Source organism: Corticium candelabrum, chromosome 11 (genome assembly GCF_963422355.1).
Source record: "Corticium candelabrum chromosome 11, ooCorCand1.1, whole genome shotgun sequence".
NCBI classification, from domain to species: domain Eukaryota; kingdom Metazoa; phylum Porifera; class Homoscleromorpha; order Homosclerophorida; family Plakinidae; genus Corticium; species Corticium candelabrum.
The window spans coordinates 1,093,957-1,159,024 of record NC_085095.1 but is presented as its reverse complement, the minus strand read 5'-3'; the positions used below and the strand labels follow the sequence as shown (position 1 = coordinate 1,159,024).

General features: G+C 43.3%; 5 protein-coding genes across 5 annotated transcripts; 3 read left to right on the top strand and 2 right to left on the bottom strand.

Annotated features, from left to right (window-relative positions):
- Positions 1–7,231: 7,231 nt before the first annotated feature.
- LOC134187401 (uncharacterized) lies at positions 7,232–8,921 on the top strand. Its single transcript, XM_062655519.1, has 2 exons — positions 7,232–7,295; positions 8,277–8,921. Exons 1-2 carry the CDS (start codon positions 7,233–7,235, stop codon positions 8,868–8,870), a joined length of 657 nt encoding a protein of 218 aa, XP_062511503.1. The 5' UTR covers position 7,232; the 3' UTR covers positions 8,871–8,921.
- Positions 8,922–16,120: 7,199 nt separating this feature from the next.
- Positions 16,121–32,905, top strand: LOC134186306 (uncharacterized). Its single transcript, XM_062654234.1, has 6 exons — positions 16,121–17,940; positions 20,459–20,557; positions 28,598–28,795; positions 28,853–29,210; positions 29,278–30,087; positions 30,633–32,905. The coding sequence occupies exons 1-6, from the start codon at positions 17,875–17,877 to the stop codon at positions 32,420–32,422; spliced, it is 3,321 nt and encodes a 1,106-aa protein (XP_062510218.1). The 5' UTR covers positions 16,121–17,874; the 3' UTR covers positions 32,423–32,905.
- On the bottom strand, positions 21,275–22,229 carry LOC134186307 (uncharacterized). Its single transcript, XM_062654235.1, has one exon. It carries the CDS (start codon positions 22,200–22,202, stop codon positions 21,567–21,569), a length of 636 nt encoding a protein of 211 aa, XP_062510219.1. The 5' UTR covers positions 22,203–22,229; the 3' UTR covers positions 21,275–21,566.
- On the bottom strand, positions 22,247–23,307 carry LOC134186435 (tigger transposable element-derived protein 6-like). Its single transcript, XM_062654411.1, has 2 exons — positions 22,339–23,307; positions 22,247–22,265 (listed from the first exon to the last, which is right to left on the bottom strand). Exons 1-2 carry the CDS (start codon positions 23,163–23,165, stop codon positions 22,247–22,249), a joined length of 846 nt encoding a protein of 281 aa, XP_062510395.1. The 5' UTR covers positions 23,166–23,307.
- Positions 32,906–57,431: 24,526 nt separating the features above from the next.
- Positions 57,432–57,899, top strand: LOC134186483 (uncharacterized protein K02A2.6-like). Its single transcript, XM_062654464.1, has one exon. The coding sequence runs from the start codon at positions 57,432–57,434 to the stop codon at positions 57,897–57,899; it is 468 nt and encodes a 155-aa protein (XP_062510448.1).
- Positions 57,900–65,068: the final 7,169 nt, after the last annotated feature.

The following is a 65,068-nucleotide window of genomic DNA, read 5'->3' as shown; positions in this document are numbered from 1 at the left end:
GAATTTATCTATTACCACATATAATTCTAACAATTGCAACAGTCTAACTAAATCTAAAACTCGACAAAGTTAGTAACTATACTGAAACTCGTTCAAACTCTTTTAGGCTGCTCTAGATTAACTACCATTTATACACGCAGTACACAGCAACTAAAAACAAAGATGCCTGGTTTGCTGTTCTACACATGCGCGCGCCTCCATCACCTCTGGACTTGAATCTTGAGCTTCTGTCCATGCGGATGGCTCTCTTGTCACTGCAGACCTGCGTAAGCCGAACGACGTCGTATGCCGGCCAAGTACCTCGGGCATGCAATACATGACTTACTTGCTTGCCCAGCTTTGTCAATTCGTCCAAGCTGCGTATACGGAGAGTCACGCAGAGTGGTCCTCACTGGACCTTCATGATGTAGCTAACGCAGAGACAGATGGCAACGTCGGCCACTTGTAACTTGCCACCGCTCTACGCACTGCTGACACCCAAACCACTGCCGACAGCAGGTTGTGATGTTTGCCGGAGGTCTTGTAAAGCGGTGACATATTTGGCACTGGGAGAAGCTTCGCTGTGGTTTCTGCCAGTCTTCTCATGCGCATGGTAGTAGCCTCGTTCACAGCGACGGTGCGATCATGACGGCGCAGAGTCAACCGAGTCTGCATGAGCTATATAGCTATACCCGAGGTACTTGGCCAGCAGCACACGACGTCGTCCGGCTTACGCAGGTCTGCAGTGACAAGAGAGCCATCCTCAAGGACGGAAGCTCAAGATTCAATTCCCGAGGTGATGGAGGCACGTACGCGCGCATGTGTAGAACAGCAAACCAGGCATCTTTGTTTTTAGTTGCTGTGTACTGCGTTTATAAATGGTAGTTAATCTAGAGTAGCCTAAAAGAGTTTGAACGAGTTTCAGTATAGTTACTAAATTTGAGGAGTTTTAGATTTAGTTAGACTGTTGCAATTGTTAGAATTATATGTGGTGATAGATAAATTCATATACCATGCATATGTACTGTGCTCATCAGCAATTGCTGATCGCACCTGAGATTGATTATTTTTTGGGGAGAGAGAGATTCCCTTCTCGTTAGAGCGGAAATTGCAAGAGATCGTCCTAGGGCGGAAGTCGTCGAACATTCACTCCAATCAGCAGCACGTGTTGGAATGAAAAACGACTCCCTACTGCGTTGAGTTATGAATAGGGCACGCGTTCCACCAGACTCCCTGCTGCGTAATTCGCACAAGGCTGTTTCATGGTTCGTTCTTGCTGCGTTCAATTTTCGTACTTGCTGCGTTCTATTTTCGTTTTTGCTGCGTTCAATTTTCATTCTTGCTGCGTTCATTTTTCGTTCTTTTCGCGTTCAATTCTTTTGACATTCAACTCAGCCAAATATAATCAAAGATAGAAACTTGAAAATAGGACAACGGAAAATGAAAAATGAAAATCAAAGATGAAAAATAAAAATTTGCTTGCCGAATTAAATTTTTTCAGCAAAATAATTGAAAACTGTTTTTGACAAAAAATTGAAAAATTATAAATTAAATAATTGAAATTTGAATATTGAAACTTGAAAATTGAAAATTGAAATGGCCGGAAGGGTCAAGGACCAACACTACTGGTTAGCCTGTCATTTACAACAGCTAAAGTTGAGAGAGTATTTTCGCAACTTAAGCGCATAAAGAATGACAGACGAACAAAGTTGAAGCAAACGGCTTTGTCGGATCTTTCGGATGTCACTGTAGAAGGACCAGCAATAGCAGATTTTTCTGCAGACTTGGCTATAGAAAGATGGTGGAATGACTGTGCTACAACAAGGAGAGTGAAACAGCAGCCAAGAAAGCCATACAAAATGCGACGGCTGAATGATCTTTCTGATGTCAATGATCATGAAGAGTCAGCTAAAAAGGATGAACTACACTTTGAGTGGGATTCATGGTTTGGCTGAGCCGCTATATAGATTGTAGCTAATGTTCCATATTCTGATGTTGTTTAGCTTTTATTGCAATCAATGTTGGTTTTCATTTGGTTTAAACCGTCACTTTGCCATGCTTGGCTATAATTATGTTTAGCATTGCTGTAAGTAGGGCCTAAGAAGTAATAAAGATATTGGCTCTTCATATAGTCATGTATATTCACTTACTTGTTACGTATCATACTATGTTGTTTGAGACCAAAATCTCACACTACTGAGCAATCTGTGTCAATTGCTTAGTTAGTAATACAGCTTTTAAAATTGCTAATTGAAAGTTTAATTACGGTAGATAGATAAATTCTTTTTTTGGGCCCATAATTTTCAGCTACTGGTCAATACAAGCAGACGCATAAATAGTTACTGATGTCTTACACTAAATAATCAGAATGGCCGAATAGGTTTACCAATGGCCGGTCAAAATTACATTTGATCTGACATTTGTCTGGCCCATGAGAAAAATTATATTGATCATTGTATATATATATATATATATATATATATATATATATATATATATATATATATATATATGTATATAGGCATGTGTCCTGTCTCACCTGGTGTCAGTCTGTCTGGCACACGTGATGATTACTAGAGTACTATGCGAAGTGACACTAAAAACCGAGAGCGACAAAAATTAGTAAGCATTTAACTTTAGTAAATCTGAGATGGCTTACAAAATTTACAAAATTTCGTTGCTGACGTAATTTTGTTGATTTACAGTATATTTTTGGCGAAAGGAGTGAGGTGACTCCCGTACGCGACTAACGAGCATAGTTACGAGAGTAGGTCCTGACAAAAAGAATGAGAGTTACACAACCATGCAATTTTTTGTTACGCGAGGTAATAGGGTCCCGGACCAACCAAAAATTTTGTTCTAAGTCTTAGAAATCTTTGCATGTTTATGAGAGGTATATCGAATAGCTCTATTGGATGTCTACCAGTTTTGCACAACTGCAGACATCATCTCTGTTGTGTCCGCATAGATGCAGTATGAATTGACGGTGACTGGATTCCAGTTGTCGCAGCGGCAAGCTACGTTCTGGAATAGTTAGCGCGCTTTATAATTTCATTGTCGTCCTCTGGCATGCTACGTCCGTGCTTATTGATGTTCCCGGAGTCAAATTAGTCATTAGTCCACTAGGTTGCATGGCTTCCTAGCAGCTTTCGCCGAGTGGCCCATTTGGTTGTCAGCGTAGCGACACTTGTGGAACGGTACTTCGTGGGAGCAAGATTATGTGTTGCTTGAAAAAGTTTCGACAGCCACTAGCACAGCAAGTGGTCGGCATCGAAAAGTGCCCCGAACAGATTTGGAAGATCGCGTGGGACAGTACGCGAGCGAGGGCGAGTGAACCGGAAACCGGTAAATTTCAGTTTTTGTTTCCGCTGTATCGTGCAACGTGCGTCATTGCGGTGCTGCTCTGAAGGTCGACGTCTGTGACTACGTGTCAGCAAGTACAGTAAGTCTGATCTTTTGAATAGCAACGAAAGCAATTTTCAAGGTTCTCTATCCGTCTTTATCTTACACATGCTTTGCCTGGTATACGTATTCGTCATCTAGTCTGATTTGATAGATACCGAAGGGGCTTCTAAACCATGTAAAATTTTAGCCGAGAAGAAGCAGCGTTTACTTTCGACCTTCCTCGAGTCCGAATATTGGCAAGGAAAGTGGGTTTGGCTGGGTCGCGGCGAGAAAAGGTAGACCATCTATATATAGAGAGAGCAGAGGTGTCTGTCTGTGTGTCCGTCTGTTGGAGAGTTTCTCAAGAACGGCGAGTCCGATCTCAGCCGAATTTGGCTCGCGCACGCCGATCTCTGGAACGGCGCATCGGAACTCAACCGAATTCAGACTGCCCGTTCCCGACGTCGGAGGGTATGCGCTGAGCGTGTCGTTTATTGCGGGCGACGCTGGCAAACGGAAGATATTTTTCGTGATATCCGGGTCTTGAAAAAATACGCTCACAGTCGTTTGCCAGTCTACGACCGTCGAAGAGCTGACGTGTGTAATGCACCTGTTCTCCGAAACGCCAGCAACGTCTTCGAAGAGACGACGTTTAACGGGACTGTCGAAATGGCGAGAGTCGGTATTCGTTATATACGGGGAACGGATTATCCGGGTAAGTATTGCACGTGACTTGGGATTTACGTCGAAATTATAGATGCCAGGTTTGATACACCTGTTCTCCGCAACGGGACTGTGGAAATGGCTTCAACGGGATCAATAATTCAATCTACGGGAGTTTTGAAACTGGACACGTGTCGAATAGATGCCAAGTTCAATACACCTGTTTCTCGCAACGGCAGCAACGTCCAAGTCGAAATGGCTTCAACCAATCGCTAATCCAATCAACGGGATTTTGGAAACGGCAATTGAACGGGATTTAACTATGAATGAGAATTCTGTCTGGCTGCTACTAGACGGTAGAAGCACTTACACCAAGGCTGATTAGGGACAGTAGACGGTTCTCTATACAAACTGTACGTGACTTGGCTACACCCCCTCTGCCTCTCCAACCATCAAACGCATTTTTAGATACTTCCTGCTATAATTTCTACTTATAAAGGCGACCTGTCTGTCTGTCTGTCTGTTTGTCTGTTAATAGCAAACATTGTCTGCAAATCAATAATTTGTGTGATTAAACTATTACCCGGGCGAAGCCGGGCATTGGAGCTCGTACTTGCAACGTAGTACTAGCGGTTTCTCTTTGGAAAGGTCACTTGGATAGAAAGTACATTACATCAAAGGTGAAAGCTCACATGTGCTCTCCGTTATCTATTACATGCTGAAACTTGATGTCGTCATGTGGCTGGTCACGCGTGTCTGTATAGTCTGTGACTTTTCTGCTTTTTGAGTCTATAAAGCCACCAATGTTCTCTGATTCTACTGATAATGTTGACATTGTTGTCTTCAAATGGTGGCGTGAATAGAAACGCTGTGGATGGTTAGAACACTGTCCGGATGCTTGAAACTAATCATTGTTGCTATGAAGATGGGTCTTGATTTTCTTGCAAGACGAACGTCTGTGACAGTTGTAGTAAGATGTTCTACGACATCACGAGTACTTATATAAGGCGCCCCTTAATAGGGCGTCGGAGGCTTTAATTGAGATGCCTTTGGCAATGACATATCTAGCGGCGCCTAACTAATTATAGGCTTGCATCATGTACTGAAGTGCATGTGATATTGCGCGCAGTAATGCAATACAACTTCTGTTTTCCAATGCTACAGGAAGGGCTCTATGGAAGTATGTGCTTACGATTAATTAAATTAAGGCGTTATCCAGAAGGATAATTATTGTTAGGTCTATATCTAATAAAGTCGCCATTTGGGTTGGTAATTGTTGTAATAGTGTCTGAATAAGTAGGTCCTTTTTACCGGAATGTACAATTGCCACGTATTTGCGTGTTGTTCAATTAAAAGACCTCCCAAGTTTCAGCCAACACCAAGAATTTGCTATTACGTTGTTAGCAGATTTATTACAGGCAATCAAACGCTACTTGTGTCTGTAGGCGACGTGGTATGGTGTTTATACAAGCGGTGCACACCTTTCTCTAGAATTGGTCAAGTGGGAGAGATGAAGACTTCAACAAACATCTACTACAGGATATCTCAAAGCGAAACACACCAATTTCAGTTTTTTGACTTCGCTTTTTGATGCGCTTTTCACGTTCGCACCTTCTAGAACTGACGTTGCTTGCAGATGACAGTTTACTGGGGGTTTCCTTTTGCGCGATCGAATTACTGTATAAGATTTATGACTGCCTCAAGGCCGCTGGCAATATAGGATGCAATACCATAAGTACAAGAAATGGATTAGAACTCTTCATTAGTCGCGATCTATGGTCTGATGTTTCTGCAGACTAAGTCCTGGTGGATTTACTATTCAAACAAGGAAACTGCTACGTTACAGTGTGACTCAGAACTACCTAGCAATTGATTAAGGGCCACCTTTAGTAAATGCAGTGAGACGACAAGGCAAAGGAGCAGGAGCTTGGCTGGATGCTTTCCCCTTATCACTAATGGCACTTTAACTTGCGAATTTCACTTGGCCACAATAATTAAGTTTGGTTGGAAACTATCTTTCATCTGTGGTCATTGTGTTTGTGGCAATGGTTTAGCGCACAGGAGATAATATCATGTTCGTATTAAGAAGGAAAGAGGACCCTGGTACGAGTCCTCACACAAGACGTGTAATGGTAGCAGCATGGTCTGACTGTCTAAAGAGCTTTCGCCTGCAGCATCAAGGAGAACCATGCACAGTTCGGGCACGGGTACTGTAAGAATTGGCTTGATATAGTCGACTTTGACTGACACTCTGGGACTCTCAAGGCTGACTTGAATTGCACACTGATGGGCTCTGGAGATGTTATCTATAAAGCTGCCAGAAAGCACAGAGCCGCTGAAAAAAAATGAGGGTTTAAGTACGATGAAGAAATTCTGATCGGTGGATTGCCACCTACTGCCGTTCCACTTGGGTTTGAACATTTTGGGTCTTGGGATGTGCACCAGATAGAGAAGTATTTAGTCAGTTGGCCAAAGCTGCAACAGATGCATATGGTAATGAGGCTCAGTTCAAGATCAATTTGCAATGGACAAACGACGATTTTCGGCTTCCTTCGGAAGAGTCATGCTGCTCTTCTGAGTCATGCTACTGTTCTGAAGAATAACTGAGACAACTGAGGATTTAGAATTTATTTTGGGAAACATATAGCTGTTGAGTCATTTGGATCTATAGTGGTCTTTTCAGAACTCAATAGCTTAATTTAGATCCATGCATTGACAGATACAGAGGTAGCCCACAGTTAAATATGCAACGAGGTGACCAAGCATGCCTCAGTGCACTATAGACGCGCAGGCAGACAGGAGGTTTGGAACGTGTATGTGCATGTAGAAGTCGTAACAGTCAATGTTTCCTTATGTTTCTTTGCATTACCTGCGAGCTTCATACAGCTTTGGTTGTTCTGTAGTCACATTTCCGTGAGTGGGCCATACGTGCTAGCGTAAACTGAGTGTTACTACGTCCTTCGTTTTTATCTCATGGTTTAGTTTACACTATATATATATATATATATATATATATATATATATATATATATATATATATATGGATGAGTTTAGGATGCGGACAGTCTATAGGCCGTAAGCAACGAGCATTCGTAACTGACGACTGTGCATGTCTAATTATAAGACCGTTTACATGCATGTACACGAAGACTTAATGATGGTATTTGGTCTTGACAGAAGGGAGATACAATTTGTGTTGTGTAGCTATGAATCAAGAAAGGCGTCGGTGCTTGCGGGGTAACGAACCTACTACTGATCACGTGAATAAGGTATGGCTACTGGCTTTACTGGCTTTTATAATTCTCTAACCAAAGCAGCAGTGTATGCAGTACGTATATTGTAGTCACAAAACTACGTAACGTATACCGTTTATTGATTTATATGTTTCAAAGTGGGATTTGGGGCACATATGGTCACACAACATGACAGTAGAGGAACCAGTTGATGCTTTGGTCTCTTCGGTTATATGTACAAGAATAAAATGTCTAGTGGAAAGTCGGATGCTCTGATTAGAGGAGATGATTGTGTACATGATTTACTGCTCTTGTGTGAAAAATAATGGCTTACTATCCTATACTTTAATACGCGAATGCTTGGGAACGCCCACTTCCGTCTGTCCACATGTCTGTCTGTAACGCGCCGATCGACACGACGCCGGTCTCGGATCGTCGCGAAACGCGGCGGGCGGGTCGAGATCGCGAGTCCGAGACGAATGGTCGCGTCGGATTTCGCCTCGACCGCCTCCGACAGCCCGAGACGAGACTTTGGCGGCCTGAAATGATATGCACGGATGTGTCTTCGCGGAAGTGACGCCATTCTCCAAGAATAGATCATGACGTTTTAGGTGGGAAGAGTCCGAGATGTGGATGCTGGAAAATGCGTAGTCTGAGAAGAACGGTCGCGTCGGATTGCTGTGAGGGCTGAGATTAACCTTCAATTAGATTGCTACGCGAATGTGTCTTCGCGGAAGTGACGTTGTGACATGCTTGGGAACGCCCACTTTCGTTTGTCCATATGTCTGTCTGTCTGTATCGACATGACACCAGTCTCGCGGAAGGTGCGTCTTCTTTGGAGAAGTTCCGTACAACGATAGATTGCCACCGCCCATAGGCGGGTAGTACTAGTAATAATTATTAGCGTCGTGCTTAACAGCGTTAGCTAGTTGAGTTTATTGGAGCGCTATCGATTGGGGCACTGAAGAATTTAGTAACTTAATAGGAAACTGATCTGCTTTTCTCTCTTTTGTGTAGTATTTAGGCACTGAAAATTACTTTCCAACGACGATGCACTTGTGCGCTGTTAGCAGCCATAGTGATGTGAAGTCAACTTTTCTTCGCGAACTTGCCAAAGATGCACTGGATCAAAGTACTTGTCGCCTTGGTACTAAGTTCGTGCTGAAAGCGGATCGCTTTGCTGTTACCGTATTTGATTTACCTAACAGTCATCTCTTGAACGCGATGCTGAGCTTTTGTATCGACAGCAGCCGCGCACTTTTTGTCTACGTGGTCAATACAAGTCTGTCACAGGCCGAAATGGAAGATGACGCTGCTAAATGGATGGCAAACATTACTTCATTGTTTGCTGTTAATGGTGGTGCTGCAAACGTGATGATAGTCGGAATCATACATGATGTTGGCGTGACAGCGAAACAAAGAAAGAAGTTAGAGAATCTTGCGAAAACGTTGACCGAAGAATTTGGACAGAAAGTGAATATCCATGGAATCTTATCTTGGGTTGCAAATTTGCTGGAACGGGATTACGACCAGACGGCGAGGATAAAGCAAGCATTGTTTACTCTAGCAGATGGTATCATTCAGGTGAGTGCAACAAAATGTATGTCGTAATGTCGCGTATAAAAGCTGATCTCGAATAAAAGCCGCAAAATCGAAGACCTCGTGCTGTGTACAAGCCGCGAGCTTTTATTCAAGGCGCTTTAAATTTGCACGCGTACGCGCTCGTTCAGGTGTACTTGCGCATGCGTCGGCGCGTGCGTGTAGAGTTCAATGTTGCGCAACCTGCCACTAGTGGCACGTGGAGTGCAGTGTTGCTGTAGCAATGTCCTCGTCCTCTGTTCTTCGGCGAAAGAGATCCGTTTTTTACGTGTTTGTTAGCTTCGTTCTTGTCGTTGTGTCGGCCAGTAAGCATGCCTACGGATGCGACGGTGCTGTATACAGCTTGACTTTAATTAAGCTTACTCTGATCAAGTCTGTTAGGGCAACTTCTAAAGTAGCTGCAGCAAGAAGTTATAAAGTGGATGAGAGCATAGTGAGCCGATGGCGACAAAAGATGTCAGTCTGATTGTAGTACAAATATCATGGTGGTACACTCTTGTCTCGGGTGTGGAGTTGTATTACGTATATGGGACACTTGATTACGTTCTGTGCGTTTTACCCTGTTGAGTCGTGTTAACGAGAGTAGAGTGCTGTCTCAAATTGGCGCTGCGAACAGATGACAGACGAAGCTAAAACTTCACTAGTTACAAGGCTTTTGACAGGCTACAAAAGTCTATTGGATTATTCAGGAACCAAGACGGTGACGATTCTCTACGTAGATTCGACATCTGGTGGAATAGTTCGTTCCAATTCTTTGGAGATTTAGCGAGAACTGAATGTCTCATTACAGGAGAAGCTGAACGAAATCTTTTCATCAAATGCATTGAAGAAGAGTTACGTCTGCGCCTTGCAAATTCCGACTTACCCAAACAGATTAAAGGTATGAGTTTACTCGAGCTTGTTGAGCGTACACGCAGCTTTTTTAGACAGAAATACAATACAATTGTGGATCGGGTACGTCTTCACAGATGTTTGCAACAGACTGGTGAGTGTTCAACTAGCTGATGCATTGAAACGAATAGCGGCAAATTGTTTCTTTGCTCTGACGGAATATGATATTAGACTTGGAGATGGCTTTGTTGCTGGTTTGCTAGTGATGAAATGTTGCAGAAGTTTATGAAAAGGATAATCTCATAACGACACCGCTAGAACAGCTGGGTACTGGCTTTCGCTAGAACGTTGGAGAGCCATGTCGTGGATAGTGTGTTGCAGTAACACGAGATCTCCTGTCACGTCTCTAAATATGGAGTTTGGGAGGGGTTGCGATACTATACACGTGGGATTGAGGGAGGAGCTAATATATATATATATATATATATATATATAGAGAGAGAGAGAGAGAGAGAGAGAGAGAGAGAGAGAGAGATATGGTGAGAAGCAGTCATTTGGAGTGCAGTTGGCCGGTCAGCAAGGAGACAGGAAGAAAGAAGAGAGCTATAGAGGAGGAGAGTGGAGGAGGAGAGTGAAGGACGAGGGAGAAGAAGTTCCGTAACGGAGGGTCGATGTGACTGAGTAACGGAGAAAATTACTGTTAACTGTCAGCTGCGTGAAGTTTGACAAGTTTTGTTGCACACACACACACACACACATATATATATATATATATATATATATATATATATATATATATATATATATACTTGTGTGCAAATATATATATATATATATATATATATATATATATATATATATATATATATATATGATAACGGTAATCTACTATCTCTCTACGAGTCGAACTATTTTGTCTTCTGCGAACCGGAGGCTCTTAAATTCGCGCGCGCGACAATTGGGGCTCAGGCGGGAAAGCAGCAATTCCAGATTACTGAAGACGCAACACGGTTCAGAGGTGAGAGTGTAGATTAATTCGTTATGGAGCGACTAGTCACGATTGGGAGAACGTTGGGCTGTCGCTTTGAGTGCATTGTTGTCCGGGAAGGCCCTAGACGTATATTCCCGGTTATCGGAATAGGCAGCCGTGATTTAAAAGCAATTGAAGGAGGCCCTCTTAAAGAGAAACAACTTAACGGAGGACGGATACCTGCTCAAATTTAGGAAGAGCAGACCAGAGCCAGCACAGAAGCCCAATCAGTTTACCCATCGCCTGAAGAACTGCTTGAAGAAATGGATGATGTTTTCGAGTGTGATCCCGAGTCAGCCGAGGAAATCGCAAACATGTCTTAAGAGAACAATTTTTGGAAGTCTGTCCGAAGGACCTGGCGGTACATCTCTAAAGGAGAGGGAGATAGCGAGCCTAGAAGAATTCGCGAAGGCGACTGATCGCTACCTGACAGCGCACCAACGAAAATTTTACACGGTGTGTCAAATGCTTCGATACATCAACAACCGAATACTACTAGTGATGATACCGGTGCGGCTTCCGTAGAGGAAAGAGCGTTACAACAAGGAAAACCTTCATCCCGTTGTTATATTTGTGACAAGCCTCGTCACAGAGCAGTAGACTGCAGACTTCGGGGGAAGAGTCGGTGTTTTAAATGCCAGCATCTTGGACACCAACCGAAGGACTGTTGAAGCCCCGTCGGTACTTCTAGGTGGAAGAGCAGGCAGAAGACTCCTTATCGAGCGGGGGCGGCAAAAGATCACAAAGATGAGCTCGAGTCGGAGAACAGAAAGTCAACCAGTCGATTACCGAATGACGCCGGCACTAAAACGAGCTGATGTTTATCGGGGACGCGAGTGAGCGCCAAACGCGTGTTTCTGGTCCTCGCTGACGGCACTGAGGTACCGTGCTTATCGTATAGGAGAACGCCTGCAGCAACCGAGCATTTCCGATCGACGGAGAGATGCCAGTAAGAGAAGGGAAAGTGGATGACAGGGTTGTACAAACCTCGAGAAACACGGGATGCAGTGGCATACTGGTGAAGCAAGAGCTGGTCAAACCAGAACAGTACACGGGAAAGTTTAGATTGATCAAGTCAACGACTGCACGGTCAGGGAAGTCCAATTGGCGAAAATAAAGATCGGTACTTCATACCTCACAGGAGACGTGGAGGCTCTGTGCCCACGCGACGTGATCTACGATCTCGTTATCTACGATCTCATTATCGGTAACGTCTCATATGCTAGAGATTCCAACGACCCGCGAGTGAATCAGTAGGAGGCCGGTGCGTTAACCAGGGCGGCGTCAAAAGGACCGACATAAGTACGAAGAAAGAAGTGAAACTCGAGCGGTGATCGAAGAGTTTAGAAACGTTTTCACTGATCTTCCAGGCTCGACCGACTTGGCCGTACATCGGATTCAGCTAACGTCTGATCATCGGGTGAAGTCTAAGCCGTGCACGATACCGTTTCATATGAAGTCTGAACTAGAAAACGGTATCAGAGACAGGCTGAAAATGAATATCATTCGGGCATCGGAGTCGCCATACGCATCCCCAGTAGTTTTAGTTCGGAAACCAGACGGAACAAACCAGCTTTGCGTGGATTATAGAAAACTAAATCGTCTGACCATATGCGACCCGGAGCACATGACACCTTTGGTGGATATAGTTCAAGATCTTGCCCAAGGCAGTTCCTCGTGGACACGGAAGACGTACGCAAAACCGCGTTTGTAGTACACAATGGTACTTATGAATTCCTCAAAATGCCGTTCGGATTGGTCAACTTCGCGGCTGCTTTGGTGAGAGGATTGAGAAAGTTACTGGAGGGACTGGAGTTGCGAACCACTACATGGATGACATCGTCGTTCACACGCCTACGCGGGGAAAACATGTTACCGCTCTCAGGGGAGTTCTGAGGAGGATCGCCAGAACCCATCTTACAATTAGGTCCTCTAAATGTGTCATTTGAGCGCGTACGCTGTCATTTATCGGCCACGAGATCGGACACGGCCTCATTCACCCGACCAAGGAAAACTTCCTAAAAATTAGGAAAGCTAAGAGACCAGGCACGAAGAAAGAATTGCACGTATTTCTAGGACTAACAGGGTTCTTATGGAATATTTACTCAACTATGCGGCCTTAGCAGTTCCTCTGACCTACTTGGCAAAGAGAGGATTGCCATTGACAAAGGAAGGAAACGCAGGAGAGGGTGTATTTGGCGTTGAAGACGGCGCTACCTGGCCGACCCATACTCAAGCTGTCTGAACATGATAGGCGTTTCTTGCTTCGAGTGGACGCGTCAGATGTAGGGGTGGGAGCGATGTTGATGTAGGACCACGAAGGAAAATCATTTCCGGTAGGATACGCAAGTAAGAAACTCAGCGACCGACAGAGAAAATTTTCTACCATCGAGCAGGAGTGTTTAGCGGTTGTCTGGGGAGTCATAAAGTTCACGAGATTCATCTATGGGGTAGAATGTTTTCTCCAGATGGACCACCAACCGCTAGCATACTTGGGTAAAGCGAAATTCGAGAACGATAGAATCATGAGGTGGGCCATGTGTCTGCAAAGCTATCGCTTCACGGTGCTAGCTATCAAATGTTCGGAAATGTAGGAGCCGATTTCCTGAGTAGGGTGTGCTAACGACGACCGACAGAGACGTGTTTGGGCTGCTAGAAGCTACGGAGCAGTTCTTTTTCAAATAGGGAGATATACGGTCACTTCTCTAAATATGGAGCTTGGGAGGGGCTGCAATACTATACATGGGATTGAGGGGAGAAGCTAATAGTAGATATTGGGAAGCAGTCATTTGGAGAGTGCACTTCGCCGGCCAGCAAGGAGACAGGAAGAAGGAAGAGTGCTAGAGAGGAGGAGAGTGAGAGACGAGGGAGAAAACTTCCGTAACGGAGGGTCAGTGTGACTGAGAGTAACAGAGAGAATTACTGTTAACTGCCATTGGCGTGAAGTTTGTTGTACATGTGTGTGTGTGTGTGTGTGTGTGTGTGTGTGTGTGTGTGTGTGTGTGTGTGTGTGTGTGTGTGTGTGTGGTGTGTATTTTTTATTTTACGCAGTGCATATATTTTTAAAAACTAACCCAAAACCAAGCCAAGCCCCCAACTCTACGAAAAGTCTAGAACGTCATCAGAGCAATCTACAGACAATCTTTCTAGAATTGTCTTTGCATTATACAACCAGGGTTTAATAGAAAGCCGTTGGTGGAAATAGGATGTGGCCTGGCTCATTGTGTGATGACTGTGGAATGTTGTTATATATATATATATATATATATATATATATATATATATATATATATATATATATATATATATATTGCTATTATAGAGAACAATAGCCAAAGTCTTGGAAGGCGTGAGAGGAATTTGCATCTATATGGATGATATTCTTATCTCGGGAAAAGATGAACAAGAACACATGCAGAATTTGTACCAAGTATTTCAAAAGTTACAGCAGCATGGTTTCCGTATTAGAAGAGACAAATGCTCGTTCTGTCAACCACCTGTGCAATATTTGGGACATATAGTTGACAGCTCAGGAATCAGAGTATCAAATGAAAGAGTTAAGGCAATACAATTGATGAAAGCACCTAAAGACCAGTCAGAGTTACGATCATTCTTAGGCCTGGTTAATTATTTTGGAAAATTCTTTCCACATATGTCTAGCCATACTCTACCTCTAAATCAACTGCTGAAGAAAGATACAAATGGAACTGGTCGTCAACGCAAGAAAGTGCTTTTCAAAGGGTGAAACAAGAGTTAACATCTCTACCAATACTGGCAAAATATGATATGTCTCTTCCCGTGGGGCTAGCCTGTGACGCAAGCGAAAAAGGCTTAGGAGTATGTTTGTTCTAAGTGAGAAGGAAAGAGCATCCAGTGGCGTACGCATCAAAGTCTTTGACAAAAGCTGAACGAAATTATTCTCATATAGAATTGGAGGCGTTATCCATAATATTTGGGACTAGAAAATTTCGACATTTCCTACTGGGTAGAAAGTTTGTTCTCAGAACTGACCATCGACCATTACGGACAGTTTTTGATCCTACCAAACTGACAACTCCTATCCGAACAAGTGGGCGACTTGCTCGCTGGCCACTCCAGTTATCACAGTATGACTATGAAATTCAATACCGGCGATCAGTTGAACATGGGAATGCAGACTGTCTATCCCGTCTCCCAGTTGGACATGACGAGGATTTTGAACAGACAAGTGAACACGAAGATCAGTCAGAAAGATATATAGCCGCAATGAAATCTCAATTTATCAAAGATGGACCAATTCTTTTTAATCAACTACAAAGATATACAAAGCAGGATCGCACTCTTCAACAAGTTATGAAATTCATCAATGACGGCTGGCCTTCAACAGTTAAGACCAAAGCTCTTTTGGATTTTGTTGCATGCCAGCATCAGTTGTCAGTGTGTGACGGATGCATACTAAAACATGCAGAAGAGCCTAGAATAGTGGTTCCAAAGGCAATAAGGGAGCAGTTACTATCAGAATTACACAAAGCACACGTTGGTATGGAAGAGGATGAAGAAACTTGCACGGAGGTTCATATGGTGGCCAGGTATCGACAGAGATATATAGAGTGTGGCCCGGAATTGTGAAAATTGTGCTGTGCATGCTGATAGACCACCAGAAGTACCCTTACATCCATGGGAGTTTCCTGAGTGCCCCTGGGCAAGAATTCACATTGATTTTGCAAAAAATGTGGTTTGTTGTGGTCGATGCGTTCTCAAAATGGCCTGAGGTAATTCAGTAAGTTGAAGAGGTAGTGACAGATTTATTGTCAGTCTACAGAAATACCAGCCATAGCACTACGAATGTTTCTCCAGCAAGGCTCCTGATGAATAGGGATCTGCGATGTCAACTGGATTTACTAAAGCCGCCACAAAAGTCCTCAGTGTTGACCAAGACTTTGAAGGAAACGATGAAAAAGGCTCAAGCAAAACAAAAGAGAGGTCACGACGAAACAGCGAGTGAGAGAAATGCAATTAGACCATATGATATGGTGTTGGTACGTCACGCAAAGATGCCAAAGTGGAGAAACGCCAGAGTAGTACGAGTTTTGGGGAGAGGTATTATACAGTACAGTATACAGACACGGGAGTAAGACAAAAGATTCACGTGGATCACTTTATACTGCACCCACGGTCAAATCAACTACCAACCCAGCAGCTAGTACAGATAAACCAGATCTAGAGCCTAGAGACGTCGCAGGTAGCAATAGAGACAAGAAACGAGAGGATCAATTTAGCAGTGACACAGAGCCTGAGTCCTTAGACGATGGTACTGAAGACGAGTTGAGTGCGCCTGAAGTTGCCACAGGAGAAGAGCAGCCAAGAAGGAGTCAGCGTACTACAAAGGCGATACCACCTACAAGATATGGAGAGTGGACAGTGTACAGAGGCTATGGAACTGATATAATCATAGTGCTGTAAATTTTGTGTTTTGCGTAGAGAGGAGGGAGATGATGTGGCATCCGGGGTTTTATAGGCGAGGCAGCTCAGTCATTTTGGATAGCCGGCTAACGGATACATGTTTTCTGTGTTGTGTCTCTTGTGTTCGATTACATTTATTCTTACCAGTCTTTGAGTTCGATGCTACAATCCAAGCATAGATTCAATCTGCAAGGACATTTGTAAAGAGACGAAGTTTGCTCTGAAGGCAATAAAATATTAGTAGATGTGTCAGTAGACGGAACAACAATCCAATTTTCATATATACACAAAGAGCAGATGTATCTTTACTAAATGCTCAGTTTTGGGAGTCTAGGGAAGCCTAGACTAGTGATTTCTGAAGGAAAACTTCGAAGTGCATCAGGATAGTTATGACATTTAGTTAAAGGCATTTGTTCAAAAGCAGTGCAGATTTGAAGCACGTTAGCTGATATTCAGTTCTATGTCAAGGAAGGAATTTGAGCCAATCTACTTGGAATGGATTGGATAAGGAAAGTTGGACTTGCAATAACATGTATTGAATTTTCTAGAATCTTGGGAGGCCCGGCTGTGTTACCTTTGGAAGTCATAGCACCGATTGCTTTGGAATAAGTTGTTGTGTGAATTTTGTGACATATTCCAGGAGGAGTTGGGATGTTGCAGTGAGAAGGCAAGCAATCGAGTTGGTCCGGAAGCAGATCTAAAATCATTTCGTTTAGAAGACCTCCTATGCATCCGAGAAAACAAATAGAGGCGGAATTAGACAGACTGATTGAAAGAAGGATTTTGGAGCCATGGAATAATGCATGCATTATGCGCTTTTCCACTGTCGATGTTGTGAAGCAATTACGATCAGGAGGAGTATGTGGAGACTTTAAGCCTCTCAACAAATTTATGGTGGTAGACCAGCACCTTATCCTACATCTGTTTGGTCTTTTCACTGTTCTCGCCGGAGGGCAATAGTTCTATAAGTTGTATATTTGTCAGATGCGCATAATTAATTGGCACTGGATTTGGAGAGAAGTTTACTACTCCAAGGCCTGTTTATATTCTGTCGGTTGCCATTTGGAATTACCCCTGCTCCTGTTGTATTTCAAAGAGTAATGAATAAAGTGTGAATGGATCTCGTGAAACCGCTAATTTCTTTGATGACATTTGGTGACGAGGTTAGATGATGAAGAACACCTTAAAACTTGTCTCAAGTGTTTGAGGCGCATCAGGGATCATGACCTTCGTTTGAAGGAAGATAAATCATTTCTTCAGTCATCCGTACAATATCTTGGTCATGCATATGCGGCCTTTCAAGGATAAGATAAGAAACATTTGAGATATGCCGAATCCTACAAATCAAGCCGAACTGTGTTCATGCCTATAGGAATGGTTACTTATTTCTTAATTTTTTCCTATGCTATCTGATCATACAGCTCCACTTAATTATCTGTTGAGGAAAGATGTGCCTTGGATTTGGTCTAGTGTAGTCGCCAAGTCTTGCAACACAATTCGGAAGAAGCTTTCACTGCCAGTTTTGAAATTAGCAATCCAGATCATTGGTTGTGTCCAGCATGTGAAGCTATAGTGAAAACAGATTAGAAACGTGTGTATCTCAACATAATTCTGAAAGACAAACCTGAAGAGCAAGTAATCGAGTATGCTTCAAGTTTTTAACGAAAGCTGAAGTAAACTATTTCCTGATAGAGAAAGTTTTGTCAATTATTTATGGAATTCAAACGTTTCGACATTATCTTCCGGGACGACATTTCTCCTGAAGAACAGATCATAGAGGTAAGAACACTTATCACAATTTTTGACGGTACTAGGATATCAGTTTGTAGTAGAACCAGCAGTCTTTACTAGACGGGCTTTCTAACAATTATCGTAGTACAAGTTGAAACTGCTTCGAAAAGAGTAAACGAGTGCAAGATGTTATTAGGGTATAGACAAGTAGAACGTTTTGATTGTGAGCGTTGGTTGAATTCACCAACGTTGATGAGGTATAATGGTCCTTGTTGTCAAGCATCTTCTTCATTAGAAGCGAAATATTGTAGTCTATGTTTGAGGCAACTCTCTTCAACGTGTTTGTGAAACACGTCGCTTATACATTGTATGATGCCTTGAAAAAGAATTATTTTTTGTTGGGGTGAGGGTCGCTATCACCCTCAAGTATGTTTTGTCACATAATCACTTCATTTATCAAAGGTGGTCTCAGCAAACGAGTTTTATGCAAATAGAGTCGTGGTGAGGGAAGACCTATGTGTCCAGTAACGTCTTAAACTACAAAACCTCAGTTTGTTGTTGACTTTTACATTAAGAGTGAAACTGAATGCTTTCTCTACATCTCGACTCATTAAAAGAACCTCGTTTGATGACTAAGCGATGCTGACGTGAATGATGAGATTGCGATAAATGTTGGGCAGCTGCTTCTACCCTCGTCCAGTTCTACTGATCGACGATGCATTGCATATGCATGCGGAGCTCCCAGATGTTATGACATAACGTTCGCCCACTGTTTGTAGATGGTATGGATTTATTGAATTTCGTATTTGCGAGAAACAACCAATTGTGCAAGACTGCGCGCGTGGTGCGAAACCACATTGGCTCGTGTACTGAGAAATGTTAGCACTATTTGAGATACCGCATACGCCTCTTTGAGATACGTATCTGTTTGAGGTACGCGGATACATATACAGTATATGTATTGCGACATTGAGAGATATTGATTAGCTACGAGCGTAAAAGAAGGACACCACAATAAGTGGTGGACTGCTTCACGAGAAGCTCACTCTAAACAGACTGAATTGACTTCCGGTCTGTCCTTCGGTATGTCGCTATGTTTGTACCTATGTTTGTTTGTAAGCGTGTGTCACGCTCGGGGAGTTTGTTGAGCCAATCAGCAATCGTTTTGAGACGCTGATTTTGTTATTGTTACGTCACGCTGATTTTGATATTGTTACGTCACGCTGTTTTGAAACGTAGGTGACGTAACAATAGCATATCGGCGTGAATCACTCTCGGGAATTTGTTGGCCAATCAGCAGTCCTTTGGGAGACCAACAATGGGTGACGTAACAATCCCGCTCATTATTCAGGTATGAGCCATTAAGAAAAGGGACTTTGCAAAAGTCACGAGACTTGGCGAGTAGCGTACTCTATACGTATAGGGCTAAACCGACTTCTGGTCTCGGGACTATGTGGCTGGCTGGCTGGCTATGTCTGTCACGCTACAAATCACGAAGTATTAATTCCTTTATGTCGTACGTGGCAACCAGAGACAATAGACGAACAGCCAATCGCAGGTGCGAAACTTTCATGAGAGAGTTTTGTTACCAGAACGGTGTAATTTATGTTTGCGATTGTTAGGACTTCTCGGAAATAAACAACAGAACTCACCTGTCTGCAACTGCTGACCCGAAATCGATCGCTTTCTTGGTTTTACGATAGCTATACGGGAATCTAACATACGTACGTAACAAGTAGAGATTTTATGTCCCGTATACGGTAACTCTACTTGCGACTACTACGGACTTTGCTGTCACTCGAAACGACAGTCGCTATGTAGGATTTAAATACATGTTACAAGTAGCACGTCTAGAAAGAAAATAGCGCGTATATTCGTAATTCTTCGCGACGAATACTCCTCCTACCGTACGTGGCCCGGTGTTCAGGACTTTGAAGGCTCATAGCTGTAGAAGCGACGGTGTAAACACAGCTTCAATTACTGGTGGTAATGGCATCTCTTTCCTGTGGTTAAAATGAATAGAAATATTAATGGATGCTCATTGTATTTCTGCCTGTCTGATTGAACAGTTGAATGTATACGCTACAGAAAGGTGCTAACAGTCACAGTTAGAATGAATTGATAGTTTTGATATTTTGTTGAAATTACAAAATATTGTGAGAGTGGGTTTTTAGTAAGTTATTTTTAAATGAAAAGATGAGATTTGTTGTTTAGTAAGGTTGATATGATTGATGATGTAGTTTCCATTGCAATCTGTTTGACGACCTGCCCACTAGTGTTGCCCACCACACTTAATTGACATATTTCTGATTGTGGACAGTTAGACTATCTACTCACATGGCTGCTGGTCTGGTTGTTTGCATGTTGTGATGTCAAATGTTTAGTGTAATGAGGTTACATTGTATTGTGAGGAATTGTGTTTGGTTACATTTAATGAAGGACAGAAGTGAGTTGGACGTGAGGTTGATGTGCTATTTTTATAGTCAATTGGTGTTCATACTTGTAGATGCATGTATTCATAATGTACTCACTGGTAATATCGTGTGATGTCTCTTGTGAATGGTAGAATGGACGGACAGCTCTGCATTATGCTTGTCAGAATGTTCATTTGTCTGTTGTGGAGAAATTATTGTCAGCAGGTTGTAAGAAAGAAGCAAGGAATGATGTGAGTGTGTTTGCTTGTGACAGTATTTGTGTTTTTATTTTGTGAATCGTAAGGCTGGTATAATTGTTACTTGGTCTATTAGTTGATGTAATTGAGTGAAGTGTGCAAGTTTGATTAGAAAGAACAATTAGGCCAATGCATGTAGGTTACAACGAAACAATGCAAGTGTCAGCATATAGCATCACCTACATCACCAACTTTGACCTCGCCTTTTGGGGGGCTGGGCTAAATTTGTGCAATGATTAGGAGGCATGTTTGAAGGGGATTAGGAAAATGCTTGAAGCAGTAACTGTTGAGTGTGTTGTTTCAGTTATTCCTTGTTTATATGTTGTGTTATGGATAATACATTAGATTAGATTACAGTGCAACTACACGAGGTTTGTTGTACTCGATAGAATGTTATTGGCAAGATTTACTTTCAGTGTTTATATCAGCAAACCATGATGGTTGAGTTGTCGTGCAGCACTAGACACAAGAATGTAATAATAAGTGTTTGTATGCAGTTAATAGGAATGGATGATGTAAGAGGCTTGTATGACACATACGAGTGTTAGACTGTGATGTGTAATATAGTAGCTGAATGCAGAGCTGCCACACTTTGGAAAAAACACGTTGGGTGGCTGTGTAATATGCCACATACACACACACACACACACACACACACACACACACACACACACACACACACACACACACACACACACACACACACACACACACACACACACACACACACACACACACACACTACAACGTAAACCACACCTATTGTTTGTAAAGAGCTTGTTGCAAGTGCACAAGACTGCAGTTAACTCAATGAAAATGACATGATGATTATGGTACAGTCAACCTCACATTTAGCGACATCTGAAAGGGCATAATATTTAGGTCGTTATTTGCGATGTGTCGTTGAACCCAATGTACAAGTTTACGCACAGTAAATGCCTTGTAGAGGCTTACTAACAGGTTTGACATTTATTTTAGTTTAATATATCAACTCGTGAGCAATCTAGTTTTCATTTATGGGTTTAAAGTACTGTTCAATGCGCTGTTGCTTTTGGTTTTTGAAGTATTGGTCCACCATATACTCACGAATATTTGCCAATTTCAGGCACTCTGCCTCTGACCCTTGAATTGTCCGAAGATAGTCCAATGCTGATCCAATGCTTGTCATAGCCTCTTTGAACGATGGTGGAGGAGAAGTATCAATTTCTTCGACATCTTCTTCGTCAGAGCTAGTGCTTTCATCGAGTGGTTCTCTTGTTTCTGGAAAGACTGTGTCTAAAATATCATTAACGGAGTCTCCCTCACTGCTAGACCCCACAGCAACACATTGGTCTACGTCAACGAATTCGGTCCAGTCAATCCCTTGTGTGAGACCAGCATCCTCTGCGTTGCTCCAAAGCGGAAAGGAATGCGGAAGACGCGGCTCTTCCACTCCTTCACTCACGCGGCGAAATCCTGCGTGGCAATAGCAATTGCGAATGACTTGATCATCAACCGATTCCCATGCAATTTTTACCCACTCTAAAGCGTGAAGAACGTTAATTGCAAATGGCGTTTCCGTTTCGTAGCAGAGCAATCGCTTCTTCATCAACAATCGCTTATAGTGAAACTTCAAGTTCTTTATAATGCCTGCATCCATTGGCTGGACTATAGACGTTGTGTTTGGAGGAAGAAAGAATACTTTCACGTTTGACAAGGCCACCTGAGGGTGGCCTGAAAAATTGTCAAGAATCAACGCAATTTTTCTTTTCTGGCCAAGCATTTTTGCGTTTAACTTTCTCAGCCACGGCTCAAATAACTGCTTCGTCATCCAAGCAGTTCTGTTAGCATCGTAAGCTACGGGAATGTTTGCCACACCGCGAAAGCAATTTGGTTTCTTGCTTTTGCCAATAGCAAATATAGACAATTTTTCTCCCGTAGCGCTGGCGGCGACAAGAATTGTTAGGCGTTCCTTAGAATGTTTTCCTCCTCGGCACTTTTCACCTTTGAATGCGAGGGTTCTATCAGGCATGAGTTTCCAAAATAGCGCAGTTTCATCTGCATTAAAGATGTTGTCATCAGAGAGTTCTTGTCGAATCAATTCCAGCTGATTTTGCACCCAATCAGCTGCAGCATTTTTGTCAGCTGATTGACTTTCGCCGTGCATTTTCTTTGATGCTATCGCATTCCTCTTCTTCCAGCGATCCACCCAATTGAGATCGAGGCAATTTTCGTCAAACGACTCGTAAGCAGCAACTTCTCTTCTTTTCAGCTCTTTTCCTATTGCGGTTGTCTTCGTTAGAATCTCCAGACAAGTTATCGGAGTTTCTGGACAATTGGCCCTAATTCGACGAAACCACTCAAGCAGAGCAGCGTCGATCTGAGAATATCTCGATAACTTTGAACTCTTAGCACCTAGGCTCGTTTCGCTGGCAACTGCTTCTTCTATTCGACGCCTGTCTTTGATGATGCCAGCTAAAGTACCGTGAGGGACGTCGTACTTCTTTTCCAACGCATTCCGTGACACGCCGGAGTCGAGTTTGGCCAAAATCGCGTATTTTTCTGAGAATGACAGCCGTTTTCGCTTTCTGGAAGCCATGCTCAAGACACGTGATCGGCGCATGCGGTACAAAATTTACATTGGTCGGTATAAACGAGGAAATTAGTACTACACTGGACAGTTTAGACAGGTCGGTAAATGCAATTTGTCACTATATCCGCTGTCGCTAAACCCGAGGTAGGAAGACATATTTTGTACTACCTTCTTGATAGGGTAAAACGTTTCGGTCGTTAATACAGATGTGTCGCTAAACCCAATGTTGCTAAATGTAAGGTTGACTGTAGTAGTAGCTGTGGCGATGACGATGACGATGACGATGACGATGTAGTTTATGGTAGGAGATCTACACATATTATAGTTCTAGCATCCACTTATAAATCAACACAAAATTTTTTCTTAGCAACACGGTTTAGTAGATGTGCTATTTCTGATTTGCAAGAAATCTTGTACTAGCAAGTTTATGGAGGAACATTCTATGAATCAGGGGGACTGAAGAGTGTCGTATTATGTAGGATACATAGAAATGTGTAGGAGTGTCACTTCTCTAGATGAGTACAAACACTAATGTGGGAAATGTCTGTGTTTGTGTAGCTTACATACTACTACTTAATAACTAGTAAATAAAGCTGTGTTCTACTTACTTCAGAGATACGAGCGTATGTGCATGTAAGTGTGTGTGTGTGTGTGCGCGCGTGTGTGTATATTTATTGTGAATATTAAGGTAAACTTTAATAATTTTGTCTATTTATTGTCATTATCATTAATTATTCATTAGCTTGTTGCTAGAATTTAATGTATAATTCTTTGAAAAAACTGGGTTTGTTGATGTGATTAAAGACAATTAACTTAATATCATCAATGTGCCACACTATAGAAAATTTGAATTCAGCACATGCACATGCATGATATCTGCATAACTCTTGCACTAAGTGGGCTTGTCCACATTATTTCTCAATTTTGATGTAGCGCACTTGCATCACTTGAAGATAACTATTGAGGTAGATGAGATTACCACGGTATCATGCTTTCATTGAGCCATTGCTATCATCTTTTGTTCCGTTAGTTTGCCGTAGCTAGAGATCTCGTAGGTCTCCTGTAGCTGCATGGGAAATATATGAAGCGACATTTAGCGACAGGATCTAAAACAAAGCAGCTTTAACGTTTCCTACGAATCTCTCTTGTTAGACAACATCGATCGTTCATCATCAGTCTTACATCTAAAACATATTGCTCTCTTGAAGATTGTGTATGAGATATGTTGATCTTGTGCAACGGTATCCCATGGGACCTTCCCTTGGCTTCTTGAAGAACAATGAATTCGTTTGTTTTGCGATTTTTTTGTAAAATATTTACAAGCATGTACAACTATTACCCGAACTTTACTGTGCACTTTTCAGGTCCACAACAGTTTGACCTTATTAACTTCATTAAGCTACGAGTGTAAAGAAGGACACCACAATGAGTGGTGGACAGCTTTGCGAGAAGCTCACTCTAAACGGGTTGAATTGACTTCCGGTCTGTCTGTCGGTATGTCTGTACCTATGTTTGTAACTATCTATGTTTGTTTGTAAGCGTGTGTCACGGGGGAGTTTGTCGAGCCAATCAGCAGTCGTTTTGGGACGCTAAACGTAGATGACGTAATACTAGCTTGTCAGCCTGAATCACTCTCGGGAATTTGTAGAGCCAATCAGCCGTCCTTTGGGACACCAACAATGGGTGACGTAACAATCCCAAACACTATGACAGAAAAGCCGAGATGTCGTAAACCTCCATTTTACGGTCAAACTGTCGTCAAACCGAGAAGCTCAGAGTAAAGATCAGGTAATAGTTGTATGCGTTTGTTACTTTTTACAAGAGAATCGCAAAACAAACGAATTTATCGTTCTACAAGAAGCCAAGCGAAGGTCCCATGAGACCATGCATGTGTCCGTTGCGCACGACCAACATGTCATCCGCGATCTTCAAGAGAGCAATATGTTTTGCTGTAAGTAGGTCTGATGATGAACGATCGACGTCGTCTTGCAAGAAAGATTCGTAGGAAACGCTAACGCTGCTTTCTTCTGGATCTGGTCACTGCATGTCGCTTCACAGTATTTCTAGGAGACGTACGAAGTACTTCTGAAGCAGGGTTTGCTTCCGGTACTTGTAATAGACTTTACAAAGCAGACTCATCTGGTTGAGCACGACACATACATTGATATTTACAATAAATACACACAGAACACACACACACACACACACACACACACACACACACACACACACACACACACACACACACACACACACACACACACTGTCACTTCTGTCACTTGTGCTGAATTCGAAGTGTAGTGTGGACATTGATGATATTTAGTTAATTATCTTTATATCTTTAAGCACATCGACGCATCCCTGTGTTTTCACAGAATTATACATTCTAGCAGCAAGCTAATGAATAAATAATGATAATGACAGTAAATAGACAAAAATTAGTAAAATTTACAGTAGTATTCACAATAAATACACTCGTCACACACACACACACACACCACACACACACACACACACACACACACACACACACACACACACACACACACACACACACACACACACACACACACACACACACACACACACACACACACACACACATCTATATAGAGGAGAGGTGTCTGTCTGTCTGTCTGTGTGTCCGTCTGTTGGAGCGTTTCTCAAAAACGGCGAGTCCGATCTCAGCCGAATTTGGCTCGCGCACGCCGAATTCATTCCGGTCGAAAGTGAGATCGTGGTCGTCTTCCTGACTTCTCCCACGACGACGCGATTTCCTGCCGATAGCACTCGCTTCCGCTCGCGCGCAAATATCTCCGGAACGACGCATCGTATCTCCACCGAATTCAGACGGCCCGTTTCCGACGTCGGACGGTACGCGCTGAGCGTGTCGTTTATTGCGTGCGACGCTGGGAAACGGAAGATATTTTTGCTGATCTCCGGGTCTTGAAAAAATTTCCCCACATTCGTTTGCCAGTCTGCGACCGTCGAAGAGCTGCCGTGTTTAATGCATCTGTTCCCCGAAACGCCAGCAACGTCTTCGAAGAGACGACGTTTAGCGGGACTGTCGAAATGACAAGAGTCGGTACGAGTCGTGACTTCGTTAGATACGGGGAACGGATTATCCGGGTGAGTACAGCATGTGACTTCCAGTTCTGCTCTGTTGGATTCGTCTAACTGCACGTGACTTCATTTCGGACAGCGCAATATCCGGGAGTGCTATACGATTCGTCTAACTGCACGCGACTTTATTTCATTCAACGGGACAGCGCAATATCCAGAGTGCTATACGATTGCAAGTGTTTATGCGACATTTTTATTCACTGCAATCATTCATGGCCAACATCACCTATGATACCATCAAACGCATTTTTAGATACTTCCTGCTATAATCTCTACCTTTAAATGCGACCTGTCTCTCCTCCACTTCCGTGTTGTATTGGCTTTATGACAAACGTGTGTGTGAACTGCGGCGCTATGAAGTGGAAAGGAGAAGCACCTGGCATGTGTTGTCCCCCGGGCGAAGCCGGGCATTGGAGCTTGTGCAAATATATACGCTTGTAGCTCTGAAGCGACGGTGTAAACGCAGCTTCATTTACTTAGCTACGAGCGTAAAAGGACACCACAATAAGTGGTGGACTGCTTCGCGAGAAGCTTACTCTAAACGGGCTGAATTGACTTCGGTATGTCATTATGTACCTATGTACCTATGTTTGTTTGTAAGCGTGTGTCGAGCCAATCAGCAATCGTTTTGAGACGCGAAACGTAGGTGGCGTAACACTAGCATATTGGCGTGAATCACTCTCGGGAATTTGTTGAGCCAATGAGCAGTCCTTTGGGACGCCAGCAATGGGTGACGTAACAATCCCGCGCATTATGACAGAAAAGCCGAGATGTCATATTCATAGTAAAAACCGTTATCAAACTGAGAAACGCAGAGTAAAGTTCGGGTTAGAGTTGTACGCGTCTGTTACTTTTTACAGAAGAATCGCAAAACAAACGAATTCATCGTTCTTCAAGAAGCCAAGCGAAGGTCCCATGGGACCATTCATGTGTACCGTTGCGCACGGCCAACGTGTCCTCCGCGATCTTCAAGAGAGCAATATGTTTTAGCTGTAAGTAGGACTGATGATGAACGATCGACGTCTTCTTGTAAGAAAGATTCGTAGGAAATGTTAAAGCTGCTTTCTTCTGGATCCGGTCACTACATGTCGCTTCACAGTATTTGTAGGAGACGTACGAGATCAATCTTTATCTATCTAGCTACGACGAATTATCATCGGAACGAAAGATGCTAGCAAAGTACGGCTCAACGAAAGCATGATAATCTCGCCCACCTCAGTTAACTGCATGTGGTGGAAGATCGAGCGCTAGAGAATCGAGAAGCAACGTGGATAACCACCTCGCTCCGTTCAAGAATATATTTACAGGTGCAAATAGGACTGATGATGAACGATCGACGTGGTCTTGCAAGAATGATTTGTAGGAAACGTTGCGCTGCATGCTTTCTTCAGGATCCGGACGCTACACATATATACATGTCTCTTCACAGCATTTCCCGTGCACGTACATCGATCTCTAGCTACGACGAATTAATTTTAACGGAACGAAAGATGATAGCAACGGCTAATGAAAGCATGATAATTGTGTCCACCTCAAGTAATGCAAGCAAGAGCGCTACATGCAGAATTGAGAAATAGAGTGGATAACAAGCCCGCTCCGTGCAAGAGACGCAGCTGTTATACACATGTGCATGTACTGAATTCGAAGTGTAGAGTGGGACATTGATGATATTTAGTTAATTATCTTTAAACACATTGGCGCATTTCTGGGTTTTCAAAGAATTGTACATTCTAGCAACAAGCTAATGATTTAGTAATGATAATGACAATAAATACAGAAAAATTAATAAAATTTACTTCGATATACAATAAATACACACCCGCGCGCTCACACACACACACACACACACACACACACACACACACACACACACACACACACACACACACACACACAAACACACACACACACAAAAACACCACGCGCGCGCGCGCACACACACAAACACCACGCGCGCGCGCACACACACAAACACCACACGCGCGCGCACACACACAAACACACACCGTCACTTTGTCACTTGTGCTGAATTCGAAGTAGACATTTTTGCAACAAGATAATGATTAATTAATGATAATGACAGTAGTTAAACAGAAATTTAATAAAATTTACATTGATAGTTACACTATATACACGCACACACTCGGACACACACATACACACACACACACACACACACACACACACACACACACACACACACACACACACACACACACACACACACACACGCAGACACACACACCACACACACACGCGCGCGTAGCTCTGAAGCGACGTTGTAAACACAGCTTTATTTACTAGTTTATCACTAGTTAACTGTCTCTTACTCGTCACAGGATGTGCCTGGTGTTAGAATGCGTAAAGAACTGCCTCACTTGCGTGTCGGAGATTGCCTCCAAGACCAGCATCATGGCATGCCAATGCTACCAATTATACCAAAAGCAACGTTTCAACAGCTGGTAGAGTCAGTGCGTGGTGTATTGGACTTACCTCAATTTGAATGTCTACTGCTAGATTTGGAGAAAACGAGAGACGTAAGTGCTGCGGTTTTGTTCCGTTTCTCGAACGGTTGCTGATTCTTCCATTTTTAGATTGTAGATCTTGGCGATCTAGTCGTTATCGAGCCATTCTGGTTGTTTCAATGTTTTCATGCAACATCGATTGCCGTCACGTGTGCGCCAAGTCTAACAGCACGTTTGCAAGGTAGGCTCGTGGATGTGCATGGCACAGCGAAGGTCAACGATATTGTTGGTGCTGTTAATCATATTCTTGGCATGAACAACGCGCCAAAAATCCAGCCATCAATGGCGGAAGCTATCTTCTTACGCATCAAGGTTTTCTGCTGCTTTTCAAGAAATCCTGGAGTTCTTACCTTTCCTTCCCTTATTCAACTTGGCAAGCCTGACGATGTGTGGCTCAAGACGGAGCCTTCACCTTCTTTCCGTACAAGTAGGAAGCTTATAGTTAATATTAAAATTGTGATAACAGGCTAAAAGTAAAGTGTGTCTGTGTGTAGGTGCCGTATACGTAGGCATTCGTCTCAAGTGTCAATCAGACCTCAAAATATTGTCGCCTCACGTCATGGCTCTAATTCAGTGCGCAGCCGCTTCTCGACAGGACGAGATGCGTGTTGTGATGTGGAAGAATGCAATGCTAGCGAAAAGAATCTGGAGCTCGAACGAGTCGAGGGTCGAAGCTCTTGTTTCCGTCAACGACAACTCGACGCCAATACGATCTGTTGATATCGTAGTACGAGGTGCAGCATACTTTCAGTATGAAATCAAGAAATTTCTTTCGGAAGTGGAGGAGTTGGTTAGAGAGGTAATCAACGAGAGCAGTCCAGGAGCTCGTTTGGTGAAACGTTATCTCAGTCGTCGCCACATAACACAACATAGAGACATTCCTACGTCTTACTCACAAGAAGAAGTCGATTTAGCTAAGAGGACTAATAGAGTCGTGATAGCTAAGTGCGATTCAGAGATCATACAAGAATCTCCGATTGATTTACTGGTTGTTGATGATGATCATATTATCTACAAATTGCGACAGCTTGCGAACTACTGCAAGAGCTATTGGCTGTCTTTAGGCTGCGTTTTGCTAGGATATTCCTCCGAGCAAGTGATTGACTGTACGTTTCATATTAGAGACGAGTCGGACAAGTTTTGTCATGTCTTGGAGACGTGGATAAAGCAAAAATGGAGAACTGCCACACTCGACGTTTTTCTCTCAGCTTGTGACGAACTTAAACTCAGACTAAGACATCGAATAGAAGAGGCCTTGAAGATTGCAGTACATTCCTTTGCTTCAGGCGTCGTTCATAACGCAGGTTGGTAAACGATGTGTTTTCTAGCTGTTGATTCGACGGGTTCTGTCGATCAGAAATTTAAGTTTCTATTTGACACCCGAGGGAGGTGGTTTTTTTCTGCGTCTGTCGCTCCATAATGCAACCTTCTGATGCTTCGATGTTTGTGAATGTCGCACTTTATTATCGCACTGTATTGATGATGTTGCAAGCGACCTTGGAAATCTAAACTAGAATCAATTGTTAGAAAATTGTAACCAAGCGTTTATTGGTATATGACAGACATGACAAACGTGAAAGTGTTGATGGATGAAAGTATTAAAGCTATATAATGTCATGACGGCATGCATATACCTTGCAAACGAGAGCATTTTGAGGCGGTCGTGTGGAGGATCTTTCTAATAAGCTGCAGACTTTGTTCGACAGGCATGAAAGTGGAAGGGACCTTGTAAGCGGTATAATGTTTACTTGCAAGAGTGGGGTTGTGCATGGTCTGTGTTTGTCGATTCTTGCTTATCCTTTTTGTTATTTTCACATGTTTACTATGTTTTATTCACCCATATGTGTAGGTCGTGCAGTAGTTCAAACGCGCGTGCAACGCCAGTTTCCTTGTCACGTAGTGCGAGATGGAGAGCAAGCTTCCCAGAATCTAGATGTCCACGAATCTATCCATGCTGCTACAGCAGGACCAGAAATCCCTGCAGTATGGCATTACGATCGAGACAGACACGGTGTTAGAATCGATGGCGGAGACATCACAACGTACGAAGGTCGTCTAGAGACGTTCAAACGATGGCCATCGTGGGCGGCATTTAAACCAGAAGATCTAGCTAAGGAAGGATTCTATTATACGGGCATTCGTGACGAAGTCAGATGCTTTAGTTGCGACGTACTCTTGAGACTACTAACTCCCAGCGACATCATAAGAGAAAGACATAAAAGATACTCTCCTAACTGCTCGTTTCTTCTTTCTCTTGAAGCGACTTCTTTCAATGATATGCGAATCGAAGAACACCGTCTAAGAACGTTTCAAAATTTTCCGCCTTCTTGTCCAGTTCGGCCACACGAGTTGGCTCGTGCCGGATTTTTTGCCACCGGGAGAGAAGACGGTGCACAGTGTTTTAGCTGTGGGATTTCTCTCAAAGATTGGGAAGCTGGTGACACCGCCGAGGGCGAACACAAGAGACACAACCCGTTTTGTTCATTTCTGAGAGGACAAGACAGAACGAACGTGTTGCGCGCCTCCGCATCAGCCTCGGCCTCAGTGGAAACGAGCGAACCTTCAAGAAATTTTCAATATGAACAAAGTCGACTGGCAACGTTTGCGAATTGGCCAAGAAATGCTCCGGTGTCCCGCCAAGATCTAGCCGAAGCTGGGTTTTACTATGCTGGTGCTCGGGACTGTGTTGTTTGCTTTCATTGCTATGTCCGTATCGACCAGTGGGTTCCAGGAGACGTTCCAGTCGAGGAGCATATCAAGTACTCTCCTCAGTGTGAATTTGCAAAGGCCGTATCGCAGAGAAAACGGCGATACGCCGTGCCGGCGACCCCAAATGCTGACGAAACTGCAGAGAGAATGAAGAGTTATGAACAGAGGCTCGTGTCGTTTCGAGACTGGCCGCGGACGGCGCATGTGTCGGGCGAGAGTCTCGCGAGAGCGGGATTTTATTATCTAGGATCGGGAGATCGGGTCAAGTGTTTCTCGTGCGGCGGAGCGTTGAAGGGATGGCAGCAAGGCGACACGGCGTGGGGAGAACACTTGAAGTTTTTTCCGTCGTGCGACTTCGTACAGCAACACAGTCGGACGGTCGAGCGGTCACGTGACGAGCCGTGGACGGGACCTACTGCGCCTGTGGGACCTACTGCGCCGACGCAGCCGTCTAGTTTTCATTCGTTTTCTACTAATGTTTCGAATCTCGTCGAGCAGGCCATTGGTATGGGCTTTTCCAGAGACTTGGCTCGTCGAGTGATAGAACAACAGCAGGACACAAGCGATGCGGACATCACGGTTTACTTGGATGCTTTGCTTAATGCACAAGAACGAGACGAGAAAGCGCGTTTATCAGCTGCTAGTCAAGGTATGTCGGGACCGTCGTCTGCTACAAGTTTTAGCTCTGGATCACACTTTTCGGCGGCTGCCGTGACTCCGACGGCGCCACCCGAGGCGGAGGCGTCTCGTCGTGAATTGGAGCATCTGCGCGACTCTTGCTTGTGTAAGGTCTGTCTAGAAAGAGACGCCGTAATGCTCTTTCTTCCGTGCGCTCACATCGTCTGTTGCGAGACGTGCGCAAAGCTCCTTGAAGAATGTCCTATTTGTCGATCTGCAATTACACAGAAAATTCGCACTTACTTTTCTTGAAATGTGTTGGAGTTATTTGTATCCATATTATTGGATGGATATTCGCTCTGAATTGGAGTCCATTTGTTCGCGAATGTCACCGAACTGTTTTTTGTCTGGAGACCACTCGTTTCGAGCTTCAACTTGCATTCAAGAGAAGAACTTGCCACTTGCGTTCAAGAGAAGAGAATTGCGCAAAACATACAACTGGAACTAAAACTTTGAATAATAATTCTATTACATTCGCAGAAGGAATGCTAATTTTATTTTAAATTAGACAAAGTTTATATTTTGATTGTATTGACTCTGGCATAGTTGTTGTACTGCTTTATTAAAATGTTCACCAGACACTTCATTTGTCTATCTTAGTCGTTATATTTACTTATTTTGACAATATTAGTGTAACGTTCTTACGTACACATTTGCATGAGAAGGCATGTATATAGTTAATTATTAATTAATTAAGTTGCGTTGCCATAACTGGTCAAGCCTGAGTTGTGCTGCCATATATGGCTATACATAATTTACGTTTTTCCGGTATTTGACTGAACTGGCGTTTGGTTTGACTGAACCAGTCATGTGGGGTTGGATAGTAGTCAGTCGGTGAAGAGGAGAGTTTGAGTGCGGGTGATAATAGAAGTCGTCGTGTTTTGTGCAATCATTACGGTGTCGACTGCTTATGTCTTCTCGCTGTACCTACATTGCCGCTACTCGTCGTCCAGCTCGTGACAATTAGCAAGCAAGACAGCTCAAAATGGTAATTTGCAATTTTGCAAGGTATATATATATATATATATATATATATAATATATATATATATCAATACGTATTGCAATAAAGAGATTTACTGCTCTAACGGCGCTTTTTAAAATGTTATATTTCATTAGAATATAAATAGAATGCTAGATTCGGGGTAAATGGATCTATAGAGATTTATATCAAAAATTGTATACTGAATTAGATTTTTATTCATTATCTTACCGATTTTGTAACGGCTTGACGACTTCATACTTTAGATGGTTGTTTTATTGACTTAATTTTGGCGCATGCGTGCGTTCAAACGAGCTTATATCGTTCTATATATCGTTCTTATATCGTACGTATACGACTGTATTTATACTCGATTAGCGCAGATACAAGTGAAGCTATTCTGACCAACAAACGAGAGGTGGTGTCATTATCGACCAATAGACGAACGTGGATGTCATCATCAGGCTCCACCTCTCTTTGTATGGAAGCTGTACGAGCTACGAGAATAGACCTTTTCTGCGGGTGTGGCACTAACGACGTCATCGCGGCTCACAGAACACTTGGGTGCTACTTTGATGTCTTCGCGTTTGTTAACCGCTTGAGTTTGTAGCGAAAGCGACCAGTTTTCTTTTCGAACTTTTTCTAGCACGTATAGCGATGTATTTAATCAGGTAAGGCCTCATTAGGACCCGACTCTTGTGTGTTTTTTCGTGTTTTACAGCGATGAACGACTTCTTTCTGTCCTCTATGGTGACGCTTCCGCGTCATTTTGAGTGATGGTGTAATATTTAGACCTTACAGACGTGAACTGTGGCAACAAACTTGCGTGCATAGAATACGATATCGATGATACGAGTTCTGTGTGGTACGCACTTACCAAACGGTTTGGTTTGTACGTCCTGAATATTTCCTAGAAAGTACGTCTTTCCTAGTCGTTTAGGGAACGACTGACGTGAAGAGGAAGTCTTTAGACAAGTCTGGTGGTAGTGACAGGTGAGAAGGGAATGTATGATTTCATCTTGAGGTAACGCATTCAGCTTCTAGCGTGTTCATGGCTGCATATAAAAGAACCAATCACTCGGTGTGTCTGCACTTTATCTTTTTGGAGCGTGTAGTTGCTGTGCTATCATGGTTATGTGCTGTGTGCCTGGATGTACCAATGTACATGCCAAGGGCAAGAAATATTTAAAGTTTTTCAGATTTCCTTCTGCTCAAGTAGAACGTCAGACGTGGTTAAAACAATTAGGGCTTGATGATGTTTCCCCCAACGCCAGAATATGTTCTAGACATTTTCCTTCTGGAACCAAATCACCAGCAGGTTTACTACCAACAATATCTAAGGAATATCGTAGAAAGCCAGCTGTTTCTGTTCCTGCAACAAAACGATGCAGTGTAACGGTTTCGTTTACTTGGTCACCATTGAAACAAACTCCTCTTTCGAAAAGATTTGCAAGAGTTACTTCAAGACCAAAAAGACCTAAATTTTCTACTCCTACAATGTTGTTGGAGCAAGCAGGAGGTCTTTTTGTATTTCTCTAATACGGGCACATGAAGACAAAGATGAGGATGTCGACGATGACTTTACAAGCATATTTCACAGTCTAAGTATTGATGGTGACTCTCGCTCTGACTGTGCATCATGTCGGGAGATGCAGCAAGAATTGAAAGAAAAAGAGAACTGTATTAAGCTACTTAAAGAGCAGATGTGTATTGAAGGGAATTGGAGGGTTGAGGCAATTCAAGATGACAACAAAAAGACTTTGTTTTATACAGGATTTTGCAGCTACAGCGATTTTAAATGACTATTATAAGTCGTTAGAGTATGCTGCGAGTTTATTGAAATACTGGTCAAAGAGACATTCGACGTTTGCAAAGAGCCCATCAACGAAACAATGTTGTCTTTCTTCTTTAGATGGGTCTTTCTGACTATGGTTCGTCTACGTCTGGGCCTAGAGATGAAAGATCTAAGCTACAGGTTTGGCTTGTCTCTTTCTCAGGTTCACGATATTTTTGCTACATGGATCAACTTCCTTTATTGTTATTTAAATGATGTCGACTGGTAGTTGCCAAGGGATGTTCTAACGCGGATTCTACCATCTTCATTTAGAGAGGCGTTTCCTAAAATAACTTGCATAATTGATGCAACAGAACTATTTACAGAGCGCCCCTCGGATAGGGGTTTGCATTCAGCGCTCTTTCTAGCTACAAACATCACCACACCGTAAAAGAATTGATTGCAATTTCTCCATGTGATCATGTTATGTTTGTTTCAAGACTATTTACTGGTGACATTTCAGTAAGGGAGCTCACTAAGCAGTCAGGTTTCCTTGATAAATTTGTGCCTGGAGATCAAGTCATGGCAGACAAAGGGTTTGTTATTGCTGACATTCTCGTGGATGTTGGGGCATCTGTTGTGCCACTTCCTTTCTGAAAGGAGGAGGTCAGTTTACCGAGCAACAAGTTATTAATTGAAGTTAGACAAGTGGCTCCCCTTAGAATCGATGTAGAAAGGGTTATCAGACGTATAAAGAACTACAGAATTTTACAAGGCATAACACTTAGTTCAAGCATATATCTTTTAGATAAGGTATTTAATGTGTGTTCATATTTATCAAATTTGCGCCCACTTCTTGTAAGAGAGATTTAATTAATATTACCTTATCAGTAATATATTTTTGCAAATGTAAACATATTGGCTCTTGTACTCTCGTGTGTCACATCTTCCAGGAAACACAGCACACTGCCACTTGTTCAATTTCATTTTATGGTACTATTTAGTGACACTTAATTATTACAACACTAACTTGCTTCCTAAGGTCCAACATGGGTAAGCCAAGTGGAAACCTAGGTGATACTATCTCTGGTAACACACAGTTGTTGCAAAGTTTTCTTCTACCCAAAATTTATGTTTATAATTGATTCGCTCTATAAATATGTCATATTGTATCCATGCCACAAAATCACACCAGTTTCTTCTGGTTATGGCCATCTGACCTTGTACTTGGTAGTAGTACGTACTTGTGCTTTCTGTTTAAATGCAATTGCCCATTCTTCTAATGGCAATAAAAACCAGGCATCTGTGCAGCTTCATTGATTGTTTTTGTCCACATTGAAAATGAGCACTTTATCTCAAGCACACCATCTGGGTCATCGTTAGTTGGATCGTGTATTAATCCATCTGGTAATGCTTCTAAGCACCCATACTCCTTGTCAACGAATAGCCCACACTCAAATACTCGTGTCCCTGCATGACCTCTTCTACGCTGCATTTCCAGATCATTCAACCGAGCAACTACCTCATTGTCTTGTCTCCATTCTATTGCAGGCAGCCATGTTGGTACTTCAGTGTATCCCAATATTCTCTTTACCAGAGGATCTGGCCATGTCGTTTGCTTTCTCTTTACGACGTCAGCAAACATGGAGGCAGCTTACTCTGTTTCTTCTAGCATCAAACCATTTTGTGTTTGATGCCTGGCCCTTTGTTTCAAGTTCAATTGAACACTGCTGTGCATCAGAAACATGCAATGGTGCTTTAAAAAAGTAGCACACATGACACTCAGTTCATCCAGGTCATTATTAATCTCTCCAACAGGATCAGGATCAGTAATGTCTGCTGTTGTTGCTAATAAGAAACTGTCATCTGACAAAGCCATACTGTTGTCCTCAGATCTTGACACAGGAAGGTGATGAAGGGGATGAGGAGGGGGAGGTGGGGGAATAAATAGACTAACAAGCAATGGTGTGTTGTCTCCTTTGTACTTGTTTATCAGGTCAGTAGCAAAGCTCTCATCGTGACCACTCCTTTTCCTCTCAAAGCAGAAGGTCTAGGATCAAATTTTGTTGCTTGTACGGTAGTCTTGGAAGCAAGCTTGAAAATCTCGTGCTTGTTATAGGTGACACTAGTGATAGGACAGGTTGGTTTATCCTTGCTTCTTGGGCATATCGAAGCACAGGGCTTAGATGTAGGAGCAAGTTTGCTCTCAAACGGCTCCATTATCCACAAAGCAGCAGACACATGAATGCAAGAATGAGCTAAGCCAGCAGGACAAGTGTAGTGTGCAAAGTTGATGTTGCGGCTTCGCTTTTCAAAGGCGATGCATACTATCTTGATTTCTTTTTATTGTTGCTAGTACTTTGAACTTTATCCAAGTATAGTCAGGCTGAGTTGCATTCAAGGTCATCTCAATAACATGACCTGACTTCCACACCGTATGGCCTTCTGTGAGACTTGTGAATGCAGCTGCCTGAATTGATGACGCGCCAGTTGCTGGTCGGATGTAGTGTAATATGTTAGCTACAGTCAATACTGGACAAACCATGTGTATTTCTTCCATCTGATTACAACCATCTGAAGAACAATCTATTCCAAAAGCAGACCTTTTTTCTGCATCTTTACTAGAATGTTCTAGCAAGTACATTCCTTGTCTGATGGCATTCTTGACTCTGTACACACAATAATCTTAGTCAAGTACTGGTGGCAAACAACCACATGCATTGTTAGTTATCCTACCTTTTTTTTTCAATAAGAATAGGCTTTGCTCCAGTTGTTGGCAGAGCAAGGTCACCGGCAATAGTACGATGTCGTTGCAGAAACATACTTAAATCTCTCTTAGTACACATCTCAGAACTCTTGCCAAACACTGAATCTACGGGCACGTTGGAAAATGACTTAATGGAAAGGTAAAACAGAGTACAGAAAACTGATATAAGTGATTGCTTCTTTTAGTAGGTGGGGTGGATAAAATCATGCATTACCTTCTTACCAGTCAGTACCACCAGACTTGCCTAAAGACTTCCTCTTCATGTCAATCGTTCCCTAAACGACTTGAAAAGACACACTTTCTAGGATGTATTCAGGACGTACAAACCAAACGGTTTGGTGAGCGCCTACCACACAGGACACGTATCATCGATATCGTATTCTATGCACGCAAGTTTGTTGTCACAGTTCACGTCTGTAAGGTCTAAATGTTACACCATCACTCAAAATGACGCGGAAGCGTCACCACAGAGGACAGAAAGAAGTCGTTCATTACTGCAAAACACGGGAAAACACACAAGAGTCGGGTCCTAATGAGGCCTTACCTGATTGAATACATCGCTACACGTTCTAGTAAAAGTTCGAACAGAAATCTGGTCGCTTTCGCCACAAACTCACGCGGTTAACAAACGCCAAGACATCAAAGTAGCACCCAAGTGTTCCGTGAGCAGCGATGACGTCGTTAGTGCCACGGTCGCAGAAAATATCTATTCGGCCATCGGGCGTCTATCCTGTATACATGGTGTTTAGTCTTTTGCTTTACATAAGGGTTTAGCACGTAGAAACAACGCCTAGTCTACATTTGCACGTGCATATTTTTCCACCAACTACCAGGCGTCTAGTGAAGGTGCTGGATTCAGGCGCCATGCGGTACGTGTAGCTGTACCTGACTTGTAACATTTTGCTTGTTCCACAGTGTTTCTGCAGACTGACAGCTTGAAATTCCGGTGTGCGTGGCTGAGCGGCCACGGTGTTGTTGTAAAAATCATAAATGTCGTTTTCGACAAAATTTGCTTCAAATTTGCTTCAAATTTGTTTCAAGGACATTGAAATACGTATCATTGATATGTCTTCAGCGTGTCTGTAGCGTAGACTCTAGCACAATCACTGAAATATACATATCCTTGTATTTTGCTCTACTGTATATATAGGCTTATTTGCTGGCAATATCACACCCTGCAGAACGTAGTTTGTCCTAAAACGTTTCAGCCTCCACGAGCTCAGGCACACTGAAACAACAAACTGGACAATATAATATACCTTTAAGAAACAGACTTGGCAACATTGGACAAGCAGCTCAAAACACAGTGGCGTTGCCATGCAGCCTTCCATAGTTGGGGTTACAGACTGCTAGTTGACATCAAACTTAATTAATTAATTTAGACTGACTACATAGAAATGATTCAAACTGCTTGCCCATTGCATGATGCCCTTCATATATATTCCGAATTCTAAGCACCAGTATATCATTGCCACTTCTTGCTCAGCGCTATCTCAGTGTCATTAGATCATCTATTTGTGGTTGTGGAAACTATACTATGAAATTCATAAACGTCTGGCTTGGGAGAGGAGAAAGAGGAGAGAGGAGAAAGAGAGGGGAGAAGGAGAGGACGGGGAGGAAGGTAAACAGAGAGAGGAGATGGGAGAAGTCGGAGGGGAGAAGGCGGCGAAGGAGAGAGGGCGGAGGAGACAGAGAAAGAGAGGAGAGGGAGAGAGAGGAGAAGAGAAGAAAGAGGAGGAGGAGAAAGAGGGGAGAGGAAGGAGAGCAGAAACTGTGTTTTCATTAGGAATAAGTTCACCCACGGATGTAGCAAAGTTCACAGGTACGTGTAGTTTGTATCTACAGTATACCACCGTATATGATGCATACATATTACTTCATATTTAGTTGTCAGCATTATAAAAGTTAATGAAGTACTGGAAAGGCTATTGGTATCAGCCTTTACAGGCCAGGCTATCAGTTATTGAAACTACCTTGTGTTACCAAATCTTTATAAAAGAATTCAGTAAACGATAGAAAAATTTGGCTGAAAGTAAATCAGACACCGTTAGGTCATCCAAAGCAAAAATAAACCCCAAGTAATCTACTCATACAGTCGATCCCATACTTGTAATGACATCCTGAGTTTGTTAATTAGGCTCTTGAGCATCTTTATTTCTTTTTCCAAATACTGTCATTTGAGACAAAAGTCGACAAACATGAGAAGGAAGAGAGTATTGAGAGAACACCAGCCAGAAAAAAATTAAGTTGTAAGAAGCATATCCATCATACACCCACTCTAGGAAATAGTGCAGTAAACTCATATCACTGTCATACCACAATATGCATGACAATCAAGTATGAACCTCCTGCAGGCCAGCCTATGGCTCCTATGATTGCACTCGTAAATGACAAAACACCAAATGCGTTTGCTGCCTCTTTCTCTCCCACCAGCTCTTGTGGAATTACAGACATAAGTGAGATAAAAGAGTCACTACATCCTGTCAAGATATCAATCCAACAAGGTGAGAATACTCGGTCATGTATGGAAATGTGAGGTTGGCAACACCACCAACAAACATGACCAACTGTAGCACAAAGTATTGTTCTGCATGCGATCTTGCACAATGCCACCAGTAATGCTAAACACTGAAGCACTAATTGCAATATAAGTGAGCCGTAGAGATGCATCCGTTGGGTCAACTCCCATCTTGCATTCGGCATGTTGAGCCTGACAACAGAGAAATGAATAAATTAGGTACGTACTGAAACTAACTGTAAATTCCTTGCCACTTACCAAATAAAAAAGAACTAGATAAAATTGAAAAAAGTGCAGTGATAGTAACCAAAACTACACAGCAAATCAAATATGTCGCTGTGAATTGTAGGACTGAACAATGATTTCCTTGGGTGATGGTTGCTTGCGAATGCCTGATTGTCGAGGTCTTGGTTGGTATAGAGCACCCATAATGACTGACAAACTACTCATTCCACCCAAAAATAGACATTATATTCTCCAGTTGTATGATTCCCGAATCGAACTTGAGGCTGTTACGAAAACTAGATTTCCTATCCATGCATCTGATTGAGCAAACGACACAGCAAATGCTTTTCTTTTGTCAAAGTAAGAAGGTAGAATGCCCACACTTGGTGCAAATATTATGGAGCCTCCAAGACCACTTATTGCAACGTAAGTAAATGTGGCCTGCCATATCTTGCTGTCCATGCGGCCAAGACCATGCCTGCTGTAAAGACAACAGCACCATTGATAATGATTGGTCGCACACCCATCCATGCAGTCATAGCAGCTGACATTGGCCCAAGAGAAAAAGTGAAAAGAGCTGTACAACACAGAGATAACAAAACCTATGGTATAGCATCTCACTGTCTAGACTGTATTGTATATGCAGTCATAGATAAGAAATGACAGTCGAGAAAGTCGTGAACGCAGCACACGTTTATGAAGATAATGAGTTCTACAGAGAGATCATGATGATGCAAGTGCAATTACTCCAGTAAAACTATTACAGCTATGCGACAGAACCGGGGCATGGGGCACACCCCACAAATTCTCGATGGTATTATCGATGTCACATAGAAACTGATAACACTGACATAACAAACTGAACTAACACTACAGTGTTAATGTTGGTTTCCTGTCTTTTTGCTGTGTAGCATGCATATACTTATATAATTAACTAGCTCACCACCCCGTTCTCTTATGTCTAATAATACATTTAGCCTTGTTGTGCGGAGCCATGCCCTTTCAGGAAAACGTGTGCCTCTCAATCAAATCTAGGTTCCTACTTCACTGTATTAATTGTAATATAAACAGTCCACCTAACTGATCTGGGATACCCATACTGCTACTGCAACCTCACTAAACATTGGATATAACGACTTCAGATTTACCAATACTTCACATATACTATAACGGCTTGTTTTCTTTGCCCGGTGGTTAGCTAGGGTTTTATATCGGTTTTATCTCAGATGTAGCGACATCACTAGACTCGAGCCAGTCACTCCGCCCTCCTCATTCCCCTGATTGTCAATCCTCACCTCAGAGGGCGCGCAAGAGTACCTGAGTACGAGGCTAGGACCGCACATCTGTGTAGGCCGGGGCTCCCGCAGGTGAAAGGTGTATACGGTTTACCAAACACACCGGGAAAGTTAAGCAGCCTACCTCCAGATAATCTAAATGTTTCTGTACGGCGATACAGCCTAGATATAGTTTTTTATGCAACACTGGATGTCCGAGCACATAGTGGTAATTGCGAAATTGGCATTTCCAATGAATCGCGACCAGTTGAGGCATAAACGTCGCGACCGTTCTGTTCCAAGCTAGAAAATCAGTAAGTGATTCAACATACCTAAATATTATATCTAACGTTTAATAATTATAATTAATAAACAACATGTTGAACTAACTAGGATACACACTTAGCAACACGTCGCAAATACAATCACTGCGGTTTCCACTCTTACAACGTTCCGCAGCAACCTCATATATATAATTTTTATTATATCGCGTCTGAATCTTGGCTTTATTTAGTCTCCCAGTGCTAATAGTGACCTTATAGCCACTCTTGGTCCCTAAATACTACGTAGCAGTACTTCTTAACCACATTTTAGTCCACACAGGTGAGAAAATAATCTTTCGGACTCGTTTGCAGGGACTAGTGTATGACCAAATAAGTTTTCGTGAGTCTAAGTATTTCTGGAAAAGTCTGAAAGAAGTACATACATCTTTCGCAGTTTGCAGATATATGAATATAAAATAATAATGGGTGCTCATTGCATTCCCACCTGTGCGAGCGAGCACGTACTATACAGCTGCAGAGTAAAATTTTAAAACAACGTCTAGAATACGTTGTTCAATACACTAGCGGTATGTAGTAAAAGATCAGGAAAAGAGAGCTGCTGCTAGATACCGTAGTAACTTGCAGACGCATTGATTCGGGCAGCATTTACGTAGTCAAAGCGGCAAAAAGCAAAACACGACTGTTGCATCTCTAGGTGTGTCTATTACTTCACACATCGATCGCAACGAAATCTCATTCTAGATAACCGCGATCAACACAACTCGATACTCACTCACGTATACAGCTCACAACTGTCGAAAGCTGCCTCAAAACTGATCACTCTCTAGATAATTAATGTGTGAAGTACCATGAGTCTAACTTGATCAATATTTTACTCAGCTAGATTTAGACGTCCTCTATGCAGCGACAGTCGGCAAGCGAAATATTTCAATGCAATTTCAGTCACAAAACATCGGTCGCGGCTACCGAGATGGCATCGGTCAGGTGCACAGGTAGGTTAGCTACATACTGCTGAATGCACTCGATGGACAGCAAATCAGTTTTGTTCGAAACAGCTTCGTACAATTAATAAACCCTTTACTGTCGTAAGTGACTTGTTTTCTTCAAATTTCTTTGAACTGTGTACTTTGCGCACTTTCTTCAGTCAATAGTGTCTAGCGATGACGTCACATGAAGTGTCACAGTTAGTTACGTAAATCAATAGTCAAGCTAACGGAGAAGCGCCTAACCAACGGTGTAGACGTGTAAACTACTGTTCCTTCAATTCGCTCGTGGAGTGGCTAGTTAGGAGTGGTGCGCAACGCACAGTAAAACGCGAATGCCTAGCAGTAAGTGAGCAATGTTTCCATGGCGATGTTAGCAGTTGTTAACATTCATTACATCAGCTAATTATTCTTAGCAAGAACAGCATTAACTGTCACAAAAACAGCTATTACAAGACGCTATATAAGTTAAAACGCTGCTTACGCCTAATTCAATCTTGTTGTCATAGCAATAATTACAGGGTGACGTCACATAACGTGAAGTGTTAACTTTTGGCATCCATCGAGGAAAACAAACAATTATTCAAAATGATCGATTTGGAACAGCTGTCCCCTGGATGTAGGGGTGGTGGAACGCAGACACATAAGTGAGCATAGTTACCACAGAAACATCTCTAGTGATGACGTCACATGACGTAAACTATTGTATGTTTACTTTCTTCAAAACTAGCAAAGAACGATTCGAATTTACCAATTCCTAAACGATTCCCCCGGGGGGTAGGGGTGGCGCACGGACGGACGGACGCACGGACGGACACTCAGAGTGCCCCTTTGATGCATTAGAGAAACTCGCTCGCTAGCAAATCATTGACACATTGGAAACGGTTGTTCCAAAGACGGAGGATCTGCATACTGTTGCACGTTCTTGTTCTAGGTGGAGTGTTGGTATATGCAGCATTAAAGACTTGACATGACCACAATGAGGATTGTAATTACCATCGAGGCTCAATGGATGTAGTTGTTCGATGAATTTCCTTTGTAGTACCCACATATGTTCCCAACATAACAGAATGGATATCCCATTATCAAGATGGGAACCCAGCACTGCATTCAGTAGCCTCGAACTCCTAGACCACTTCGCTCTCTGGTCTGAAAGTTCAAGGCTATGCATTCAGTGGCAGCAACAGGGTGACCTGTTTGTCTCCAGTGGTGGGAATTCCACTAAGTGGACACACAGATACCCAATACCTGAGGTTAATGTGTCAACATTAGAAAATTTAATGAGATAGCGGATTGGATACCAGTATTAACTTATATCAACTTATAGATTATTAGTTATCAAAAACTAAGTATAATAGCCTGATCAGTGCATACTGATTTGCACACCCAACAGAAATTACACAGCTAGCTAGTGTTACGCAAAATATCTTGTCTCATCAAAGTCTTATGAGAAGAAGTCAGTGAACAATAGAAATTTGGCTGAACAAAAATCAAGTCATCCAAAGAAAAAATAAACACTAATCTGCTCATACAGATGATTCCATACTTGTAATGACATATTGAGTTTGTTGAGACTCTTGGGTATCTTTGTTTCCTTCTTCTTCTTCTACAGACTGTCGTTTGAGATAAAAGTCGACAAACATGAAGAGGAAAGCGAGTATTGACAGAACAACAGACAAAACAAAAATTGAATTATAAGAACCGTATGCATCATACGCCCACCCTAAGAAATAGTACAATAAACTCACTGTCTCATACAACATGCACGACAATGCAGCACCAACCTCTTGCAGGCTAGCCTCGTCTCCAGACTCTCTCGCGCTAGTCTTGTCCGGTGCCCATAGAACAATTCCAGGCGCGAGAGAGTCTGGGATCATCCCACCTACTTTCTGCCATATCTTCTTACTAAATAGTCACTAAGTGTCATCCCCAACGTCATCACTGTCACTGTGATGTTACCAGTACTATACTATACGTTCAGCTTACGCTCACTAGACTCTGCTACTGAAAACTACTAATCAACAACTGTTCTAGTCACATATACAAGCCTAATTATATCATCTAATTAACCAGACACGCCTGTGTCTGTTACATCTCCCTCCTTCAAGTTTTTAGCACCATTATCTTAAACATAGTCATCCAGTTTCTTTGGCCTTCTAACTTCTCGCCCGCTTAAGGTCCTGTAGGTTTCCAGGATTGGTTGTTCTCCCTTGTCGTCGATTTTGCTAGGTCTCGGTTTGTCAGTTTAGCTGCTTGTGTTCACTCTCGGTAAATAATCGTTCAAAGTTGGTGCCTGATTTTGATTGGGTGGTGCTTCCAGTGTCGGATGAATATGTCGGCGATTTCTTCTGAGGCTGCGCCCATTTTGAGTGACAATGTATGATCTGGTTGCAGTGCGCTTCTGAGTTACCACAGCCGGTCCCCGCTGCTTGTCGCGTTGTATACGAACTACCTCTCCTGCTTCCAGCTCACGCATCGGTTGCGCTTGTCTATCGTAGTAATACTTTTGACGATGTTGTCGTGTCCTTAGATTCTCGGAGATGTTGGTGATAATGTCTGGTTTCAACAATGCCGACGCAGTAGGTAGTCTTGTTTTCAGGTTGCGACCAATAAGAAGTTGGGCTGGAGACGCTCTTAACTCAGGTATTGGTGTACTTCGGTAAATTGAGCAGTGCTAAATATGGGTCCGACCCTTCGTAGTGACATTTGCGCATGAGCTGCTTTATGGTCTGCACATTCCTTTCCGCTAAACCTTTGGACTGGGGATACTCCGGGCTGGAGGTGGTTATCTTGAAACCCCACCCTTTGGAAAACAAATGTACCTGACGGCTGGCAAATGGCACGTTGTCAAAAATGAGTCTTTCCGGTATACCGTGTCGAGCAAATATAGATTTTAGCGCCGTGATAACTAATTTTTCTGTTTTATCAGGTAGGAGTGGTACCTCCACGTACTTGGAGTAGTAGTCCACTACCATGAGATAACCTCGCCGTTTGAATGTCATGATGTCCGCGGCTATCATTTGCCACGGTCTCTCTGGCAGGTAGTGTTGCTTAAGTGGTTCTTTGGTATTCGACCGCCTAAATCGCAGACAGGTGGTGCACTTGCTGACGTAATCCGCAATCTCGTTGTTCATGTTCGGCCAGTACATTACTGCTCGTGCCCGTTCTTTAGATTTATCTGCCCCTTGATGACCTTCGTGAATTCTCCGGAGCATTTCTGATCGAAAGATGGTTGGGATTATAACTTTTGTGCCTTTGAATAACATCTGGTCAGCCTCGTGCAACTCTTCTGTGATAGCCCAAAACGGCCTGACTATAGATGGGACTGCCTTGATATTATCTGGCCATCCTGAAAAGATAACGTTTCTGAGAGCTTGCAATTCTTCATCTTGAGCTGTTGCTCTTTGTAGTTCATCTCTTTGAGTCTCACTCATTGGAAGTGAGCTAGTGATTGCGTGAACCATGACTTCTATGTCTGAATTCATCCTGTCATGCGCGTCTGCAGTTGTTGGGAGTTGTGCTCGAGACATTGCATCTGCTACTGGTATTGCCTTTTCCGATGTATAGAGCACGTCCAACTCATATCGCTGCAGCTGCAGCATCATGCGCTGAAGGCGAGGAGGAACAGACCCAAGAGGTTTCTTCATTATTGACTCCAGGGGCTTGTGGTCCGATTCTACCTGAGTCAACTTCTCGTAAATGTAGAGATAAAATTTCCTACAAACAAATGTAATAGCAAGCATTTTCTTTTCTCCCTGTGCATAAGCACGTTCAGCTGATGTTAGAGTTCTTGACGCATAGGCTATAGACTTGTCATTCTGGATGAGGCATGCTCCCAGACCGGACTGTGATGCGTCTGCAAGAATCTTGATCGGCTGAGCCACATTATAGTACGCTAGTAACGGCTGATTGGTAAGAATTGTCTTTACCTTGTGCAGTGCTTTGTCATGCTGCTCTTACCATTGTCAAATGACGTCTTCCTTGAGCAGCTCTCTTAGAGGTGCAGTGATATTCGACTCTCCGGGAATGTGCTGCGCCAGATACTTGATCATGCCCAGTAGTGGTTGCACATCTTTGCGATCTTTTAGGGTAGGCATTGCGTTGATAGCTTCCACCTTTGCCGGATCCGGTTGTTGCCCATTTTATCCATTGAGGTGCCCCATATATTTTACTTCCTTGATCTTGTGCTACAGCTTGTCCCAACTGAACTTTACGTTCTTGGGTTTTGCCCTCTCCATGACTGCTAGAAGAGCCGTTTCGTGTTCTTGCTTATCTTTTCCTGCAATAATCAAATCATCTGCGATGACTTGGACATTGTCAATATCCCCAAAAGTATCTTCATTTCGTTGCTGTAATATCTCGTTGACCGAAGACAGGCCAAACGGCATGCGTAGAAAACGATTCCGCCCATGAAGTGCTAAAGGTACACAGGTAGCTTGATGGTTCTGACAACTTAACATGCCAGAAAGCGTCTCTCATATCCACCACAGTAAATATCTTCTTGCCTGCCAGCTGCGCTTGCACATCTCCAGCTGTGGAAATTGCGTGATGCTCTCGTTTGATTGCCTTATTAAGTGGCCTTGGATCTAGACACAGCCTTAATGAGCCATTCTTCTTTTCTGTGACAACTAGATTGTGTACCCATTCTGTCGGTCTCTCTACGTCTGTTATTACGGCTTGACTTGGCAATCGACGTAGGGCTTGTTCCAGTCTCTGTCTCTTTGCGTAGGGATACTTCTTGGCTGGCTGCATCACGGGTACTGCGTCTTCCTTCAGTTGAATGTGGTAAGATCTTTCGTAGGATTCTAACCCCTTGAAAACATTGTGGTACCTGTTGATCAGACCCTCCTTGCTGCTTGTGCTAGGGGCTTCTTTCTGTCCCTGTGCTGGCTTGAGGCTGCCTATTTTCTTCACTAAGTTCATTTCCTGACACACCCGACTGCCAAGAATAGCGATATCTTCGTCTGTTACGTAGAAATAAAGACAGTTCGTAGCCTGGATTCGTCGTGACTTGACGGTACACTCTATTGTAGTGATTTCTCTAGGACGAATCTTGCCACCTCCTATACCCACTAACACTCTCTTTGTCGGTGTCAGCGGTTTCTTAATTGCCCTTGAGCCGCCTGTCGTTCGCAGGATTCTCCGGTAACTTTGATAAGACAGAACATTTGCCCTGGCTCCGGTATCTAACTTGAATTTCATTGTAGTCGGCCCTAGTGACAGCTTCTCCGTCCAGTCGTCATTGACCGCGACTGTTCCAATGGATAAAACACCCATAAGCAAACTGTCATCCGAATCGTCAGTGTCAATTTGGATATCCTCGGCTTCGCTCAAGCTGTTGACCGCTTTTGACCGCTTGTAGCCGGATTTGGCCCCCTGCTGGCAAACCTTTGACAAGTGATTGCGCTTATGACAATTAGCACAAGTCTTACCATATGCCGGACATTGTCGAGGTGCGTGATAGCCGTCACAGTGCTTGCATGGTGCGGTCTTTCTTGCCCTGCATTCCCTTTTCTGTTGCTTTGGCAGGTATTGGTCGGCTAGTTAGTTGCGAACTTCTTGACATCGAGTTGATCTCTACTCGCATGGCGTCTTTAGTCATCATTTTAGCTTGGAAAGTGCTTGTCTCTGCGGCCCTGCAGATGTCCAATGCAGACTGCAACGTCAGATTTGTTTCTATTAAAAGTCGTTCCTTGACTCGACCGTCTTTGACTCCAAATACAATCTTGTCGCGAATAAGTTTATCCTTCTGGTCACCGAAACAGCATGTGGCCGCCTTTGTGCGAAGCTCGGCGAGCCACTGATCTATCGTCTCGTCTTCATGCTGATCTCGGCTCCAGAGCTGGTTGTCGCTCGAATACCTCGTTTATGCGCAGATTGCAGTAGTCGTCGAATTTGTTCAAGACATCTCCGACCGCCGGTGCTTCGTCGTCTGCTGTGAAAACGAACGTATCATAGATTTCCTGCGCTTCGGTTCCTGCCACGTGGAGTAGGATTGCTACTTGTGTTGCTTTAACTTTCTTCGAGAGTTCAGCCGCTTGGAAGTATATCTTATATTGCTTCCTCCAATTTCTCTACTCGTGTGCGAGATTGGCTGCTCCGAAGGAAATAGCTTGAGGCGCGTGTAGTTTCTCCATCCGAGTGCTGACACCATGTAATGTTACCACTACTATATTATACGTTCAGCTTATGCTCACTAGACTCTTCTACTGAAGACTACTAATCAACAACTGTTTTAGTCACATATACAAGCCTAATTGTATTATCTAATTAACCAGACACGCCTGTGTCTGTTACAGTCACCCCCAACATCATCAAGTGTCCCGTAACTTCAAAATCAAATTAGCGTTAGAACTAATCCAATAAACGTACCACACGGGATGCTATGACCATTGTTTGGTGTTATTGGCCTATCCAGCACTTGCAGACAACTAAAGCATGTTGAAAAGGTAAGTTTATGGAGGTTTGGTGACGGGTGTCGTGTAGGCTTGTAGTCTGAGATCTACAATTGACGAAGTGATGACCTACATAGATTACAGGCGGCCATTACCGTTTGCGCGGAGACTAAACTCTGTAGCAAAAAGCGCGCAGACTAGACTCTGTAGCAAAAGCGCGCAATGACAAGGGAAGGGGTTGATCTTGACATGAAACTACGGTCTGGAGGGTCAACTTGAAGCTTCCAGGACAATTCTTTTGCAAAAAGATGTATTTGTTTTCATACTTGAAGACTTCTCGAAGAATAGACGGCAGTTTCATGTCAAGATCAACCCCTTCCCTTGTCATTGCGCGCTTTCTGCTACAGAGTCTAGTATGCGCGCAAATGCTATTGACCGCATACGAGATGCGCGTGTGAACTAGGTAGAAGGTCATCACTCCGCCAATTGTAGATCCCAGACTACAAGCCTACACGACACCCGTCACCAACGCTCCATAGAATTACCTTTTGAACATGCTTCAGTTGTCTGCAAGTGCTGGATCTGCCACAAACACCAAACAATGGTCATAGCATCCTGTGTGGTACCTATATTGGATTAGTTCTAATGTTAATTTGATTTTGAAGTTACGGGACACTTGATGACGTTGGGGGTGACAGTGATGACGTTGGGGTAACACTCAGAGACCATTTAGTAAGGAGATATGGCAGGAAGTAGGCGGGATGATCTCAGACTCTCTCGCGCATGGAACTGTCCTACGGGCACCGGACAAGACTAACGCGAGAGAGTCTGGGGACGAAGCTACTGCAGGCCCGCCTAAGGCTGCTGTGATTGCACTCGTAAATGACAAAACATCAAATGTGTTTACTGCTTCTTTCACTCCCACCAGCTCTTGTGGAATTACAGACATAAGTGAGATAAAAGAGTCACTAAATCCTGTCAAGATAGCAAATCCAACAAGGTGAGAATACTCGGTCACGGAGGGGAACATAACGTTGGTGACACCACCGACAAACATAACCAACTGTAGCACAAGTATCTTGTTCTGCATACAATCTTGCACAATGCCACCAATGATGCTAAACACGACAGCCCTAATTGCAATATAAGTGAGCAACAGAGATGCTTTCGTTGGGTCAACTCTCATCTTGCATTCGGCATGTCAAGCCTGAAAACAAAATGTAATTGCTGACACTACCAACTGTGAATTCCTTCAATTACGACTTACCAAATGAAAAAGAACGAAATAGAACTGAAAAAAAAGAGCAATGATATCGACCACACACACACGGCAAATCGAATATGTCGCTGTGAATTGAAGGACTGTACAATGACTTCCTTAATCGATGGTTGCTTACGATTGCCTGGCTGTGGAGGTTTTGATCGGTATAAAACACCCATAATAATTGCTAAAGTACTCATTCCACCAAAAATAGACATTGTGCTCTCCAGTTGTATGATTCACGAATTGAAGTTGAGGCTGTTACAAGAACTATATTTCCGATTCATGAACCCAATTGAGCAAAGCACACAGCAAAAGCTTTTTCTTTTGTCAAAATAAGCATGTAGAATGCCCACAACTGGTGTATAGACCATAGATGCTCCAAGACCATCCATTACACTGTAAGTAAACGTGGCCGGCCACATCTCATTCGTACCTGCTGTAAAGAGCATGTCGGTTGTAAAGATAATGGCACCAGTGATAATGACTGGTTGCACACACATCCGTGCAGCCATAGCGGCTGACGTTGGCCCAAGAAGAAAAGTGAAAAGAGTAGCTTGATTGCCGATCCATGCTATACAAACAGAACAAACTATGACATACAGCATTTTCACTATGCTGTGAGCTATCATTGAATAGAAATGGTAGTTAAGCAATTTTTATACACACGAGCACAATTTTATTGACAATGCAAGTTGTTGTAAATGCACAACTGTCCTGTCCTGTCTACACACACACACACACACACACACACACACACACACACACACACACACACACACACACACACACACACACACACACACACACACACACACACACACACACACACACACACACACACAAATTTTGGACAAATGGACAAATGTTAAGCCCTCCACGTCTTTCGACGTCGCCCTTGAGGTCAGTTGCGGAGACAGCTCCCTCTGGCCTCCATGCGCTACGTGGAGTCTTGGGGGCAGCGCTACAATCCACCTGGAGCTTGGCCAGAGTCATCCAGGGGCACTGACTATGGCTCAGCTCTGGGACTGGACACCAAAGCCCACATGTACCCGTCTGCTGCATGATGTCGCTTCCAATCTAGCGGTCTTGTCCACCCCAGTCGATGACCAGATACTCATTTATACTCCTGAGTCGAGAGAAGCAAGTGTGGGTGAGTTTCTTGCTCAAGGAAACTGTGAGTGTTGCCTCCACCAGGATCGAATCTTCAACTCTCATCACGAAAATACAAGATCCAGGATGTCATCACAAACGCTCTACCATCTGCTCGACCGCACCACACACACACACACACACACACACACACACACACACACACACACACACACGCACGCACGCACGCACGCACGCACGCAGGCAGGCAGGCAGGCAGGCAAGCAGGCAAGCAGGCAGGCAGGCAGGCAGGCAGACAGACAGACGTCCATCAAATGTATGCCGGTTTCAGTCCTTTGGTTTTCAACGACGGGAAAATTGCTCACATTCTGCGGTCCGAGGAAGAAATCCACCCAGGGGATCCCTTTGGACCCATGCTATTTTCTGTCGCCTTGTATCCATTTCTTTTGCCCTCCAAAAGAACCACTCATCCACCCGTGTCCTAGCCTACTTGAACGATTTGGTTTTTATTGGGCCAATGGAGGATGTTTTATTATGCTTGAACGATGCGGAGTCTAGCTTAAAAGAAATTGGTCTCAACATAGCAATCGAGAAATGCGAGCTTCTGTGCAATGGTCTCCCAGACCATACCCACCTCGATAGAGCTATTCGAGTTGTGTCTTCTGGAACAATCATATTGGGGATTCCCATTGGTCATCAGCACTATGTCATCGAGACTTGTTTGGAATTTGCTAAAGGAGGACAAGGTCTATGTGACGAGCTTGCTTCCTTGGATGACCCCCAGTCTGGAATGCTAATTCTACGCTATTGCCACACTAATCGAATAAATCACCTTGCTCGCTCAGTGTATCCCACTCTGCTGAAACCTGCTACCAGGTTCCATGATGAGCTAACGAAGGCAACTTTCCGGCAATTGGTCTGTTGCCACGATATAGGGGAGGAACAGTGGCTGCAAGCAACATTGCCAATCCGAAACGGTGGGTTTGGCATGTCCTCTATGGTGTCAAAGTGTCCAATCGCGTTCTTATCGAGTTGGGCCCGTTCTCTAGCTCACCTCCCTCAATCATTTGGTAATCTCACAGACTTAGTCAAAAACATCTCCCGTGCAGTCCAACATCCAGGTCACAACAGATTAATCGCCTCTCAGCTTTTGCAGGCCCTGCCAGGAAATAAGAGCCTTGTTTAACTTATCAACAACCCGAAAAAGCTACAGCAAAAGCTAAAATCGGAGCAAACGGATCAAATGTGTCCTCTATTCTCTCAAACCCACTATATCAGCGCTCAACTGCTCGGTTCAGGTCGCTACAGGGACTTGGAGCAGGCACATGGCTTGACTCAATACCTTCTTCTGCAAAGCTTGCATTAAAACCCAACGATTTTCGCTTAGCAATACGCATGAGGTTGGATCTTGAAATGCTCCTCGGTTCTGTTGTCCCTATATGCGAATGCGGCAAAGACATTGATAAAGACGGCTATCACCTTCTCACATGTAAGACCGGCGGTGGGCCAATATGGACTCACGAGACATTGACTAGTGTTTGAGCGACTGTCTACAGCATTTGAAGATGTTCCATCAGCGAGAACCGAGGAATCTTTATGTTAATAGTGACGACCTCCCCGACATCGTTGTCTTTGACGCTCAACAGGGTTGTGACATTGAGCTGGACATCTTGGTGGCCCACCCATGGGCACTACATGTGATCTCTCGAGCAGCTCGGGAAGACGGCGCGGCCGCAGCTACCCGTGAGGTCAAGAAATCAGAGAAATATGCTAAAGAAAGGGATGTCTGGGCCTCCCCTCCAACTGCATCCCATTAGTGTTCGAACACTTCGGACGTTGGGGCTCAGAGGCAGCGCAGTTCCTGCACCGCCTGTCACTTCAGTCTATAGACGAAGACGGAAAAAAACAGTCGTGATTCTAAGTCATTCTGGCGTAGATGCATGTCTGTAGCTTTGCAAAGCTGTAATGCTAGCGTCGTTAGCAGGAAGTTAGCAAGGCTGGGACATTCCAAGATCTTTACAGTTGACAGTTCATTCGCACGTAGTTAAATTATGGCGTCGGCCGTTTGAGCTAGACTAGAATGTAATAGTGTTGTTCTTTGAAAATAAGTGTATGGACAGACAAACAGACAGACAGACAGACACATTAGGTGTGTATATAGTGTCTAATAAATTACACCTATGATTTCAATTAAAATAACTTTTGTTCGTATTTACACAACCGCTCCTCCCTCTTCCTCCAAACGAAAGATGCATTTCGTTGTGATATTCACTGCCTCTATATTTTACTACTATTGCAATACGAGTCTCTCCTCAATTTAACTTTTTGTACTTCTTTCACAACACCCTTCTTCTTTATGCCTTTTTCTCGCTCTACAGATTATTACATGTAATGTGTGATAAAAGTCTGACTGATTGTTGTGGATTGGCGCCTTAATTAATTAATTGTTGGCCTTGTATAGTGTCAAACACGAAGGCTCTCTTCAACTTCAAAGAGGTGTGGTGATAGGCATGCAAGTAGTAAAAATGATTTACACCTACTTGATGTAGTAGAGTAAGGGACTATGGGACTACCTCTAGTACTCATTAGCATACTGATAGAATATGACACTATACAGTGCTGTGGCATGTGCTTAGCCAGCTTGGTGTAGTCTGGTGTAGTCTGGTGTAGTAGTGCGTAGACACTGTAAGCAAGCTGCAATAGAACCAATATATAGTCGGTAACGACACAACAGTGGCGACGAGGAGGGCGAGTGCAGCCGCGAATTTGAAACACGGGTTGTTGGGCGAATTCCAAGCAGGAGTAGAAAGCATCGACGAATACAAGGAAAGGTTCGAGCTTTACTGCCTTGCAAACGCAGTACCGATATGAGACGAGCACGTAGCTCGTAGGAAGGCAATCTTTTAACATCTGAGGGTGCATCGACCTACAGTTGTTGCGGACCTTGGTACGACCTCGCCAACCGCAAGATTTGGAGCTTGATGACATCATTCAGCAACTGAGAAATCATCACGAGCCAAAGAAGATTGTTATGGCCGAGCGATTACGTTATTACAAGAGACAACAGGAAGGTGAGACTGTTACGGTGTTCTTGTCAGAATTGCGTCGTCTAGCTAAACACTGTGAGTTCGGAGACAAGTTGTCAGTTGCGTTGAGGGACCAATTCGTGTGTGGATTAGTAGTAGAAGCCCTACAGCAGAAAATTCTGGCGGAAACTGACTTAACACTCGAGAAAGCGGTACGAATCGCGCAAGCTAGCTTTTGAATCTGCAAGACAAGAAACGATAGCTTTGCGAGGAAACACGCGCAGACACGGATCAACAACAGACTACGAGACGGCTTTTAGTATGCAAAGTAGTAGCAGTGGGAGGTCAAAGACAACACAGTCTGATGTGAAAGTATGCTACAGATGCAATGGCAAGGGGCACGTTCCTGATAAGTGTCAGATGAAATCAAGATAGTGCTATTTATGTCACAAGAAGGGACATATCGCAAAAGCCTGCCGGAGTAAGAAGCAAGGCGATTTCAAGAATGGGAGCGGAGCAGCGGGTACCAAGAATACAAAGTACCAGAAGCAAGCCACGTTAAAAGTGGAAGAAGAGGAAGTATGTTCACTTTATGGCCTGGGAAGTCAGGATGCAATCAAAGTCAATATGACTGTAGCTGGACGAGATTTAGAGCTGATTGTTGACACCCGTGCAACTGTTACCGTGATTCCCAGGGAGACCTATGAGAAACAACTATCTCATGTCAAACTCCAGAGCAGCAACGTGAAATTACAGTCATATTGTGGACAGACATTGTCTGTACGCGGAGAAGCTGTAGTACCAGTACGCTACGGAGATCAAGAAATACGAGGTAGAGTAGTTGTCGTCAATGCTGCAAATAAGCCAGCAGTGCTTGGCAGGAATTGGTTGTCACAACTCAAGTTGGACTGGGCATCTTTATTTAGCTTGAATATTCTGGATTCGGTACACGAGTTTCCTGAGTTATTCAAGGAAGGAATGGGAAAGCTGCAAGGAGTGCAAGCGAAAATTACTTTGAGTGCCACTGCAAAGCCAGTCTTTCATAAGGCAAGACCAGTACCATTTGCGTTACAAGCTAAAGTGGATACTAAAATCGATCGCTTAGTCAGAGAAGGAGTACTGACACCTGTAGAACAGAGCGAGTGGGCTTCACCGATAGTAGTTGTGAGGAAATCTGACGGCAGTATCAGATTGTGTGGTGACTACAAAGAAACCATCAATGAATATTTGGGAAATATTGAGTATCCCACACCAAATGCTCAGGATTTATTTGCTACTTTAGCGGGTGGTCGACGATTTACCAGGCTTGATCTAAAGCAAGCTTACCAACAAATGGAAGTGGATACCGGGAGCCAAGAGTATTTAACCATAAATACTAGGAAGGGTTTGTTTACTTATACCAGAATGCCTTTTGGTATACGAACAGCACCGAGTATTTTCCAGAAAACGATGGATATGATATTGTCTGGAATACCAGGAGTTTGTTGTTTTTTCGATGACATACTGATTGTCGGTTCAACTGATGCTGAGCACGATGCAAGAGTGAGGCAAGTATTACAACGCCTAAAGCAAAGAGGAGTCCGGCTAAAGAAGGACAAGTGTGAATTTGGTCAGTCTGAGGTGACATATTTAGGTCACAGGGTAGATCACGAAGGTCTGAAGCCTACAGAAGACAAGGTCAAGGCTATCAGGGAAGCACATGAGCCAAGAAATGTGACTGAGTTGAAGGCATTTCTGGGGCTGTTGAACTATTACAGCCATTTCTTACCAAATCTGTCGAATACTATACAAGCATTGTATGAGTTACTTCAAAAAGGAAAACAGTGGAGATGGACAAGGAAACACAAGGCAGCATTCAATGCAGCAAAGAACAAGTTATTACAGTCTGGTTTTCTTACGCACTATGATTTGTCTCGACCAGTCAAGCTCAAATGTGACACATCCTCATATGGAATAGCAGCCTGTTTGAGTCACGAGTTTGAGGATGGATCGGAGAGGCCGGTAACATTTTCTTCACGGACACTGTCATCAGCAGAAAAGGGCTATAGCCAAATAGAGCGTGAAGCACTGGCAATAATTTTCGGCGTTCGTCATTTCCAAAAGTTCCTCATTGGCCGAAGATTTACACTGGTGACAGATCACAAACCTTTGGTCAAAATTATGGGACCTAACCAGGGTATCCCGGCGTTAACAGCAGCAAGGCTGCAGAGGTGGGCACTAATGTTAAGTGCATATAAGTGCAATCTGGAGTATATGGCTGGAGAGGAGAATAAGGAAGCAGATATGCTGTCCTGACTGCCAATGGAAGTAAATGTCATAGACCCTAATCAGGCATTGTACTATGTGGATTGCTGTGAGAATCTACCTGTAACAGCAGCAGAAGTAGCACAAGAGGCTAAAGCAGATCCAATTTTGAGACGGGCATACCAGTATACATTGTCTGGATGGAACTGGAAAAGTCACATGGATCCAAGGTTACAACCCTACTCACGACGGTCAGATGAACTTAGCGTTGAAGAGAACTGTTTACTTGGGGAACACGTGTGATAATACCGCAAAAATTACAGTCAATAGTTCTAGCAGATCTTCATGAAAATCACCTAGGTTCAAATCGAATGAAAGCATTAGCTAGATCGTATATCTGGTGGCCGTGTTTGGACATGACGTTGGAAGAATTGTGCAAGAAATGTGAAATTTGCCAAAGTCAGAGGAATAAACCGCCTGCCGGTATTCCTCATCCATGGATGTATCCCACAGCACCTTGGGAGAGAGTTCACGCGGATTTAAGGGAGTTGGAAGGTCAACATTATCTTATTATGATTGACGCTTATTCGAAATGGTTGGAAGTGCATGAAATGGGCACTAGTACAACCGCTAGTAGGACTAAAGAGGTGATGAGGCGAGTTTTCAGTTTTCATGGCATTCCGAGACGATTGGTGACAGATAATGGTCCACGATTCGGGTCAATAGAATTTCAGGAGTTCATGAAAGAAAATGGTGTCAAACACCAACTCACCCCTCCGTATCACCCATCGAGCAATGAACAACCAGAACGAGCAGTTCAAATCCTCAAGAGATCTATGGAGGCACGACCTAAAGACGTACTATTAGATCATAGATACGTCTAGTACTAAAGTCGACTATAGTACTAGACGTATCTATACTACTGCTGCAGTATAGGTCGACTCCAAATACCTCAACAGGAAAAGCGCCATTCGAATTGCTAATGAAGAGAGTCTTACGAACAAGACTAAGCCTTGTTAAACCTACAGTTGGAGGAGAGATTCGAGACAGACAGGAGAGTCAAACAGAAGCTGCATCCAGAAATCGTGAGATGTTACCTGAAGAATCAGTGGCAGTATGGAACCCAAGACAAGATAGTCGGGGACGGTGGCTCTCTGGAACAGTAGTTCAGAAACTGGGACCGAGCAACTATCTTGTAAACGTGAATGGTCAGGCTAGGTATGTTCATGTAGACCATATATTACATCGTGATATAAGAAGTTTTTTACAGGGTGTACATCAGGAGCAAGCTGCCGATACTCATTATCGTACAGCGACTATGGTTCCACCACAAGCTGGAAGCTATTCTGAAGGAAGTCGGTGTTGAGAAGACAATCTCATCAACAGATTCTACCAGGAAGACTCAGTACCAACTACTCCTAGCCTCGCTGAGTTAACAGAGACACAGTCGGAACAGACTGATAACATGCCCACAAAGAAGCCAATTGAGAAGTCAACAGAGAATGAAAATCGACGATATCCCACAAGGAACAATAGAATACCCTCAACAGATATCGAGAGATTTAGTGGAAGGGAGTGTAGTAGAGTAAGGAACTATGGGACTACCTCTAGTACTCATTAGCATACTGATAGAATATGACACTATATAGTACTGTGGCATGTGGTTAGCCAGCTTGGTGTAGTCTGGTGTAGTCTGGTGTAGTAGTGCGTAGACACTGTAAGCGAGCTGCAATAGAACCAATATATAGTCGGTAACGACACAACACTTAACACTTTTCAAAAGAGGTGAACAATAACAAACTATTAATTAATGATACAGTTACAAAACACTGGAGCATTGAGAAACTTGTAGTTGTACATGTATGCACGTTGTTAACGTACTTGTAGCATGAAGTCTGCCCCTTCACTCAATTCTGGTCTTGGAAACAAATACACCTTTATCTCCCTCCCCAAACGAAACCAATTTCTTTGAAATCATAGATGCAAATTAATTAATTATAAAACATGTACAATTAATTAATTAATTTCTAGTTTATTGTATACAAATTTGAGAACACCTCAGATTACAAGATTTTCTCTCCAGCGCCGGATCCAGAAATTCTTGAAAGAGAGGTTCACCGTTAGCTGTTATTTATAGCATTACTAATTTTCTCTTTTCTAATGACATTATATGAAATTATTGAACCACACCTATTCGAAAAGAGGGGATTGTAACCCCCTTAAACCCCCTCTGGATCCGGCCCTGCTCTCCGTTTTCCTACTCAGATCCACATTCTTACCTGTTTGACCTCCAATAGAACTAGAGTTCGTCGTCGAGCAGCTGTCTGTCCGACTAGAACCGTCGTAAAACTCCAGTAATCCGATATACAAGACAGCGAACGACGCCAAGATTCCAATCGACGTGAAAGTGGTCACAAAACAGGCCACACACACGACCCAAGACCAACCCTTGTCCACGGCTTTCGTCGGTAGCATAAGCACTTTTATAAAGCTATGCCTCCTCATATAGGGCACATTCAGTTTCCTATCAGTAACCATAGTTGCGCCCTTGCCGGTGTGTAGCGCATCACTGTCTGCGTAGTGTGGCTGACAGTTAAGTTGTTATCAGGCTTAGCCTTAACGCCGCCGTGACGATTCTGCCCACTAGAACAGTCGGTAGGCAACTGTAGCAACACACGCGTCGATTCAACTGCCATCAACTGCGCGTGCAAGGTGGAGTGGGATGCGTTGGCCCCGGTCACACTAAGTCAGGACTGGCGGCGACGTTTGCGTTAGGGCGCTTTTCTCATGACGTTATCTAAACGTAACGTGAACGCCACTGTAAACGTAAACGTGGTGTTGACTCCCACGTTTACGTCGGCGTTGATGTACATATACCTACGTTGCGTGGGCGTTTCTTTAGTTTCGGAAGGTGATATTAATTGTCGCTGTTGTCACCTTCGCGTACGTCTGCAACACTCATACTAGGGTATTTGACCTACTGAGACTTTGCAATTGGTTCATTTGTTTTGATCGAACGTCAACGGGCGCCATGTCTGCGGATCGTGGAAAGTCAACAGCTGCAGCTACTAGGAAGCAGAAAGTCATTTGGTCACCAAACGTGGAAGCAAAACTGATAGAGCTGTGGGCCGATGTACTCGAGAAATATGATGGCAAAATGATGACCAAAAATCCACGGAGAAGATTGTCACCCAGCAGCTGAATGACTACTGCGATCAAGTCAGTCTTCAACATTTCTCGGAGTCGGAGGTGCGCAATAAAATAGACAACATTGTCAAGAAAGCGAAAGATATCTATGCCCAGTATCGTCTTCCAAAAGAAATGGGGCCTGAAACAGATGATGCCAATATTGCACTTGATGAGGAAGCTGCCAAATTGCTTTAGCACGGCCTAACTTTTTTGCTGTTTTTATTGCTCACTTTCAAAATTATCCCTCACTAGGACCTGGCTCTGTTGACGACGCTTCTTTGCTACCTAATATACCGCTATCTCAGCGTGCTAAAGAGGACTCGTTTGCTACCACAGGTGTTGTGGCAGTACATAGCGTATGGTAGTTTGCTTAGCGACTGACTTGATGGTTCTTGATCATATTCTGTATCTATACGTTGAAGATTTATTTCAAATATGAGAGAGAGAGAGAGAGAGAGAGAGAGAGAGAGAGAGAGAGAGAGGCAGCAGCAAGACAGAGAAATTCGCCTGAATGAAGAGAAATGAAGAAAAAGATGTCTCAGGAGAGTCAACTCTTTCAAACGCAGAAAGAGCAAGCATTTCAGGCTGAGCTCTTTAAACGCCTATTTTCTGATAAGCAATAGTTATAATTGACAATGTCTAACTTGTTGCATGCCTTTTCCATTTACTCAATGTCTGTGTATAATTTAAAATATTCTGGAAATAACAACAATCTTTAGTAAGACTAGACTTGGGAAATTATCAGTGACTAGGATTGATAGCAAGAACCCAGTCTGCAAGGGTATTCCTGACACGTTGTGCATCATCATCAACTACATGGTGGTGAGGAGGACATACAACATCATTGTTATAAGCAGCATCTTCGGGCAACCAGTCTTCTTCAAAGGGACAGTTGTGCCTCTCGCAAATTTGTGAAAAGCATAAGCAACTGTAGCTACTTGGCTCGCAGACTCCGGATTATTGAGGTTGCTATGTGCTGTCACCTGCCATCGCCCCTTGAGTCTACCAAAAGCCTGTTCCACTACGCGCATATACGTACTCTCCTTGTTAAAAAAACAGAGTAATTAGAGCTCTTTTCTCTGCCAACATGATTGTCACCATTATAGCATTTTATGATAGTCGAACTGAGAGGAAATGCTGCATCCGCAACCAGAAATGGCCTAATTGATAATCCTCCAATCCTTTTCGATGTACTGTAGACAAACAAACGTCATTCTTAGAGTCGTATGAAGATGCAACTGAGCAATAAAACAAGACAGCAGCAGATGGCCAGGAAACCACCAGGGAAGGCATATTGTCACCGATGTGGCGGAAAGCATGACGCGCAGGAATGCCGTTTCAAGAAAGCCAAGTGTTTGCTTGTCAGAAGGTCGGGCACGTGAAGAGCATGTGCAAGAACAAATCTCTAAACACTAGATATGTGGAGGAAGAAGAGTCCGAGGAGGAGGTCGGGATCTCTTACTTACAGAGTAGCACAACAGACAAGGGGTAGCGAGACAGGAGGGAATCAAGTGGAATACACACCATGGGTCAGTTTACCCCTAAGTATACTGTTCAGGTCCAGATAGCAGGACAGCCCATGATGATGGAGCTCTAGACACAGGGACAGTGGTATCGTTCATATCAGAGGAGTGGTATCGGAGACACTTGTGTCAGTATCTACTAAAGGAGACAAACATGAGCTGAAAGGCTATCAAGGAAACAGTCTGAAAGTGAACGGTGTGGTCTGGGCACCAGTGAAATATGAGAATGAAGATCAAATCTTACCTATAGTTGTGGTAGAAGGCAACAGACCTGCACTGCTCGGAAGAAACTGATTGGAGAAACTAAGTTAGATTGGCTAACACATAGATTGGGCTAACATATTCCAAATGACCGAAGGGTCAAAGAAGTCATTTCACAGACAGGTGGAAGTGCTGCTTCAGAAACAAAAGGCAGTGTTTGAAGAGGGGTATGGAGCAATAACGGGATTCAAGTCCACTATGCACTTGAAGCAAACTGGTAGACTTGTTTTCAATAAAGCCAGTCCAGCTCAATTTGCGCTTAGGGGACCAATATCAGCGGACCTGGGCAGATTAGAAGCTCACAACATTGTGACTAAAGTGGATCGTTTGGATTGGCTACACCAACCGTAAATATACACAAGTCTGACGGGAGTGTGCGGATAGGTGGGGACTATAAAGTTACAGTTAACCCACTGATTATCCGTTGCCTACTGCTGAGGATATTTTTGCAACATTGGTTGGGGATCGACAGTTTAGTAAACTGGATCTTTCCCATGCATACAGTCAGTTGGAGTTGGATGATCAGTCCAAGGACTTTCTAGCAATCAACACACATCAAGGATTGTACCGACCGATCAGACTGCATTATAGAGTAAGTGCAGCACCGGCAATTTTCAATGAGTGATGGATCAGTTGTTAGCTGGACTCCAAGGAGTTGCCTGTTATCTTGATGATATCATTATCACGACGAGGTCAGAAAGAGAGCACTTCCGGGTTTTGGAAAAAGTCTAAGCAGGTTGGAAAAAGCAGGAGTACGACTGAAGGAAGGGAAATGCAAATTATTTCAGAATCAGGTCGAGTATCATGGGTATACAGTAGACGTCAGGGGTTTGCATCCCACAGGAGAAAAGATGAAGGCGCTACAGGAAGCACCAAGGCCTGCGAATAAAGCTAAGCTGAGCAGCTATTTGGGGTTGTTACGGTATTACTTTATATGAAATTCTTACCGAATGCAGCCACAGTTATACAACCCTTTGATGAACTCAAGAAAGAGAAAACAAAGTGACATTGGAACCAGAAGTGTGAAATCGCATTCCAAAGGAGCAAGGAGATTATTCTAAAGGCACCTGTTCTGTGTCATATTGATGCAAGCAAGCCAGTGAAACTGACTTGTGATGCGTCGGCAAGTAGAAAGAGAGGCATTGGCCCTGATTTTTGGGTAAAGAAGTTTCACCAGTATCCTTGAGGAAAGAAATTTATATTAGAAGCGGACTACAAACCGTTAGTCACCGTATTCGGTCTCAAAACTGGAATACCGACAGTAGTCGCTGCACGACTGCAGGGATGGGCAGTGATGTTGTCGGGGCACACCTATGATATTGTGTACAGGAAGGGATCTGAGATGGGACACGCAGATGCATTGTCAAGATTACCACTGACAGAACAAGTGAAACAATCAGATTTGGGAGACGATGTTTTGCAATTTACGATGACAAGAGAACTACCAGTCTCTGCATGCTAAATATGTTGCAACGGCTACTAAAAAATCCTATACTGTCAAGGGTATATGTGATGATTATGAATGGGTGGCCAAGGTAAGTAGACAGAGCCATTCTGGAGTCGAAGACATGAACTGTCAGTGAAACAAGGTTGTATTTTATGGGGATGTGCGTGGTTATCCCACCACGGTATCGTGATCAAGTGTTACAGGATCTGTTTAAGTGCCATTTGGGATAACAAGAACCAAGAGTTTAGCGATGAGTTATCTTTGGTGGCCGGGACTCGATCAAGTCATAGTAGACATGGTAAAGTGTTGTCCAGTGTGTCAGGCCACGCGAGATAAAGCACCGGATGTGCCATTGCTATCCTGGCAGTGGCCTGAAAGACCGTGGCAACGAGTACGTGTAGATTATGCTGAGAAAGAAGGGAAGCACTTTCTGGTTTTGATTGATAGTCACTCGAAATGGTAGGAAGTGATGCCGACAGAGAGTACTACAGCAGCAAAGACCATTGATTTACTGAGAGATAAGTTTGCAGCATTCGGAATTCCACTTGATTTAGTAAGTGACAACGAGCCACAATTTGCAATTTTAGAGGAGAGGCAGAGCCAACAAAGGAAGAGCCATGACTCTCCACGGATGAAAGAGTTAAGCATTGAGCAAGGAGAGAAAGTTGCCATATGGAACAGACAGAGAGGTTCGGAGAAATGGATGCATGAAACAGTAATTAAAGCAAAGGGACCGAGGAACTACGTCATCCACACACCAGACCGGAACAGAATGGTACATGCTGATGATATAGTGACAGCGGGAGGTCCAGATTCGCTGTCAATTAACGAGTATCAGTACTCCTAACAAAAGCTAGAGCAGCAGACAAAGTGATTATGGGGACAATTCCAACAGATAAAAGAAAAGATACTGTACCGAAGGAAACAACTACCAGCACAAAGCATGAGAATAGGCCGGTGTCATAGGGAATTTGGCATCCCCGGGAATTTGGTATCCACGAGCCATATTCACTAGGGAATATGGTATCCCTTCGGGACATTTTGCATCCCCAAACCGTATATCCTAGGGAATTTGGAATCCCAGCAAATTTGGAATCCCAGAGTCGCATTTCCTAGGGAATTTGGCATGCCCGAGCGGTATTTTCTAGAGAATTTGACATCCCAAGCCGTATTTCCTAGGGAATTTGGCATCCCCGAGCCATATTTCCTAGAGAATTTGGCATCCCCCGAGCAGTATTTCCTAGGGAATTTGCCATCCCCGAGCCATATTTCCTAGGGAATTTGGCATTCCCCGAGCAGTATTTCCTAGGGAATTTGGCATCTCTCGAGCCGTATTTCCTAGGGAATTTGGCATCCCCCGAGCAGTATTTTTTAGAGAATTTGACATTCCTGTGCCGTACTTATTATGAGAATTTCGCACATCTAAAAATGTGACATTCTAAACTCTATTTTACAGTCTGCGTTTTTGTGCTAAATTTCTAACAAATTGACATGTTACAAATTGCGTGTTTGTTGTCTAATTAAATTTGCTACTGAAAACATCTATTTTAGTTAACTTCGTTAAAGCAAGTGACTCTATATCGTCTACTGTAGTTACAGCGTTCTTACAAACAGTTGTCAGCGCCATTTTCCA

What these genes read in the sequence shown, in the direction of transcription:
- LOC134186483 (XM_062654464.1), top strand. Translation starts at nt 57,432, where the DNA reads ATGACGTTGGAAGAATTGTGCAAGAAATGTGAAATTTGCCAAAGTCAG.
- LOC134186307 (XM_062654235.1), bottom strand. Translation starts at nt 22,202, where the DNA reads ATGGATGCAGGCATTATAAAGAACTTGAAGTTTCACTATAAGCGATTG.
- LOC134187401 (XM_062655519.1), top strand. Translation starts at nt 7,233, where the DNA reads ATGAATCAAGAAAGGCGTCGGTGCTTGCGGGGTAACGAACCTACTACT. An exon ending in CTACTGATCACGTGAATAAG is followed by an intron (nt 7,296 to 8,276) that starts GTATGGCTACTG and finishes TCTTTTGTGTAG; the next exon opens with TATTTAGGCACTGAAAATTA.
- LOC134186306 (XM_062654234.1), top strand. Translation starts at nt 17,875, where the DNA reads ATGGAATTCAAACGTTTCGACATTATCTTCCGGGACGACATTTCTCCT. An exon ending in AGAAAGAAGCAAGGAATGAT is followed by an intron (nt 20,558 to 28,597) that starts GTGAGTGTGTTT and finishes TACTCGTCACAG; the next exon opens with GATGTGCCTGGTGTTAGAAT. An exon ending in TTCACCTTCTTTCCGTACAA is followed by an intron (nt 29,211 to 29,277) that starts GTAGGAAGCTTA and finishes GTCTGTGTGTAG; the next exon opens with GTGCCGTATACGTAGGCATT.
- LOC134186435 (XM_062654411.1), bottom strand. Translation starts at nt 23,165, where the DNA reads ATGCGCCGATCACGTGTCTTGAGCATGGCTTCCAGAAAGCGAAAACGG.